A 71,840-nucleotide genomic window follows, 5' to 3' on the forward strand; every position below is an offset into this window, starting at 1 on the left:
AGTAAGCAACTTAATTTTGCAAATAGACACTCCTTCATGGTATGTGATTGTTGGAAGGCACCCGAGGATTCGGTTAGCCATGGCTTGTGTAAGCAAAAGGTTGGGAGGAGTGTCACCCATAAATAAAGAAAAACTAAACTAAAGTACATGTGTAAACAAAAGAGAAGAGGGATGATCTACCTTGCTGGTAGAGATAACGTCCTTCATGGGAGCCGCTCTTGAAAGTCCGGTTGATGAGGTAGTTAGAGTGCCCACTACCATTCGTTGACAACAACAAACACCTCTCAAAATTTTACTTTTATGCTCTCTTTATGTTTTCAAAATAAAAGCTCTAGCACAAATATAGCAATCGATGCTTTCCTCTTTGAAGGACCATTCTTTTTACTTTTATGTTGAGTCGAGTTCACCTATCTCTCTCCACCTCAAGAAGCAAACACTTGTGTGAGCTGTGCATTGATTCTTACATACTTGCATATTGCACTTGTTATATTACTCTATGTTGACAATATCCATGAGATATACATGTTATAAGTTGAAAGCAACCGCTGAAACTTAATCTTCCTTTGTGTTGCTTCAATACCTTTACTTTGATTTATTGCTTTATGAGTTAACTCTTATGCAAGACTTATTAATACTTGTCTTGAAGTACTATTCATGAAAAGTCTTTGCTTTATGATTCACTTGTTTACTCATGTCATTACCATTGTTTTGATCGCTGCATTCATTACATATGTTTACAAATAGTATGATCAAGGTTATGATGGCATATCACTTCAGAAATTATCTTTGTTATCGTTTTACTCGCTCGGGACGAGCGATAACTAAGCTTGGGGATGCTTGATACGTCTCCGACGTATCGATAATTTCTTATGTTCTATGCCATATTATTGATGATACCTACATGTTTTATGCACACTTTATGTCATATTCGTGCATTTTACGGAACTAACCTATTAACAAGATGCCGAAGTGCCGGTTCTGTTTTCTGCTGTTTTTGGTTTCAGAAATCCTAGTAACGAAATATTCTCGGAATTGGACGAAACGAAGACCCAGGTTCTTATTTTCACCGGAAGCATCCAGAACACCCGAGAGCCGCCAGAGGGGGGCCCTATGGGCCCCAGATGATAGGGTGGCGCGGCCTGGGCCCTGGCCGCGCCAGCCTATGGTGTGGCCACCCCTTCGACCCTCCTGCGCCGCCTCTTCGCCTATATAAAGCCTCCGTCGCGAAACCCCTGAGGCGAAAAACCACGATACGGAAAACCTTCCAGAGCCGCCGCCATCGCGAAGCCAAGATCCGGGGGACAGGAGTCTCTGTTCCGGCACCCTGCCGGAGCGGGGAAGTGCCCCGGAAGGCTTCTCCATCGACACCGCTGCCATCTCCACCGCCATCTTCATCACCGCTTGCTGCTCCCATGAGGAGGGAGTAGTTCTCCATCGAGGCTCGGGGCTGTACCGGTAGCTATGTGGTTCATCTCTCTCCTATGTGCTTCAATACAATAATCTCATGAGCTGCCTTACATGATTGAGATTCATATGATGATGCTTGTAATCTAGATGTCACTATGCTAGTCAAGTGCGTTTTACTTATGTGATCTCCGGAGACTCCTTGTCCCACGTGTGTAAAGGTGACGAGTGTGTGCACCGTGTGGGTCTCTTAGGCTATATTTCACGGAATACTTATTCACTGTTGAATGGCATAGTGAGGTGCTTATTTATATCTCTTTATGATTGCAATGTGTTTGTATCACAATTTATCTATGTGCTACTCTAGCAATGTTATTAAAGTAGTTTTATTCCTCCTGCACGTGTGCAAAGGTGACATTGTGTGCACCGTGTTAGTACTTGGTTTATGCTATGATCATGATCTCTTGTAGATTGCGAAGTTAACTATTGCTATGATAATATTGATGTGATCTATTCCTCCTACATATGCATGAAGGTTACAGTGTGCATGCTATGCTAGTACTTGGTTTAGTCTTTTGATCTATCTTACACTAAAGGTTACTAAAATATGAGCATTATTGTGGAGCTTGTTAACTCCGGCATTGAGGGTTCGTGTAATCCTACGCAATGTGTTCATCATCCAACAAAAGTGTAGAGTATGCATTTATCTATTCTGTTATGTGATCAATGTTGAGAGTGTCCACTAGTGAAAGTGTAATCCCTAGGCCTTGTTCCTAAATATCGCTATCGCTGCTTGTTTCTTGTTTTATCGTGTTACTACTCGCTGCGTTACTACTGCTGCATTACTACGCTTGTTTACTCGTCCTGGGCAAAGCACTTTTCCGGTGCCGTTGCTACTACTTATTCATACCACCTGTATTTCACTATCTCTTCGCCGAACTAGTGCACCTATTGGGTGTGTTGGGGACACAAGAGACTTCTTGCTTTGTGGTTGCGGGGTTGCATGAGAGGGATATCTTTGACCTCTTCCTCCCTGAGTTCGATAAACCTTGGGTAATCCACTTAAGGGAAACTTGCTGCTGTTCTACAAACCTCTGCTCTTGGAGGCCCAACACTGTCTACAAGAATAGAAGCTCCCGTAGACATCAATGCTATGTTAGTACTCGGTCTAAATTGCAACGGTCTATTATGCACTCTAGAGGTTACTTTAATATGAACTCCGGATGTTGTGGAGCTTGTTTACTCCGGCTTGAGGGTGCTCTTGTAGCCCTACACAATGAATGGTGTTTGTCATCCAACAAGAGAGTGTTTGAAAGTAGCAGCATTTATTTATTCAGTTATGTGATCATTGTTGAGAGTGTCCACTAGTGAAAGTATGATCCCTAGGCCTTGTTTCTAAGCATTGAAACACCGTTTCCAACAAGTTCTGTTGCATGTTCGCTTGCTGCCATTTTTATTTCAGATTGCAATTACTACTTATACTCTCCATATTACTTGTATTTCACTATCTCTTCGCCGAACTAGTGCACCTATACATCTGACAAGTGTATTAGGTGTGTTGGGGACACAAGAGACTTCTTGTATCTTAATTGCAGGGTTGCTTGAGAGGGATATCTTTGACCTCTACCTCCACGAGTTCGATAAACCTTGAGTGATTCACTTAAGGGAAACTTGCTGCTGTTCTACAAACCTCTGCTCTTGGAGGCCCAACACTGTCTACAGGAATAGAAGCGTGCGTAGACATCAGTTACAAGCACGCATTTAAAAAGCCATTTAAAGAGTATCGGTTACAAGACGACAACTTCACGGAGCTTGAGTTTGTGTTGAGGCGCTTGGAGCAGTTTTGCCAGTTGTTTGCTTGTTTGCTTCCACCAACTCAAGAAGCTGGCGCGCATTTGCTTGCCAGTCTACTAAAAGAACTGAGGTTGATAGCCACGCCATCCTTGTCTTTCGGCAACTCCTTCGTCAGCAACTCCATGTCGGCTTTGAAGCCATATCCCATCAAAAGTTGGAACACAACAAGTGCTCTGTAGAGACGCGAGGTGCATTTGAATACCTTGATGGTGTCATCGGTGTCGACAGAGAATGTGTCCGCCAGCCGCCCCAACGTCTTGTTATGGTCTACCTTTGGCAAGATCAGGGAAAAAGCCCTGACAAGGCTATCTTGTTCTTCTGCAGAAGAGATTGAACAAGTTCGCTAGAGCCGACAGCAAAGAAGATGGCATCGTGTACATAGTCTATTGGAGGCTTGTTTGCGTGATTTACAGGTATATCGTAAAGTCCTATAAAATTGAAGACACAAGCAAAAAAAATCAACACGATTCAAGAAGAAAGGATGGTCGAGGTTGTTAAAATAAGTTACCTTGAAAAATCTTGATGTATTTCTGGAGGCTCTCCTCCTTTTCCTTCTTTTCAGCCTGGGCCTCCACCTTCTCCTTCTCCTCCTCCTTCAACTTCATCTTTAGTTAATTCAATTCCTTCTTCAGTTTGTCGGCCTCTTTCCAGGCAGCGGCTGCTAGCTTGACCGCTTGATCAAGCTGATCAGGTGAAGACTGGGCAACCCTTTGAAGTTGAGCATTTTCGGTTTCAAGCTGAATGAATCGGGAGGCGAAGTCCTTCATCATAGCTACTGTTGCTTGGATGTATATGACACAAAACAAGACAAACAGTTATACATTTGAAACTACCATCGAGCCAAACACTTGACTGCTGTCAAACAAAGGCTCGGGGGCTGGTGGGACAGGGACAATCGACAAAAGAAACCAAAAATGCGACGACAATTACATGTCCTTCGGGACCTGAGGATTGGGAAGCAGCTATCGAAGGAATATTTTTCCCTTTGATCTGAGCTCTCCTCGATGGAGAAGGAGCGACTGGTGCTTCCTTCGACAAAATTGTCTCTTTGGCATCCGTTGTTGCCTCCTTGCTAGAGTTGGTCTTTGCCCTCTTCGGGGGAGGTGGAGCTATTTCTCCTTCCTCGACTCCACCGTATCGGTTAATTCATCAGTAAGAGCTTTCTGGTGTCTGGCAGTAAGGACCCTGGTGCCAACAGCTTTGTTTGTTCTTCATCTTCTTCTTCATCTTTGGTAGCATCACTATCTTTGACTATCTCGACGTGAGCTTCAACATTACCGATGGACTCGTCATATTCGGGTTCCTCCCCAGTTTCCGGTGCGGGAGGGTAATGCCTTGTAGCTGCAGGGACCTGATGAACCAAACAAAGATTTGACAGGTCAAAATAAAACAATAAAAATACAAGTATCATATTGAATATGGAACATCAAAATTACCTCAGCCAGAAGATGATAAAGTTCGTACGGATCCTGGACAGCCACTAAGGGAAGAGAATCTTCTTGACTGAAGTAGGTCAAGCGTCTAACTGCGTCCAAGAGTTCCTTATCCGACAGTTCAGCGGCATTGATTCGGGTCACATCTTTGGAACCAGAATATGACCACATCTGATGAACTCAAGACATTACTGGCTGAATGCGGTGCTTCAACAACACAGCAGCAACTTCAGTGCCGATCATCATTCGCCCTCCGGCGTTCTTCACGTCCAAGATCTTCTCGTACAAATCATTGGCTATCACTTTTTCTTTGGCAGTTAAAATGTTTCGTCAGGACTTCTTCGGCGTCGCTTCAAGGACGTCCATGAACTTTGGCAGGTCAGAGAAATGTCCTGATGCTGGCTGGTCCCTGAGATAAACCACTTCGACCTCCAACCTTGGACATATTCTTTCGTCGGAAAGTTAAAGTAATTGACTTCTTTCCGAATGATACATTGCAAACGTATCCATAATTTTTGATGATCCATGCTTGTTTTACACCAATTGCTATATGTTTTGTTTACACTTGGTGCCACTTTTATGCATCTTCCAGAACTAACCTATGGACAAGATGACACAGTGCCAGTTCCATGTTTTCTGCTGTTTTTGTATTTCAGAAAAGTTGTAAATGAAATATTCTCGGAATTGGACGAAACAAAAGCCAAAGTCAATATTTTACCGAAACGAAGACGAAGTCCGAAGGGGTTGAAGAGGCGCAGCAGGGCGCCCAAACCACCCCTAGGCGCGGCCTGGACCTGGCCTGCGCCTAGGATAGGTGTGGGGCCACCAGGCACCCCACCGACCTAAATCCTCCGCCTATTTATACACCTTCTCGGGAAAACCCTGCATATACAAGACTCCTCCAACGAAAAGTTGCGTAACTCCGTCGCCGTTGCAGATAAGATCTGGGGACAGATGTTTCTGTTCCGGCACGTAGCCGAGACGGGGAATTGCCCCCGGAGCCATCTCCATCGACTCCACCATCATCTTCATCGCCATTACTGACTCCCATGATGAGGAGGGAGTAGTTCTCCCCCGGGGCTGAGGACTCTATCGGTAGCTACGTTGTTTATCTCTCTCCCATGGTGTGATCTTTATGTGTCCATGAGCTTTGTAATCTAGATGTCGTTATGCTATTCAAGTGAATTTTACTTATGTGATCTTCGAAGACTCCTTGTCCCACGTGTGTAAAGGTGACGGTGTGTGCACCGTGTGGGTCTCTTAGGCTATATTTCACAGAATACTTGTTCACTAAATTATGATTTGAGTTGGATGTCTCTATGAAATTGTGGTGTGTTAGTACCTCCTATGAACGCTCAAAGTGCATCGTGGGGTGTTCATTAGTACTTGGGAATACATCTTTAAGGTTTGCTTTTGCAGCCCTACGCGGTAAATTAGTGTTCATTATCCAACCGGAGAGTAGTTCAGAGTAGCATAATGAATTGCTTATATTTATATTCCTTTATGATAACATTGTTGAGGGTGACCACTAGTGAAAGTATGATCCCTAGGCCTTGTTTCCAAACATTGAATTACCGTTTATTTACTGTTTTACGGCATGTTTAGTTGCTGCCATATTTATTTCAGATTGTTATTACCACTCATATTCATCCATATCACTTGCATTTTACTATCTCTTCGCCGAACTAGTGCACCTATACATCTGACAAGTGTATTGAGTGTGTTGGGGACACAAGAGACTTCTTGTATCTTAATTGCATGATTGCTTCAGAGGGATATCTTTGACCTCTACCTCCCTGAGTTCGATAAACCTTGGGTAATCCACTTAAGGAAAACTTGCTGCTGTTCTACAAACCTATGCACTTGGAGGTCCAACACTGTCTACAAGAATAGAAGCGCGCTAGACATCAAGCTCTTTTATGGCGCTGTTGCCGGAGAGGTAAGGTAAAAGGTACTCACATCCTCTGGCTACTAAGTATTTTAGTTGCTGGTGAGTGCTCGAAGTTATTTCCTTTAGATTATGCAATTACATCTTTTGTTTATAGTTATTATTTTCACTAGTTAGGCTTAATGGAAAATAACAAAAAATTAGAGAGATTTATAGTATTTATCTTGAGTTAGGACATAAGGTGTTTGAAGAGAAAATTAAAAAACCTATGGAACTTTACTTGCATGCTAGTAGCAATGTTATTAGTATGAATTCTTTGAACACCATTATTGCTAATGCTATGGAAAAGTCTAAGCTTGGGGAAGCTAGTTTTTATGAAAATGTTCTTTTTAGTTCCCCAGCTTTAGAGGAGGAAATTTTCTATGATGATACTATGCCTCCAATATATGATGATTATGCCTCCAATATATGATGATTACAATGATGATTATGTTATTTTCAGTCCACCTACTATTGAGGATAAAAGTAATTATGATTACAATATGCCTCATGTATTTGATGATTATGGTGATGAGAATAATAATGATGGCTATTTTGTTAAATTTGCTCCTACTACAATTAATAAGAATGATTATGCTTATGTGGGGAGTAATAATAATTTTATGCATGTGGCTCATGATAATGTTTTATGTGATAGTTATATTGGAGTTTATTTATGATGCTACTGAAAATTATTATGGGAGAGGAAAATATGTTTGTAGAAGTTTTAATGGTACTAAAACACCTCTCTATATGCTGAAAGTTTTGAAGTTACTCTTGTTTTATCATCCTATGCTTGTCACTTTGTTCTTTGTGGATTTATTTGTGTACAAGATTCCTATGCATAGGAAGTGGGTTAGACTTAAATGTGTTTCATATTTGCTTCTTGATGCTCTCTTTTTGCTTCAATTCATATTTCTTATGTGAGCATCTTCTCAAACTACTCTGCCTAGCTGAAAGGCGTTAAAGAAAAGCACTCTTGGGAGATAACCCGTGTTTTATTATGTAAATTTAATTTTGTTGAGTCTTGGAAGTTATTACCACTGTAAACCGTTCCTTATAATTTTTATTTCGTTTTTGTGCCAAGAATAGCCTCTAATAGGAAGAAAGTAAGATTTGGGGAAGTTGCTGTCTAGAAACAGATTCTGTGTTGTGACCATAAAAATTCGTAAAAATAGCCAGAGCGGAATTTTGAGCAGTAATTTTTTATTCATATTCCCAGGTTATTATCTGACTTTCATTAGTTGACCAATTTTCGAGATGAGCAACAGGCGATTTTCAAAAAAATCGATCTTTACCTGCTGTTCTATTTTGACAGATTTCTGCACTATTTGCATTTGCTTCTTCAATCTCTTTCTTTTTGAGTTATTTTGATCAAAGAGATTTTTGAAGAGTTGCTACAGTAGCTAATGATTTAATAGATGTTTGATATATGTTAAAACTGAACCCAAGTGGATTTATTTATTTTGATGGTACTAATGCTGCTAATAAAGAATTGTGTGAAGTTTTGTATGAAGGAAGTTTTCAAGTGTAGGGAGAGAAGAATGATGTGATGAGATGAAGAATGGACAAAAGCTCAAGCTTGGAAATTCCCCTGCACCCCAAGAAATATCCAAGAGGTACAAGCGTCAAAGCTTAGGGATGCCCAAGGCACCCCCTTCTTCATCAACAAAGCATCATGTATCTTTCAAGACGCTATATTTTTATTGCTTCATATACTATGTGTTGTTCTTGGAGCGTATTTATTTTTGTTTTTAGTTTAGTTTTATTTTGTTTGTTGTAGCATATTGTTGGATTCTAGCGCGCATTCTTGTGTGGGAGAGAGACACGCTCCGTTTTCATTGCACATGACACTCTAGTTTTCGCTCTTATTGTTCTGCGGGTGTTCTAGTTTGCTAGTACTGCGTTTAGCTCTTGTTTTTTCACTCGAGTTTTCGTTTATTCTTTATTTATGTATGATGAGCTCTCTGGTACATATTGGTTTTCATCTCCGAGATCTATTTCAAATAAATTGATTGGTGTTGGAGACGAGTAAAATGTTTCATGACTATATATAATGATGCAAAAGGAAGCTTGTCTAGACTGCGGCATAGACTTTAGCATGTCATGTTGGATGTTATTCTTATTATATGCTTAGTATTTATTGTTGTAGCATGACTTATCTCAAATAGCTAAGAGTGCTTAATGTGCCATTGAAAGAATCATGTGTTGTTTCCATCATAAAAGCATCATATTGTGGTATTCTACTTTGATACTTTATTGGGTTGACTTGGCGCATGGTTACACCATGCTATGACTATAACCAGTCAACTAAAGCCTCTATGATCATTTAGTTTTTGATCTGTAATATCACTTTATGATTTGATTGATAATGTTTTGTCTCTATGCATGATAATGGCCATTACTGTTCTCTTAGTTGGTCGCGCTCAGTCTTTTGCTAGCTTTCGACTGTACTGAGTATGAGTTCTACTCGTGCATCCAACCACCAAAAACCAAAATGCCAATTGTGTCCACCATATATACCTATATGTGGTATTTGACCGCCACTCCAAAGTGAATTGCTTGTGTGCTACCTTTAAACCTTCAAACATTACTACCTGTTTTGTGTTTTGTTTTAGCTCATGAGGAAGTATTGAATGCATAATGTGCTTGTCCATAATATTGCAAAAAGAGCAAGGCAACTGGGTGCCATCCCAAATAAAATATAAAATAAACAAATAAACAAATCATGCTCCGCACATTATGTACTGGAGAGATCCTAAATAATGGTGTGCAATGGAGAACTACATGGGAGCCGCTCTTGAGGTCACTATATGAAAGGATGATAGATTGTTTGATGCCATTCGTTGACATAGACATGCATACCTCTCAAAATATATATGTTCAACACTCCTATTGCATTCAAAATAAAAAGCTATAGCACATGAGTACTTTTGCTTCCCTCTGCGCAGGGCCTTTCTTTTACTTTTTTTTGAGTCTTCACCTTTTTCTTTATGCACCAATTAAGAGAGCATAGTTGTCCTTCTTAGTGCAATGTGCATAGTCCCAATATTATTATTGATTGATTCATGATTATGCTATTGCTTGTTCTTAAAATACTTGTATCTAGTTACCCTTTGAACTTTAAAGGTGTCCTGACATTTATGTTTTGCTACTTCATAAAGGACAAGCTGAATACCACTTTTCTATGTTTTCCCTATGCTCATAAACAAACAGTTGCTTTCAGTGCATTATTATTCATGATCTTTTGGTTGAGTTACTTCTCATGTTGTAACATAGTTGCTAAGTTATATTGTTAGAATTATGGTTATCATGCCTATATTTAGAGTACTTTGATCTCAGCTTACAATGCTTTTACAATGCTTGATCAAGATTGTGTTGGCTTCATGTCACCTCAAAAAATATTTTTGTTATCACTTACCTACTCGAGGACGAGCAGGAGTTAAGCTTGGGGATGTTGATATGTTGCAAACGTATCCATAATTTTTGATGCTCCATGCTTGTTTTACACCAATTGCTATATGTTGTTTACACTTTTATGCATTTTCCGTAACTAACCTATTAACAAGATGCCACAGTGCAGTTCCCTATTTTCTGCTGTTTTTGTGTTTCAAAAAAGTTGTACAGGAAATATTCTCGAAATTGGACGAAACAGAAGCCAAAGTCAATATTTTACCGAAACGAAGACGAAGTCCGAAGGGGGTCGAAGAGGCGCAGCAGGGCGCCCAAACCATCCCTAGGCGTGGCCTGGACATGGCCCACGCCTAGGGTAGGTGTGGGGCCACCAGGCACCCCACCGACCTAAATCCTCCGCCTATTTATACACCTTCTCGGGAAAAACCTGCATATACATGCCTCCGCCCACGAAGAGTTCCGTAACACCGTCGTCGTCGCAGATAAGATCCGGGGGACAGAAGTCTCAGCTTCGGCACGCAGCCGGGACGGGGAATTGCCCCGGGAGCCATCTCCATCGACTCCACCGCCATCTTCATCGCCATTGCTGACTCCCATGATGAGGAGGGAGTAGTTCTCCCCCGGGGCTGAGGGCTCTACCGGTAACTATGTGGTTTATCTCTCTCTCCCATGGTGTGATCTTTATGTGACCATGAGCTTTGTAATCTAGATGTCGTTATGCTATTCAAGTGGATTTTACTTATGTGATCTCCGGAGACTCCTTGTCTCACGTGTGTAAAGGTGACGGTGTGTGCACCGTGTGGGTCTCTTAATTAGGCTATATTTCACAGAATACTTGTTCACTGAATTATGATTTGAGTAGGTTGTCTCTATGAAATTGTGGTGTGTTAGTACCTCCTATGAATGCTCAAAGTGCAGCGTGGGGTGTTCATTAGTACATGAGAATACATTTTTAAGGTTTTCCTTTGCAGCCCTACGCGGTGAATTAGTGTTCGTTATCCAACCGGAGAATAGTTCAGAGTAGCATAGTGAAGTGCTTATATTTATATTCCTTTATGATAACATTGTTGAGAGTGACCACTAGTGAAAGTATGATCCGTAGGCCTTGTTTCCAAACATCGAATCACTGTTTATCTACTGTTTTACTGCATGTTTACTTGCTGCCATATTTATTTCAGATTGTTATTACCACTCATATTCATCCATATCACTTGCATTTTACTATATCTTCGCCAAACTAGTGCACATATACATCTGACAAGTGTATTGGGTGTGTTGGGGATACAAGAGACTTTCTTGTATCTTAATTTTAGGGTTGCTTGAGAGGGATATCTTTGACCTCTACCTCTCTGAGTTTGATAAACCTTGGGTGATCCACTTAAGGGAAACTTGCTGCTGTTCTACAAACCTCTGCACTTGGAGGCCCAACACTGTCTACAAGAATAGAAGCGTGCGTAGACATCACCGAACAACGAAGCCGACTCCTCCGGTGAAGTAGGGTCCGCCACCACTGTGGCGCTTGACGAAGAAGATCTTCTTCCACAGACCCCAATGTGGATCAATACCAAGAAAAGCTTCGCAAACAGTGATAAAAATTGCGAGATGGAGAATAGAATTCGGCATCATCTACCAGAGCTGAATACCGTACGAAAACATGAGACACCAAAGAAATTCGTGGGCTGGAAGAGACAACCCCCGGTACAGGAAAGCGAAAAACATAACAGAATCCGGAGGGGGGATTAGGACGGGAATCTGAACATGGGAAGAGGACATCTTCTTCATCGTCGGAGATCAGCCCTAGACTCCTCATCCTTTTCTAGTCGCGCTTGGTGATGGTGGATGCTGTCCAACCGCATTGGGCGTCCTTGGCAGAGGCGGTAGCAGCTTTCAGTGCAGTTTTCTTCGACGCGACCGCGGTTGCCTTCGAGCCGATAACTCTTGCAGCGGCGCTGGCAGTTGTGGCACTCTTTTTCTTGCCCATGATTTTCGAGTTTTGTTGAGGCTTCAAAGGCTTTTTCGCAGTAGCAAGAAGGGGCAAGAAGCAGGGAGGAAGATGAACAGGAAGGCACCGGTGAAACAAATTAAACCCTGGATCCCCTTTATAAAGGGAAATTACTTTGGATTTAGGTCGCCAGATTCGCATCGTTGGAAATGGGCGGAAATATGGTTATACACGTGTTGAAAGAAGACGCAAACCGGCGGCCCATTACCTCCAGTACGCACGAAGATCGAGGAAACGCTTTGGTTAACGCGCAAGGTTCTGTCATTTCCAAACTGACTATGCAGGCCAGGGGTGGGCCCGATAGGTCACGTCCCATCAATTTCACCGCCGCAGTTGCCATGTCGTTGATGATGTCGTCATGGTCATCGACTCCTTTATATTGGAGCACTCGAATATTATTAAAACTCGAAGGAACCTGTGCTACTCGACTTAGCAACTTATAGTGTACGCATGACCGCTTCGCAGTCATCCCCAGGCTCGTGGGCTACTCCCATTGGGAGTGCTGGTCGCGCACCCGATAAAACGATAAATGCATCATTGACAAAAAGAATTCAAAGAAGAACGGACCCGAAGGTTCTGTCAATCTAGGTTCGAGCCCGGGGACTTGCAACTGTGTAGGGTAACGCTGTTTTGTTTCGACAGTTAACCAGTATCGGTTCGCCGAGTAAAACTGGGCTCGTTACTCTTATCCCTTACGTATGATCAATTATTCGGCTTCTCTCAAAGTCTGCAAGGACCCGATACATTAAAAAAACATCGGATGAAGAGGAAGGGTCAAACACATTGACAACAAGATCTTCGAGTATTACAACTTGATTCTACGCACAGTTGCAAGCATCCGTCCCTAGACTCAGGGGGTACTCCCATCGTTAGCGCTGTTCGCGCACCCAATAATAGACGATTTCAACCTCACATCAAGCACAAGATTCAATATTCTTCGACTGATCAAGAAATTCAGATGAAGACACCTTTAGTCCCTGCCCGAAGCTTCACTTCGGCCAGTCACTCGGGGGCTACTGATGTGGCCATTACCCTTCTTGTACCCAACATTGGCCTACGTCCTTCGGCCCAACAAGGGATTCATGAAGATCATTGCAGCCCATGATGGACCAATACGTCAGTTGCGATGAAGGAAAGGCAGAAGAAGACGGATTCTTGGTGGACAAGACGAGGAAATATCGAATACGGAAAGATTAGATTATATCTCATTGTAACATAGTCCGATCCAAGCAGGACTCTCGGGACCTGGCCTCCTATATGAAGGCCAGAAGAAGGCCTGTCGGGGGACATCGAAATCATCCTGCAAATCCCGCATACACCAAACCCTAGAAACCTTGCCTTCTGGCGAGTTCACCACAACGTAGCCTATTGGCTGCCCCATTGTAACCTTTTCCATCTATAAATCAAGATCAGACAAGCATGAGTAAGGGTTTTACCTCATCGAGGGCCCCGAACCTGGGTAAAATCTCGCCTTCTGTTCGTTTGGTATCCGATGTCTCGTGCTAACTTGCAGGATTCCGTCAACCCTAGGCCCCTCATGGTGGGAATTGCCGGGGAGCTCCCTCGTCAGTGAGCCCGGATCCATAAAATAGAAACAAGTTCTCCTAAATGATGGGAGTACCAAGCTCTAAAACCTACTTCTCATTCGATCGATGCTTAAGTACCGGTTTGCTTCTACGTCTACGGTTGAACTTGAAGGCCTCGGATTCCGAAACCTCAAGGTATGCAAATTGGTAATTAATAGTTGCAGTTGCGATAATTTAGTTTATGAAAACTTGGTTAATCATCTAAACCTTGCAGACTAGATTAACCCATCTATCCCATTGATCCCCCGATAAATACCTCCTAAACCCAATGTCTAACGGAATTGAGGCCATAACATGAGCCACCGTCACGTTAGGATGATTAGCTATAAGGTATAACGATGGGTATTGATCACCAAGCGGCCTCTCCCCTAGCCAAGAATCTTCCAAAAAAACGTGTATTCTGTCCATTTCCTATCTCCATCGATCCTCTTATAAAAAAATCATCTTCGACATTCATCGACCCTTTCCAAAATGGAGAGTCCGTCGGTCTTGCTGAAACCTGGGATAAGGTTTTCGATTTTAAATACTTATTTTGTAGGAGTTCTTGCCACACACACCTTGCTCATTCATAAGTTTAAACAACCATTTGCTAAGTAAACTCTTATTCTTTAATTCCAACACCTCAATTCCTAAGAAAATGAATGTCATGGGGACGAAGACTGTCGCGTGCGCGGATGGTAGCTGAGGGTGCAATTTCAGTGTTACACTACCTTTCCATATCATTTGTTATCAACGGTTGTTTTATAAACAACTAAAATATTCGATATTATCTTGGGATGCAGACACTGACAAATGTTTCCATTATTAGTAAAAAGCTCTCAGAAATCTAACAAACGCATGATTGAAGACTTGCGGGTGCAGGTTTCCGCCTGGTAGTCCAGTAGTGGCTTTTGAGACTCCTACCAGGTTACAGGTGGCTCCAAACTATTCTGCTCCTATATTTTCTAGTTCACCTCCTACGACTACCAGATGATCGCCGCACAGATGAAAACTACCCATGCTGAGTAGTACCTTCTTTCTTGATGCCTCTCACTCTCATCTATCGTTTCTTCCTAAAATTTCAACAAGGATACCTAGTTGCTAATTGTTACTCTTGGAAATGCTATGAAGTGTAATCTTACTTTTGTATATATAGACACGACGAGAATGAGAGTGGATGCCTTACATCGCTTTGGGCAGTTAATTATCAGTAGGTAATACTAGGTGGGTAGGTAAAGATGATATGGTGCATGTTCATTCTAAAATGACCACTACCAACTACCGCAGTACTGCTACCATTCGGGTAGGTATCATTGTCTTAAGTTTTGGAAAAAAACTAAAATTGATGGAAGCATCTAAGGCCATCTCTAGCGGAGCCACTACCACCGGGTGCTAGGGTTCAAATCATGATAGTTAGTTACAAATCCGGTAACATCCCACGCAAGAGTCTTTGCATCGATGCGAAAGTTGGCGTAGGGAGCCCCATCTTATTTTTCACGTGTTATCTGATTTTACCATCATACCTTTTTCTTCTGTAGTATTTTAATTTACGTCGAAGCTCTTGTATCATCGCTGGAGCTTGGACTTGACAATTTTTGTAGGACTTTTCCCCACCCGTAACATTCAAACAAGTGCTCTGCCTTGAAGGTGCTCTAAATGGTTATCTCTAAATAGTTGACCCTTAGTTGCGTTCGTTCCTTTTTCTTATATAGGTTGGTCCATTAGACATAGGAGGACCTAGCCGCCACCCCTCCACCCTTCACCCTTCCCGCATCGCCGGCGCCCTTCCCTCCCTCCACCACCGCCCCCTCCCATCTCCTCTTCTTCCTTCCCACCTTCGCCCCGGGTCGTCTCGCACGAGGCGGCTCCGGGCGACGACTCGAACCCAAGAAGAGGCGGCCCATCTTCCTCCTCCTGGCCACCGTCGCCGTCGGGGTCGGCGGTGGCGGTCGCGTCCGGCTGCCAAAGGCAGGGACGGTGGTGGCGCGTCCATGGACTCCCCTTCGCGCGGAGGTGGGGTCTTCCATGGGCGGCGACAGTGGATGGCGGGTCTGGTGGTGGTGGCCTTCGGGTACTTCACTTAGATCATGGCGAGAGACGCAGTGCTGTGGCGGAACTCGGCGAGGAAAGGGCGGCAGCGGGATCGCTGCTGACCTCCACCGGCCGAGTTGGAGGAGGAAGATGGACCGCGGTTCCCAGCCATGGCGGTAGCGTGGGGGCCGGCCGTTCCAGCTTTCATGGTGGTGGTCCTAGGGTTCTTCTTTCGCGAAGATGAAAACGTTCCGGATGTCGATCTTTCTTCATCTAGCCGGAGTGATGAGTTCCGGAAGGCTCCGACAGCGAATGAAACAGTGCATCTGTTGTCTGGAGTTCACAGGATCGGGTGGTATTTGGTCGCGCGCACCCATTCTTTTATTCCGACCGTTTGGTTCCGGAGGGAGCGGCGCGAAGCTCTGTTATGTGTTGACATCAAAAGACTTTGGTGCATGGTGAAGTCAGAAGCAGAGAATTTCATGAAGGTGGGATTGGGGGATTAGCTAAAGAAGGTTCAAGTCTCCGCGATGTTGAGGAATTTTCTTGGTGTTCCGGGATTCGCAGCAGTGGTATGAAAGTGAGGGCGGTTTCAGAGTCCTACCTTTCAGGGTGAAAGTTCAAGGTCCGACCTTAACTGGTTTTGCCTGGCAATGACCTTGTTACTTTGTTAGAGGTATTGTTTTGAGAGCGGAAACTATCTTCAGGGTGAAAACCTAAGATCTTTGATCGAGCGACTACGGCGCTAGTGCACTGTTCTCTTCTTGTAGGCGTCGCTTTTAACGAGTCTGTATTTCAGGTGTTAATCTAGGGGTGGATGTATTACTGTTGGTAGGCCTGAGATACTATAGCGGGACTTTTCTTTCTTAGTTTTCTTTTATCTTTTTATGGATGTGTGCATCCGTACTGCCATTAGGGTGTTGCGTTGTTGCAGAAGCTGAGTGTAATTGATATCTTTTGATACTAATATATTTCCTTTATATTATAAAAAAATAGACATAGGAAACTTCATTGAATTTACTTTTATCGCGCTAATAGCTAAGGATCACTGATCCTCAAATGTAGTTCTTGTCTGCTCTCCGTATTACGTTTTTGCAACCGGCTAGTGTAATGGCAAAAGGGAAGAGACAAATCGGATTCTTTTTTCACTTTTTTCCTCGATCCTTCAATCCAACGGCTCATTGCCTTTCTATCCGTTGCAGAGCACTCCTCTGATTCCTGCCACGGCTGCACTACTGACCCTCGTTTCTTACAACCAATATTTACCGATTTGCCCTTCTCCACTCTTTTCCTGTGAGTAATCCTCCTTTTCCACTCTCCAAGCTTCACCCCCACACTCTGCTAGCTAGTCGGCAGAGAGCATCAGCACGCTCACCATCTTCGTCCTGCTCCCAACCACCAGCTCCCAAATCTCCCCTCTTCCATCCAAGAACCCACTCGCAGACAGATAAACACCGCGCGGATTCATCCAGGCCCGCCGATGGCCGCCCGCGCGGCGCTCCTGGCCATCCTCTTAACGCTGTCATGCGCCGCCGCGGCCGAGGCGGCCGTGGGGGTGAACTGGGGCACGCTGTCGTCGCACCGCGCGCCGCCGCAGGTGGTGGTGGACCTCCTGCGGGAGAACCGGATCGGGAAGGTCAAGCTCTTCGACGCCGACGCCGGCGTGCTCCGCGCGCTCGCGCGCAGCGGCATCCAGGTCATGGTCGGGCTCACCAACGGGGAGCTCGCCAGCGTCGCGGGGTCGCCGGCCGCCGCCGACGCGTGGGTCTCGCAGAACGTGTCGCAGTACGTCGGCCGCGGTGGCGTCGACATCCGGTGAGTTGGTTTCCCTCGAGATCTCTTGCTGCTGCGAAGCATCTTAGCTAGCATCACTGGTGCTGATTCTTGCTTGGGGATTCTTGTTGATTGAGTGGCCAATGCAGGCACTGTGCGTTCACTATTTAAGGTTATATCTGTTGGAAACGGGATCTCTTTATCGTTAGTGGAAAGGGGAATCTGGTGCCGCCTTGATTCCATTTGCTCATGAGCTGATAACTTCAATTGCATTGCAGATGTGCTGCTCTAACCAAATGTTGCTTCATCTTGCAATTAGATGCATAGCGATTCTTGTTTACTAAAAGCTGTCTTCTATAATTGATAGAGGCTTCTCTTGAAAATGTAGTACTGCCCATTAGTAGTAAATTAATGGAAAATTTCAGTTTATTATTGTTGATTGATTGATTGTAATGTACATTTAGACTTTAAGTGCTTACTAAGGCAGGCTATTACCCAAAAACCACTTGTTGGAACACAAACAAGGACCCTTTAGCTGCTGACGCTTTGCAGCCACTGAATCACCTTCCATGAGTTTATTGTATTTGATAATAGCCATGATACATAAACTCTTTGTTGGTATAACAGAATCCATATCTTCCAGATGTTCAAAATGTGATCAGATGTGTGATTTGTACACACGACGGGGAGTTTGTACTTGGAGGTCCCTTTAAAATACAATGATGATAACTCAATGCTCAGCAGCTACATGATAGTCGAGTTGTTCGTCATCAAGAGGGATTGCTTGGATTATATTTATTGATGTTCTTGAAGTCATCGTGTTTGATATGAGTTTTAGATTTAGTAGTTTAATTATAGGGTTGCTAATCCTCATTATCCTGTTTAAGACTAGTTCTTTTTTATATCATACTTCAAAAAATTAGCTTAAGGAGCGCAATGCCACACAGTGTCATATGTAGTTCAGTTATAAACTGTGGAATCCCGAAAGAACTGTACTTAGCTTTCTGTTAATAATCTCTATCTGCTGCTATCATGGCAATAGTGTGAAAAAGTCATCATAAATTCAACGTCGAGTGCCTTCAAGAAATTTGTATTGTCCAATTTCTGTCCTGGGACACTGTTCATTATTCACTCATCACATGCTTGGGTTCAGGGGATTTGCTAGTTTAGGTTAGTAATGTTTGCAGTCAAGTTATGATGGTCTTATATAGCAAAAATAGCCAGGAGAACATGGCCACCTGTGTCTAGGTGGACCTGATTTTCAAAAAATCTCAAAATGGTATGTGAAATTTTTAGGAAATTTTGAAATAAATCACGCAACGTACATATTACCTTGATACTTACTCATGTAAATTTGAAAGAAAAGACACGATCGTATGTTGCCTACACACACAAAAAAAAAGGGAACGCTGTATTTTGTTTGGCACAGTAAAAATCTGGTCCTTGTCTCGTTACTTGTTTGTATTTTTTGCACAAGTTACAAACCAAGTACCACATACATGTACCCTCCGTAGTAGAGAGTAGTACTACTGTATTTTAGTTACAAACTTGACATGCATGTACGGCATACATTCTCTACATGCATAGATGATAGATTATACCGTATATTTTTATTTTATTTAGTAATTTTCTGATTTTACTATTCATAAAGGGTCCACATGCACCCATGTCTACCAAATCCGTGCTGGGTGTTATAGTTACTTTTATGCGCTATTCTCCGTGCTTTTAATTTCCTCTTAACAAATTTTCATGCGCAATAATAATAGATAAGGTCTGTGTGGTCTTGCGTGGCCCCTTTTTTGCTTTTTAACCTTATAAAGAGACATATCTGTTTGGCAATTACCTATTTGTGAATTCTTTATTGTGTGGATGAGCAATAAATCTTTTTATTTATTGCAGATATATTGCTGTGGGAAACGAACCATTTCTGACAAGCTACCAGGGTCAATTCCAGTCATACATTATTCCAGCGATGACCAACATTCAGCAATCACTGGTGAAGGCTAATCTTGCTAGCTACGTGAAGCTAGTAGTCCCATGCAACGCTGACGCCTATGAGGGTTCTGTTCCATCCCAAGGAGCATTCAGGACTGAACTGACTCAGATAATGACCCAGATTGCCAGTTATCTCAGTTCCAACGGAGCTCCGTTCGTCGTCAATATCTACCCTTTCCTCAGTCTTTACCAGAACTCTGACTTTCCACAAGATTATGCCTTCTTTGAAGGATCAACTCATCCACTGGTAGATGGCGCAAACGTGTACTACAATGCTTTCGATGGCAACTTCGACACACTAATTTCTGCTTTGAGTAAAATCGGCTATGGGCAACTACCCATTGCAATTGGTGAGGTGGGTTGGCCAACTCAGGGAGCACCAAGCGCAAACTTGACTGCAGCAAGGGCATTCAACCAAGGACTCATCAACCGTATTATGAGCAACAAAGGAACTCCACTCCGTCCTGGTATACCTCCGGCCGATGTCTATCTTTTCGGCCTTCTTGACGAGGAGGAAAAGAGTGTACTACCTGGAAACTTCGAGCGGCACTGGGGGATCTTCTCATTTGATGGACAGGCCAAGTACCCATTGAATCTCGGGCTAGGCAATCCAGTGCTGAAGAATGCTAAAGAGGTTCCGTATCTCCCATCCCGATGGTGCGTCGCAAACCCCGCTCGGAGCCTCGAAGAGGCTTCGAATCACTTAAAGCTGGCCTGCGACACCGCGGACTGCACCACTCTCTACTACGGAGGGTCGTGCTATGGCATTGGGCAGAAGGAAAACGTTTCCTTTGCTTTCAACAGCTATTACCAGAGGCAGAAACAGGATCCAAAGAGCTGTGACTTCGATGGGCATGGGATGATCACGTACCTTGATCCATCCGTTGGTGAATGCCGCTTTCTTGTCGCCATCGATGATAGTAAGAGCTCTGCAGTTGCATCTTGTGGACGAGGTTGCTGTGGGGTCTTCTGTGGGGTGTCGATTTTAACTTTGTGGGTGTTGATGTACCTTAGAATGATGGGCTCTGCCTGAAGTTGAAACTGGTGTGTTGAGTGGGGCACGTTAAGGGTGCCTTTGTGAAATAGCCTGTATTCGTGACTTCTAGATGATCAGATTTAGGTGAGGACGGTCTTAGATTATTGTGAGATTAGACAATGAAAAACCCTAGTAATTTATGTCAAGATTAATTTATTAATGAAATGTCTATGTGCAAAGTAATGGTTTAGAGGACAAGTCAGTGCTGGAATAGTCTTGATGCAGCACCTAAATGAAACAGTCATTCTGAAGGAGCCAAGAGAGAAAGTAATAGGGATCGTTACATGCTCAAGGAAGAGCTGGTGAGCAGTACAACATCATTCCCTCAGAACTCATCTCTTTTCTTTATGCTTATTATATACTAAGTATTACTGATGAACACGCATGACCATCATCATTTTTTCAGGGCGCGTATGGTGGTGGTGGAGCAGGCGGGCAGCAGTTGTCGCCGCAGCAGGCATGGCCGCAGGTCCTTGTCGGTTGCTCCACAATCCAGCAGCACTGGCATGCTGAAACAAAACACAGAGTGCAAGGCGAAGTTCAGAAAACAGATTAAAAGCCATGAAGGTGATGTGGACTTGCCAACAGCAGAGGAACATGATTGTCAATCCAACAAACAAGCTTCCCAAGAAAGCTTCACAACATTAGGAAAGAACTGATTTCGTGGCTTACGCAGTGAAGCGGTGGTGGTTGTGATGAAGAGAGCCAGCAGCATGATCCAGGACACGAGTGCGAGGAGAGTGTTCCTCCTCATGTCGTCTGCTGCTTGCTTATCTTCCCTTTCTCTTGATGATATGCTTCAGAGTTTCAGAGGATATATAGGCATCCGTATATGGCTTGACTGGTCGATTTGTGATAAGATGCGGCCGCTTTACTGGACTTGGACTGATATGTCGACGGTCGTAGTGTGGATGTTGGACCTGATACCCCAGCACATCTGGCACCGGTGTCTACTCTTGTCTCTTGGGAGTTGGAATAGTTGCCATTTTCTTCGTCGATTACTACAGACCATTAGAAAAGCCATCATGCTGTCTATGGGGTGGCATCAAATTAGGAAGAATCAGAACTTCTTTTGGGGTAACCTATCACCCGCTGGGATCTCATCAAAGGAAGAAGCAAAACCTCAAGGAAAGGAAACCTATGTGCAGACCGTGTACAACCCCGTTTCTGATTAGGGCGACGCTGAGCGTCGGCTGACTGAAAAAGAGAGAAAAATCGGTTGTCCTCCGCTCTGTCCGATCGAGATCCGACCTCCAGAATCAACCGTAATGTAACTTTTACATTTTGCCCCCTATTTTTTGGAAACTCAACCCGCAGTCCTTCTCTTCCCCAGTTAAACTGAAAAGTTATATCCCTTTGATCTGACATCCTCAATATTTACAACAAAAATGCCACCCGACGACGGATCTGAGTCATAACAAGTATTACAACAAGATCCTCACCCCGCTTACAAAAAATATATACTATTACAACAAAATATTCACAACAAAATTTTAAAATGTAAATGTTATAAAAAGTGGATAATTAACAACTACTTTTCTACATGTTGGTTTACAACAAAAATTGACAACAATTACAATAAAAAATCAAAAGCTATAACAACAAAAAAACATGTGTTCGTGACTATGAAAAAATTGGTTAAACAATAACACATTTTCTATATATTTAATTACAATAAAAATCACCAACTATTTTACCAAAAATTATAGGCGATTACAACAAAACAATTTATGGTAAACGTCCAGGTAAACATTACAACATCTATGACGTGCTTTCTTTATAAATTGTATACGCAATTGTTACAAAACTAACAAACGTATACAACATCTCTACGTGCGGCATGACGAAGCTAGAATGGCAATGGCGCTGGCTGCTTTGCTTGCATGGACTGCGCTGACTACTTTACTTGCATGGACTAAAATCACAGCAGGAAGTGTTTATGAGCTAATGGGTCTGTACGAACACGGGGCGGGCCGCGCTGAAACAGCACGACCGATCTTTCCCCCGGATCGGTCGGCTGACAACAAGCGTTTTCCTTCTGATTAGTCCCCGGTGAGACGATCACGTCATCAAAGCGTTGGAGAAAATATAACCTCCGAGTTCCGATCCATGAAAATCAGAGCCAACTTGACAGCCAAGAAGGGGATCGGCATCGGGTTAAGACGCACAGGATATCGGAAAACCTTACGAACCGCAAGCACTTGGGCCAGGAGACGATAGGGCACGGGAAGCTGCGGCATGGCCTTGGAGCCGGACGCCCTCGCACGCGGAAATCCTGAGCCGCCTCCCGCCCAACACTCGCCGCCGGCTCCGCCTCGTCTGCCGGAACTGGCGCCACACCGCCGACACGCGCACGGCCACCGACCTGCGGAAGCGCCGCATCAAGACGATCGTCGCCACCGCGGACACCGCGTTCGTTTACGAAGACCTGTCTGCAGCAGGGCGCCCCAGGGAGCTGTGGACCTGTGTCATGGCGGCTGGCTTCAAGGGCATGACCATGCTTGGCACCTGCAACGGCCTCGATCATCTGCCTGTGCGACGACCGAGAGCCCGGCGGCGCCATCACGCTGGCCAACCCGGTCACCGGAGAGACGCTGCCTATCCCGCCGTTGCCACCGCCGTCGCACGCCGGTGGTAACCGCAAGTGGCACCGGACATACAGCTTCACGTACCACCCCGCAACCGGGCGGTACAAGGTCGTGCACGTTCCGCAAAACTTGGACCGGGTATTGGTGTTCACTCTCGGGGAGGCATCCTGGCGGGAGGTCCCTACGGTTTACCGCGGCGCGAGATGCGACCTCGACGCCGGCATCGTGAGCACCGACGGCTACATGTACCTGGCGGTGGAGGGCACGGATGCAAGGGTCATTTCGTTCGACCTCGACCACGAGAGCTTCGCATCCGTTGGGCCGTTGCCGACTATACTCTCTAGACAAGGCAGCTGGGGCCTTACGGAGGTGCACGACAGGCTAGGAATCGCTTTCACCCACGACGCCGCGGAAGACCTTGTCAGGACGGATGTGTGGGTCATGGAGGGCGTGCCCGGAAACCCTAAGTGGAGCTGCTGGTACATCTTGCAGGTGCGTAGACTACCGCTCCAGGCGGCGTCCTCGCGATGGTGCCACCAGCGCCATTGTCTCGCGGGGCCGCACTTTGCTCATGGCGGGAAGCACGTCATGACGCTTGGTGCAAGTAATTTCGTGTTCAGTCACGTGCCTAGCGGCAACACAAGAAAGGCGCGTCACGGTGTGGTGGAGATCAACGCCAAAAACCAGGGGAGAGCGATCGTCATCGATGCCGGAGAAAACAACCACTCCGCCACAACGAAAACATTCTGCTACATCGAGACCGTGGAGCAGTTGAGCGTGTACAAATGTTGGTGACCGTTGATGGATTGACTGATCTTATTTATAGTATATATACCAATGGGGTTTAGAGATGACACCATGATGAGAGACAATATTTATTTTAGATTACTTTCTTGGTTATCTTTTTTTTCTACCGAAATAAAATGAAGACTTTCTCCAACCGTGTACGTTTGGAGCTTCAACGATCTATCCTTGGTATAATAATATAATTTGGAGTTGTGAACTTGTGACAAAGTGGAGGTCAACTTATATCTTGTATTTGTGTTGATTTGAGTTACATTTCATCAATATATTAGCTGACTCTAGGACATTTTGCATATTACAAGAAGGCCGTCTTAAAGTTAACTAGCACAATGGCCCTCGCAAATGCGAGGGCATCACTAGGGGTGTCTCATGAAGTTTATTTATAACCTGTGCTTTCCAATACTTTTTTTGCACGTTTCCCAAAGCAGACGGATGGCTGTGATCACCAAAGCGTATAACTGCCCACTTCCCAAGACCCACTCCTCCTAACCACAGCCTTTGATCTTGCTTTGAAAGTTGTGCAAATAAAATTTTCAGAAAGCACCGGAGCACATCACATAAAAAAAATACTCCACTATTGAAACAAATTCACCAATCCTGATCTCACTTTTGAAAAAAATATATGAAGAATTCATGACCTTGATTTTAATGTCACCATCTGCAATTTTGAACCACCTTTAAAAAGTCTGGCATGTTATTTTGATAAAACTCAAAACACACCGTTAGCAGTATAATAGTCACGCAACTTGCCTCTCGTTGATTCGCAGAAGAGGAATCGTGGATTGGATAGCTAATATCACAATACATTGTGCACAACCATTGCCTGTTAATTTTCTTTGTTATTGGATCAGATGATTAACTTGGAGTTTGACAAAATACAAACCAGCATGCAAAGAAATTCATGTAAATATATCAGTACCGCTACTTCGTTTCATGATAAAAAAAAATCAAGTGTATTTCAATCCATTTCAAAAACAAGATCTCGGCTTAACTTATGGTCGCTTATATCAAATGGGAAATTTCGTTACTACTTTTCCAAGTTCAAGATAAAAAAAACGCATCCTCCTTTACATATTTTGTAAATGTAGAAACATAAGAGCATATTTTCATCCCTATAAATCAGTGTGAAAGAAAATGAACAAACCAACAATATGTCGCTTGTAGAAATTTATTATGTTGTCAGTTGCGGCGGCCAAAAAATATGGGTTGACAATTATAACACTTACTAATTACTTATAAGATTACTTTAGAGTTTTGATCTATGCTTTGGTGCAAAGATATATTGTACTACATAATTTTTAGTTCTCCCAAACACAATGGTGTGGCCAAATGAGCAATCTACATATAACTAGACAAAAAAGAAAAGCGCGCCGGCCATACTTTTATTGATGAGGTAGTCTATCATTTCAAAAGAAAGTGCAGCTATGATGTGGCCAAATGAGCAACCCATAAATAACTAGACAAAATAAGCACATTTATGAGGTAGTTTCTCATTTCTATAAAAGCGTAACTATGGTGTGACGAAAAAGCGCAACCTACAAATAGCCAAATAGAAAAGGAAGAAAATACAAGCGTGTTGCTAGCACTTTTCTTGACGAGGTAGTTGCGCATTTCTGAAAGTGCACAACAATGGCGTTACGAAACGTGCAACTTAATAATTATGTAAGTGCACTATTGATTAGTCATATTTTTTGAGGTGTAAAAAACAAAAATAAAATGGAAACTGCTGGGCGTCCCCCGGGGGATCTGATTCCCCAGCCCCCGGGTCCCCAGCCGTCGGATCAATCATTTTGACGGTTAGATTTGCATGTAGCAAAAAAACATCTCCGGCAGCAAAAAAACACCCCCGGCAGCAAATGACTGAAGCAAAAAACGGTTCGTTCAGAAAAAGAAAATAAAAAGGCTGAGCTCGCCGGAGACCACGTAGCAAACATATTACGCATATGTAGCAAAACCGCAAATAAATTGTAGCAATTTTTTTATTCATATGCTGCAAATCCTGTAGGACATCAACGGAGACATCGCCTGAAGCCGGCAGCAACGCCGTCCGAGGTTGCAGCAACTCCGTCCGTCCAGGACAGCAACGCCACAAGCTGCTAGTAGCAACGCCCTATGCCTATGGTAGCAAAAATCCACCCTCCGCCGATAGCAATGTCGGACACCTTAAAATAGCAAAACCGACCTCCGCAGGTAGCAACGCCGCAGGCCTAAGGCAGCAAAACTCCTGAGGAAGCCGAGGAACGCGAGATGGAGGCAGCATTGGTAGCATCGGCGACGACCGCTTGTAGCATTGACGCCCTCGGCTGATAGCACTAGTGACAGCCACTAGTAGCATCCCAAAAATGGGCAACACAGCAGCGTCGTCGACCTCCGAGGGTTGCACGTGGGGGGCGTCAGGGGAGCCGACGACCGCGCGCAGGGGAGCATCGCCGTGTGCGCCGACTTGGACGCGACATAGCTGTTGCAGACCTGCAGTAGGAGGAGATCGGGGGAGACGGCAGCCGCTCGCAGGGAAGGCGAAGCTAAGGCGCGGCGGCGGAGCGCGGCGCCGTGGATGGGGCGCAGCGGCGGAGCGCGGTGCCGTGGCTAGGGCGCGGCGGCGTGGCTTTCTCGGTTTAGGCGCGGCGGCGGCGGAGCACGGCACCGTGGATGGGGCGCAGCGGCGGAGCGCGGTGCCGTGGCTGGGGCGCGGCGGCGTGGCTTTCTCAGTTTCCATGGACGCGGTGTTGCGGAGAGAGAAAACGAACAAGGTAGTCGTGGTGGGGGCCCACCCATAACGCGTGGCCCTGGACGGTTACCGAACCGGGGGTTGCAGAGTGCGTTATCCCCCTGGAGATTGAATCATTTTCCAAATAAAATACATGCGTGTAAGCCAAGAAGTTGCACATAGTTTGATAACACATCTTTGTTGTGCAAAATCAGTTAGGTAATGTAAGCCAGAAGTGATTTCGTCCCATGCATATCAGGTTTCATGCTTTGAGATCGGTGCTGTCAAGTTCCATTGAGGTTCATCGAGTTCCTACAATCTGAAACAGATTCTCACACAACAAAACCTAGTGTTCTCGTGTACGGGAGGTAGAAAGGCCACCCCGAAGTTTTTTGAAAAATAGACATAATTCACGCATAGCATTTCTTCAAGCGCCTCTCGATTCTGCACGCACAGTGCATGTGCATCCGTTGCACGTGCACGTTTAGTGTTCCTGAAAAACATGCGTGTGGTGTCCCTGAAAGCACATCTTTGCTCCCGAATGCCCGCGAGTCAAACGGCGGCCGTTATTAGCGACGACGGCCGCACACGGAAAGCTAGTTAACACGAGCAAATTAAGCAGAGGGCAGAGTCACTCCGGTGAACGCAATCCATTTGAACCAAGTTCAGTTATCGCGGCACCGGCGACGACGAGCTGCGTCGGCATCTGCGGCAGTGCGCCATTAATCCCGTGCGCGCATCTGAAAGGCCGGCCGGCCGGCCAGGCTCTGGATTCACGCCGGCAGAAACTGCGCCGCCCTGCACTGTCACCTTAAAAGTGGAAACCAGATGACATACTTTTAGAAATTAGAATGCAGGCACCAAATCAAGGCGAGCATTACGTAGCGTGTTCGTGTGAATCCTGTCCCATAAATAAAACGGATTAGTAGTAAAAGTTCGCCTGTATTGACGGATCGGTCCGCCGTGGGGAATGGCGATGGATTGTAGCTGACGACGTGCGATTCCCTGCCATTCGAGTCCACGACAAACGCCAGTCTTTTCGGTTGCTTCCAATCTCGGAGGAACAAACTGCCGATTCACCTTCTTCATTCCATGTCTTCGCCTCGATCTCATGGAGTCATGGAGTCCAATCCGCCACTATATAATCAGCCATTGGCCATTGATCTCGTACCGTAGCAGTTAGTAGTAGCACAGTAGTAGAGCACGTACACATCCAGGCATGATGTCCTCCACCAGAGCCTGTAACCTGTCCGTCTCCATCGCGGTCGCCGTCCTCTTCCTGATCGCCGGCGCGCGCCACGCCGCCGCGTTCAACTACGCGGACGCCCTCGACAAGGCGGTGCTCTTCTTCGAGGCGCAGCGCTCCGGGAAGCTGCCGCCGGGCCAGCGCGTCGGGTGGCGCGCCGACTCCGCCCTCTCCGACGGATCTGCCTCCAATGTACGTACACGCATTTGCATGTCGAGCGTTAAAGAGAGTACTACGTATTTACGTGCATGTCTGTCTGTCTGTCCGTCGTGGCATTCGGTCGAACAGGTGGACCTGGTGGGAGGGTACTACGACGCCGGCGACAACGTCAAGTTCGGCTTGCCCATGGCCTTCACCGTCACCATGCTCTCCTGGAGCGTCGTCGAGTTCGTCGGCGACGCCACACCATCTACCTCTCGCGGCGAAGCCGAGGCGGCCGTGCGCTGGGGCGCCGACTACCTGCTCAAGGCGGCGACCGCGACGCCGGGAGCCCTGTGGGTGCAGGTCGCGGACGCGGGCCGGGACCACGCGTGCTGGGAGCGGCCGGAGGACATGAACACGCCTCGGGCGGCCTACAAGGTGACGACGCAGAGCCCCGGGTCCGACGTCGCCGGCGAGACCGCCGCGGCGCTTGCCGCCGCCTCCCTCGTGTTCCGCCGCCGCGACCCGGCCTACTCGTCCAGGCTGCTCGCCGCCGCGCGGCAGGTGTTTGATTTCGCGGACCGGTACAGGGGCTCCTACAGCGACTCGCTCGGCTCCGTGGTGTCCGGTTTCTACCGCTCATACTCCGGATACAATGTACGTATTGGTTTGATTTTTTTTCCGCCGCCGATGACTCTGGTCGGAGACTTAACGGCGAGAATAAATGAATGCGCAGGACGAGCTGCTCTGGGCGGCGGCGTGGCTGCACCTGGCGTCGTCGCCGTCGCCGTCCTCAGATGGCGAGTACATGTCGTACATCCGCGCCAACGGACCCAACCTCGGCGGAGAGCAGGACGACTACACCGTCAGCTGGGACGATAAGCGCGTCGCCACAAAGGTCCTCCTCTCCAAGGTGTTCTTGCAGAACAGGGTGGACGGCCTGAGCACGTACAAGTCGCACGCCGACCACTACATCTGCTCCCTCGTCCCGGGCGCCGGCGCCGGCCAGGGGAGTACACGCCGGGCGGGCTGCTGTTCAAGGACGGCGACAGCAACATGCAGTACGTGACCTCCACCACCTTCCTCCTCCTCGCCTACGCCAAGTACCTCGGCGCCGCCGCCGGCGCGGCCTCCTGCGGCTCCGGGGCGGTCGCGCCGGCCGCTCTCGTCTCGCTCGCCAAGAAGCAGGTGGACTACATCCTGGGCGCGAACCCGGCCGGGATGTCGTACATGGTGGGGTTCGGGGCGCGGTACCCGCAGCGCGTGCACCACCGCGGCGCGTCCATGCCGTCGGTGCGCGACCACCCGGGCCGCATCGGCTGCGACGACGGCTTCCAGTACCTGCACTCGTCGGAGCCGGACCGCAACGTGCTCGTCGGCGCCGTCGTCGGCGGGCCTGACTACAGCGACGCGTACTCCGACAGCCGCGACAACTACGCGCAGGCGGAGCCGTCCACCTACACCAACGCGCCGCTCGTCGGCGCCCTCGCCTTCTTCGCCGGGGCACGCAGCAACAAATAGCAGTAGTAGTCGGAGACCATGCATAATATACTCAGTTACTCGTGGCGCGACGATTGAATTTCAACCATGTATGCGTGATCGTCGATATTGTGTACCAGTACAAGTTATGGTCAAGGAAATCAAATCTATCGCGGATTCATCCACTTAACCGGTAAATTATGCAGAACCCGCCTGATGCATCGATCATAACGTACGTGTACTACTGAATCCATGTCTGGCAAGAGGAGACCGATCCAAACTCTGAAACTCGAATATCCAGACCCGACCCGAGTCGGCCCCTTCTTGCCTTCTCTGAGACTTTAAATATGGCTGATATCCGCTGCCCTGCATCAAATCAATCCAAGCACCAAGCCTGAGAATCGAGCTCTCCAAAAAAACCCGACGTAGAGCTTCCACGAGAGATCAAGCAGGAACTATGGCCGACGGAAACAAGGTCGACGAGGTTGTGAAGAGCGACGTCGACGAGGTCTTGGTTGAGAAGAGCAGCGTCGCTGAGGTCGTGGTCGACAAGAGCAACGCCGACGAGGCCACCGTCAACAAGAGCAAGACGGTCACGCTGAAGAGCTCCGACGGCGAGATCTTCGAGGTCACGCACGAGGCGGCGGCCTTGTCGTCGACCATACAGCACATGATCGAGGACGGCTGCGCCGAAAACTTGATCCCGCTCCCCAATGTCAAGTCCATCATCCTCGCCAAGGTCATCGAGTACTGCAACAAGCACGTCGTCGCCGCTGGCGCTGAGCAGGACCTTAAGAGCTTCGACGCCGACTTCATCAAAGTGGACCGGGCCACCCTTTTCGATATCATCCTCGCCGCCAACTACCTCGACATCAAGGGGATCCTGGAGCTCAGCTGCCAGACGGTCGCCAACATGATGAAGGACATGACGGTTGAGCAGGTTCGCGACATGTTCAACGTCGAGAACGACTTCACGCCCGAGGAGGAGGCCAATGTCCGACAGGAGAACCAGTGGGCCTTCGAGTAGACGTCATAGCTAGGGCATTATTTCATCTTAATTTGCAGCTTCTTATAACTGTGGTTCCTCATTTTTCTTAGTTTTGATTGATTAATTACGAGTATTTGGTCGTTTGGTACGGTGAAAAACTGTATGCTCGTCGGATCATATATACTATTTCAGTAAACGATATAATCAAAGCAAAATTAGGTCTGTACTTTTTATTTGTTGGATTAGATAGCAATCATAAATTCCCGAGTCGTCCCTTGAGCGGATATCTATATCGGTGAGCATCGGTCAGCAAATATTTTTGGCTGGACAAAATCAGAAACTAGATAGCCAAACCAGCAAGAACTATTAACCCTGGGACAACAACGGAACATGAGCAAGAAACAAAGTCGGCACACATAGTTTTTTAGTGGTGTATAGGTATTGCAATTTGCAGATACCCACTACAAGATCTGTCAGGAACTTTCCAAAAATCAAAGAAAACTGATGGGACTTTCAGAAATTGAAGATGCAACCTGACACACCTTTCAACATATAAACTAACTTCATGTATTGTTCATCGCAATTTTCAGCAAAAAGATACACAATATATATACAGATTTGAAATTCCAATAATCTCAGTCGCAGCTTTTAACAAACAAAAGACTTTCAACATGTTTAAACTCCCAACAATCTCAATTGCAATAGTGGTGTAGTTATTGTCCCAAATTCGCAGTTATACCCCAAGTAAGCAACTATGGTACATGGTTCAGTTTCACAGCTCAGTACCATATGTAACATGTTGGCATCATCTACAATCCAGCTACTCGTTTGTGCTATCTATAGGTACTTACATCTCCACGCTTACGTTGTTTTGTTCACCAGAGTATCAACAGGCTATACAGTACAACGTGCAAGATCGAACAAAACACAACGCCTCACAACTTCAGTGGACGCTTCACATGTCCGGGCAGTAACTAACCTTTATTCACTTATCCTCCTCCCTGCAAGTTCTAATGCCAAGTTAATAGAATAATAGTAGCATATATATAGTACTCCGAGTAGTACAATTTAAATCACTGGACATTAATCAAAAGTTCAGCAGAAATCAAGAATAAGAAAACAGATTCCTCTGAATAATCTTCTTCTACGTTTGGTGACATGTAATCTGAAAACCAAAACAAAGGGCAAAAAGGAAGATGAAGGTTTAACATCACAGAACCGACAATGGGCATGGGAGAAACAACATGATGATGTCCCAAGTGATTATATTTTCTATTAATTGATTGAAAATAATGATTTATATTAAAATAACAACTTGGAGCTATCCAACCAAACATTGGCAAGCAGATAGCAGAGATTACCCAGATACTTCATCAACCAGGCCGCTTCCAGAATCCAACTTCAAGCTAGATATAAGAGCTTCAGATGCTTGGCCATAGTCCTAAGCACATAAGCATTAATGCATGGCCAGGTAAAACAATACATTATGGAACATAAAATGCTCGTACCTCCGTCGGTATTAGAGCTGCTCCTTGCTCAGGGAAGCAATTTGATCCATCAAGAATCATACATTTGCAGGTATGGGCATCATCCAAAGCTTTTTCTTTCTCACCCATACGCAGCCAGCAAAGGCTCCTCTTTGCATACAAGGTTGAATCCTTAGGGCCAGTCTCCATTCCCTGGAGCCATCAAATGGTATCCCACAAAATGACAACACTAGCTAACACTTCTTGTCCTATAAATACTTATGTAAATATTAAAAAAATATATGATAGAAAGCAAATTCTCAACAATCTGATATCTACATGTACAAATATTTCTAAATAAAAAATTTGGGACCTCAAATTTTGTTAATAAAATTTGTTTGTTTCCAAGTAGAACGCCCAGATCTGTAGCACTGTTGACAAAATGATTATGTGATTTGATTCATTGGTAATTTCAATATGTCATAAGTTAACCAAGTATTTATTGTACTACTAATATGCAGCCACCGATCTGATCAAACGAATTTTACCTTGGTGTATAGAGCCGCTGCATGAGTATAAGCCTTTCTCTTAAATGCAGTATCCCCTAGCGCTTTGAAAGCAGGTTCCTCACTTTTATGAAGATTACCCTAAACAAAGTGTGTAAATGAAACTCAAATATAATAGAATGCATGGCAGTGACAAATACCTCAAGGAAAGCTAATTTCAGTTTTTTTTTGCTTGATCTGCGTAAAACTAATGGCATCAACCTAACTGGAACAATAAGTAGAATATGAAATATTTTATTCATACTTCTGAGCACTGTTGCATTATTCCATCAACGCTCCAGTCTGCGAATCTAGCTACACGGGATGTGACAGGAAAGAGAATCTCAACACATTCCCTCCATCCATGGATTGCAGCTAATTCCACTGGCATTCTACCAATCTGTTAACAATCACAAGGATCAGTTTTAGAATAAGCACGGGAGAGTTTAGGGAATGGCACAAAATAGAGAATGCAGCAAAGGAATTACATTCAAGAATGTCCATAACATCCAAAATATAAGGAAGTATGGGAGATTATGCAACGCATGCACTAAAGCATAGTAGAATATGAAGCGGTCTACAATATAATTGTTCCCAGGTTCCCAACAAATCCAGGACATGTGCAAAGATAAACATGTGCATGAATGTTTAATTCCTTTGCGCTTCTCATTTCTGTGAAAGCACAGATGATGTGAACTTCAGTACATCATGATAGATCATTATTTGACGAGAGCGCACACAGTACTTCAGGGTGGCATATTTAACCATAAAATGATCTGAGATAGAAAGAATTCCACTTACTACGACTGAGTTTCACTATGCTTTAGTTTGTGAATTTAACATCTTACTGATCCATCTTCAGCAGGGCAGCACTGAACACTTAAACATGCTAACAGTTATCTCTTTCAAAGAAATAACCTTTGATGTTTTCTTAATATTTTTTTTAAAGTAACACAGATACAAAATTTCCATATAAACAGAAGGGAAACTCTGCATAAAATAAGCTAGTTACAAACAATTATATTTCAACCCTAACAATTTACAAACCCAAATAGCAAGATATGGCATCAGTTATGCACGTTTATCAAATAGCTTACATTTACTCATTCTATTAGATAGTACAATATATAATATAATCTACGAAATGTAGAGATAATCAGATGTTACAGTAAGCGACTCATCACAAACACATCACGAAGTGTTTTGCAAGTACAACACACAGCTAGCTCAGAAGCTCAATTAGAGTTACAACTAATACCCTAAGTAGAATCACAAAAAAACTCACTTCGTCAGGAATATTGGGATCAGCATGAGCTTCCAACAAGCAATTGATGCAGTCAGCTAAGCCATCCGTTGCAGCTAATGTTAATGGAGTTGCAGGGTTACCAGCATTGACATCAGCACCAGCCTGAAATAGTAAATATTACCACGGAAATTTGATAGTATTACCAGCTATTGTAATATGCTTAAACTTGTCTCATAAATATTTACCACAGAATTGTGAAGATGGTGTTTTGTAATATGCTGCAAGTTGTCTCATAATAGGAATGACATGACAAGAAAAAAGCAGGTCCTTTTGGCAAAATATCTCTACTGTAAGTAGATCTTAAAGGGACAAGTCACTGCACCTTAATAAGTAGTTCAACACATTTCAATGAAGAAGCGAAGAGAGCCATTGTAAGTGGTGCATAGAATAGTCGCACAACTGTGTTAGGCTGGAGAAAAGACAAACATCACATTACTTGCAGAGAAATAATAACACGGTAGTCAATGAAGAACAATAAACTATCAGCTCTTTATTGTGCAATCATTAGCAGACCAAATACAGAAATTACTAAAACCACCGTTTGATGTACTTTAGTTATTTTTCCAGACAAAACTATAGGTGCAAAAGGAAATCATGTGCTTTAATCATCTTTGCTTTTCCAAATGAATCATTGGACATAAGAGTATGCACCCAATATCTTTTTGGAAAGATATTCCAGTGTTCAGTAGCAAAGGCCCTCATGTAATTATTACCACTACATCCATCAAATGAAGGATCTAAGAGCACTGCAAAAGAATCAAGGTAACTTAAGGAAGGTCATATGTTGCCGTTATCAGTTATCGCCACCGATTGATATTTGCTAGCATCCCAGTAAGTTGTGTGCAAAGTTGCAACTACCCAGCATCAGCACTCAGAAGTCAGAATATCAACTAAGCAGTTATGTGGGCTAGATCGGGAGAAGTGAGCCCCATCAACATGGACAGTGGATTAAACTGGAACTTGGTCGGATCCCGATCTGGCATTCATCAAGAATCCAAAACATTTTAAGCAAGGGAAGAACAAAAGACCCATGCACAAATGATGAATGGTAAAACAAGAAAAGAACATAAAAGACACAAGACTAGAGCCAGCAAACAAAAGAGAGACCTAGCTTAGTTTGGTCAAGGAGGTAAAAATAGCATATATATTCCGCCAAGTATGCAGGGTTGGGATAGTTCCTTGAGGTAAATACCTTTTGGCCACGACTTCTCTTTATCATGATATAAGACTGTATAAACTATACCAAACATTACCAGAAAGAGAGCGTAGAAGAGATGGAAAGAAGGAAATCAATACATTTGGCGTATACTTCAACAGTACTTTCATCATTTCCACATTTCCACACTGAGCAGCAAAATGTAGTGGTGTTCCTTCTGAGCTCATAGAGTCAACATTGGCCCCTCTGGATAACAATATATCTGCTACTCCAAAGAGATCTGGAAAAACTACATGAAAACACTCACTGTGTCACATTAACATGAAGGATACAATAGATAAAAAACTAGATTTCATAGTATTTTCGAAAAAATTGTATCTGTGCAGAGACACTGCAACCAGTTTTGGATCAAATATGACAGATAAGGTTTGGCAGGATAATCCTAATTAAAGATACAAATACAAAAGTTGGAAACAAATATATAGGCAGAGAGAACCTTTAATTGTTGCAAGAACATGGAGCGCAGTAAACCCTTCTGTGCATGGTATGTCTGGATTAGCACCACGATCAAGTAGAAGCTCCACAATTCTTTTAGGCGCAATACCGTATATTGCACACAGCAGAGGTGATAAACCTAGCAAGAGCACAAGATATGATAAAAAAACTTTGTCAAAATGACCACCCGTTCTTTCTTCCGACCAAAAGAGGGATACGTAAGCAAGAGCGACTGAACCTGCAAAATACATACTAGAAAGTGGCACGAGCAGGTACCACAAGTGAGTCATGCATAAAAATAAAACGAAGCCCAAGAACATTAATTCACTCACACTTCCATCATTGGTCTCTAGTTTCATGTACCTCGAATGTTCCTATTTTACAGGTCCATTTTCAAGAAACCAACTATCCGTGGAACTTTTGTGACGTAAACACAAGTATCTCCCTGCTTAAAACAAAAACAGTAAAAAACACAATAGACTTGTCAATGACGTCCCATCAGCATAGAAGGAACAAACGATCATATACCGTGACCCCAATTAATAAGGCACACCTTCAGCATCACTACTTCCTATTTGCAATTAACTGAGTACAATTATTGGCAGCCTCGATCGGAAAACACAGAGTGGCGTAACTCAAGTAGCGCTAGCATAGCAGCATTTGCAGAATTGCGAAAGTAAACAAAAGCTGAGCAGGCTGGAGCAATTTCGCACCCCAAATCACGTGATACGATTTCGTACAACTAAACTGGATCAACAACAACCCCCGCCAACAATTCAATTCAACAAGGGACGGGTAAATTAATTACCATACTCAGCGGCCGCGTTGACGTCGAGGCGGAGATCCTTGATGAGGAACTTGCACATCTTGTGCTTCCCGCAGAAGGCCGCCACATGGAGCGCCCCGAGGCTCCTGCTGCCCCGATAGCCCGTGATCTCCTCCACCACCTCCACGCTTTTGCCCTCCCTTTTCCTCTGCTTCGCCAGCCCTGCACGCACAAATCAGCAACCAGAAACCGCATCAGATGCAGATCCAGGAGCAGCGAAACCTACCCGCGAGGCGTCGCGTGGACTTACTCTTCATCTTAGGGATGTCGCCGTCGACCGCCGCCTCGAAGATGTGCGCGGCCGGGTCGGTGCGCCTCGCGTCGACCTCGACCAAGTAGTTGGGGAAGACCCGCGGCTTGAAGGACAGAAGGAGGGTCTCGTAGACGAGGGGGAAACGGTCGGAGGAGGAGGAGGAGGAGGCGGCGGCCATGGCGATGGCTCCGGGTGGAACGGAAGGTTCTAGAAGGCTCTAGGCGAAGGGAAGGGGAAAAGAGCGCGAAGGCAGGGATGGGGTGGACCTTGGCGTGCTGGGCTTCCGTAGCCGACTACCACATATATATAGGCTGGTTTCTGGCGCACAGAGAATCGGATGGGCTGGATGGGCCTATTTAGCATGCTTAGCCTGTTTTGTGCTTTCGTCATTCTCTTGTAGGAGTATCTGGTTTTTATCCGAATATAAGAATGCGATTATATAGTTTAGATTCGCCTATAATAGTTTATTGAAAAAATATTGATACTTTCTTATTTTTCTGTTTTCTATAAATAAAATCATTGTAAGAACACTATTATTTGTAGGCTCGTGAACAGAAGACATATACAACGAACATCCTCAAAACTTATATGAAGAAAAATCTATCGATGAAAGGCATGAAAATCTAGAAAACTTATTGATGAAAGTTAAACTTTGTAAGGTTTGATCAAATATATATGTAAATATACTGAAATATACATAATATGAAATCAATATCATTACAATGCAGATGTTGATATTCTTTTTACTACTTAATTAGGCTTTACGAAGTTTGATTTTGACTAAACCTAGAAATAATTTGGAATTAGTAGTACAAGATGGCATGCGTGTTAAACGAGTTGTAATCTAGCTGTAGTCTTCATGTACTATGTGTATGTATACACATAATCTGTTCGTGTCTATTTAATCTTTGTATGTTGCCTAATATAAATACAATACACGCCGGTCCTAGAGGGGTACGAGCGCTTCCATAATTTGCATATGGTATCAGAGCCTGTCTCCTACAAATGCATCTAGAATCGCGATGAGCTTCGGTGCTTCTTCCTCCTCATCCATGGCGTTTGTTGGAGGATCCCTTGGTAAATCAGTTTTAGAGAAACTAACCGGGGAATCCTGATTTGGAAGACTCAAGTGCTTTCGCCGATCAGAGGCGCACAGCTCACAGGCTACCTCGATGGAATGGTGCCTGAACCAGAGAAGGAGGTTGCTGTGAAGGACAACGATGGGAAAGACGTGAAGATTCCCAATCCGTAGTACGCAAGATGGATCACCCAAGATCAAACCGTTTTTGGTTACTGATGGCGTGTAAAGCACACGTCCGTTGGGAACCCCAAGAGGAAGGTGTGATGCGTACAGCAGCAAGTTTTCCCTCAGAAAGAAACCAAGGTTTATCGAACCAGGAGGAGCCAAGAAGCACGTCGAAGGTTGATGGCGGCGAGATGTAGTGCGGCGCAACACCAGGGATTCCGGCGCCAACGTGGAATCTGCACAACACAACCAAAGTACTTTGCCCCAACGAAACAGTGAGGTTGTCAATCTCACCGGCTTGCTGTAACAAAGGATTAGATGTATAGTGTGGATGATGATTGTTTGCAGAAAACAGTAGAACAAGTATTGCAGTAGATTGTATTTAATGTAAAAGAATAGGACCGGGGTCCACAGTTCACTAGAGGCGTCTCTCCCATAGATAAATAGCATGTTGGGTGAACAAATTACAGTCGGGCAATTGACAAATAGAGAGGGCATGACCATGCACATACATGATATGATGAGTATAGTGAGATTTAATTGGGCATTACGACAAAGTACATAGACCGCTATCCAGCATGCATCTATGCCTAAAAAGTCCACCTTCAGATTATCATCCGAACCCCTTCCAGTATTAAGTTGCAAACAACAGACAATTGCATTAAGTATGGTGCGTAATGTAATCAATAACTACATCCTCGGACATAGCATCAATGTTTTATCCCTAGTGGCAACAAGCACATCCACAACCTTAGAACTTTCTCGTCACTGTCCCGGATTTAATGGAGGCATGAACCCACTATCGAGCATAAATACTCCCTCTTGGAGTTAAGAGTAAAAACTTGGCCGAGCCTCTACTAATAACGGAGAGCATGCAAGATCATAAACAACACATAGGTAATAGATTGATAATCAACATAACATAGTATTCTCTATCCATCGGATCCCGACAAACACAACATATAGCATTACGGATAGATGATCTTGATCATGTTAGGCAGCTCACAAGATCCGACAATGAAGCACATGAGGAGAAGACGACCATCTAGCTACTGCTATGGACCCATAGTCCGGGGGTGAACTACTCACTCATCACTCCGGAGGCGACCATGGCGGTGAAGAGTCCTCCGGGAGATGATTCCCCTCTCCAACGAGGTGCCGGAGGCGATCTCCTGAATCCCCCGAGATGGGATTGGCGGCGGCGACGTCTCTAGAAGGTTTTCCGTATCGTGGCTCTCGGTACTGGGGGTTTCGCGACGAAGACCTTAAGTAGGCGGAAGGGCGGAGTCGGGAGAGTCACGGGGGCCCCACACAGCAGGGCCGCGCGGGCCCCTCCTGGGCCGCGCCGCCCTAGTGTGGCGGCGCCTCGTGGCCCCACTTCGTCTTCTCTTCGGTCTTCTGGAAGCTTCGTGGCAAAATAAGCCCCTGGGCGTTGATTTCGTCCAATTCCGAGAATATTTCCTTACTAGGATTTCTGAAACCAAAAACAGCAGAAAACGACAGAATCGGCTCTTCGGCATCTCGTTAATAGGTTAGTGCCGGAAAATGCATAAATATGACATAAAGTATGCATAAAACATGTAGATATCATCAATAATGTGACATGGAACATAAGAAATTATCGATACGTCGGAAACGTATCAGTTACCTCCTCAGGAATATGACGAGGGAGGTCCCTGTTTAAGTTGTTGGGCTATCAAGCTCGGTAGAGGTCTAGATAGCCGTGATAGAGATGTTATCGTCGGTGTCCAAGGCTCACGTGGTCTAGCTCCGCACCTAATTGGCGCAAACACGCAAGGAGATGTTCTCCTCGGGTTCGGCTTATTTTGGTCGTATCAAGGTCCTCGCTGATGAGATGGACAACGCTGGAAGGAAGCTTGATGATGAAGATATTATCTCCTACATCTTGGTTGGTCTAGATGATCAGTATGACGGTTTCGTGGCAGCGATCACAACTCTAATCAAGGCTGAAAAACATGTGAGTCTCAGTGACCTATACTCTCAATTCCTCTCATGTGAGTCCCGCCTGGAAGGACGCAACCCTAGCAACGGAAGCAACAAAAGCTTTGGATCAGATCACTCGGTCAATGATACAGCGCGCGGTGGTGGTAACCGTGGTGGCTTTGGGTATAGGGGAGATCGCGGTGGCGGATGAGGAAACAACGGCTATGGTCGTGGTAATGGCAACCAGAATAATGGTGGCAGCAACTTCAATCACCAAGGAAACAATGGTGGCGGAAATTTGAATCACCAAGGTGGTGGCAACTACCAGCAGCAACGTCAAGGTGGGGGAGGACGCCAAGGTGGAAGCTCCAGCGTTATTTGTCAGATTTGTGACAAAGAAGGGCACCCTGCGTTTCGTTGTTGGAAACGCTTCAACAAAGGCTTCCAAAGTTCAGGGAGGTCGGTTGGTGTTGTGGGTATACTTCATAGGTGTACCATCGACAGTGCCTAGATCCGGCAAGCCCGGGTGGCCCACAGACGGTGATGAGGCATGTGGCCCATCGGGGGGCCCAGTTGCTGTTGATCGTGAAGGAAGAAGTCCAGCCCGGGATCAGCAGGCCGGATCCGTACCGACATAGGAGTAACCCGGATCCATGGAGGCCCATGAGGAACCCGGATCCAGGACGACGTGTATGGAAGGCGGATCCGTGACGTGCACGGCAAGATATTGTACCATAGTTAGGCTATCTGTAATCCGGCTAGGACTCTCCATGTAAACCCTAGATCCGTGCGCCTTTATAAGCCGGATCCCGGGAGCCCTAGAGGCACAACCACAACTCATTGTAACAACGCGAAAGCGCCCAGATAATTCCGGACAAGCAGCAGTAGGCCCCGTCATCGTGCGGGTGTTCCGAAGCCGGGTAACTCGCGTACCACCGTCCCGTGTGCACTCCGCCCTATGGCCCCTACTTCTTCTCCCCTCGTGAGGATCCCTCCTCCGAGGTACCGTCGATTAGGCAACGACGGTTGGCGCCCACCGTGGGGCCTCGCGGCGTCCGGAGGCCGGAACCGGGAGGGTTCCGCCATGGGAAGCTACGACGACACCATCGCCGTGGGGCGTGTCCTTTACGCCGGAAATCTGCCGATCGTCCCTCCGGATGAGTGCCGGATTCCGGCTAAAACCGACCCCGTCAAGCTCTCCATCGTCCCGGCTGGCGGCATACACATCTTCATCGGGGAAACCGTCGATTCCGACGGGAACCCACCGGTAGTAGCGCCGACGCGACCGCCGCCGAGCAGGACGCGAGCCGCGAAGATCCGATCCGAGACGCCGGAACTTCCTAGCGAAGATTCCGCCTTAGATCCGGAAAAATCAAAACCCACCCAATCCGCCCTCGAGCAGGAGATAACGGTGGAAGACCAATGCGGATCCGCCCGGGTCTCCCGGTGTTAGAGAAGCAAAGGTGTCACTTCGTACACTTCTTGGCCCATACCGCCGGAACCGCCCCTCAAGTAGCCGGAGCTGGTCCCGAGCAGGTCGAGGCCCCGGAAAACAACGCTGCTCCGGATCAGCAAGAGGCTGTCGGAGAGAGCGAGACTCCGGTTGAAGAATCGATTTTGGGAAATCTAAGCCCAATCTTCGGAGACACCCAGTCCATGGACACAGCAGAGTTTGATCGCAAGATAACGGAACTAGGATACGGTGAACAGCCTGAAGTCGACTCCGTCCAGCCAAAGCAGGTACTTGCAACTGTAGCGGCGCTTGGAGAAGATGGATCCGAAGCAGCAGACACTCAATCCGACCCCCAGCCATCTCACCATGGATCTCCGATGTCGCGGGAGCGGCCCCGTAGGGATCCTTCCTCGGAGAGCCTCCTGTCGCCTGAAGAGATAGTTGCACAAGCACGCATGGATTTGGTCGCAAAGTCAGACGTCCTCAACAAGCCAATAACTCCTGGCAATGCCGCAGATCCGGAGGCTTTAGAGGCCACCGTAAAGGGAGATGCTGGCCACAGCCAAAAGTTTGCCAATACCGCAGCTGCTATATTGGATGAGAGGGAAGAAGCTCGCACCGATTATGGATCGCTTTGAAAGACAGGATCGCGAAGTCACCGCAACGCTCGAGCAAGTCAAGAGTATGAGAGCGGAGTGGGAGGTGAAAATGACCTACGCACGAGCGGAGGCCGATAGAATCATCGGAGAAGCAATCCCTCCCCGCAGGATCAACTTCACAACCCCTGCCGAACAGCAGCCGCTCGCTACCCCAAAGGACAACTTAGCAAGAGCTGCAGAAATTCTGAAGAAAAGTGACGAGGAGGTTGACATCAACTACTTACGCACGCTCGTCGCTTCAGCGGTTAAACAGCAGAGCAAGGCAGATACTTCGCGCAAGTTGGAATCCAACCCGGAGCATTGCGTCTCCACTGCGCAGAAGGACGCCCACAACAACCGCCATCGGGATGACGAATCGCGAACCGGATCCTCGGAACGCAGAAGGAAAGCCAGGGAACACCCAAATCCAATCCCCGTACCATCAAAGACGCCACCGTCGGATCCGAGAAAGGGAAAGGATGCAATGTACTCGGACGAGACAAGTACCGCAACGCCTCTCCTCCGCCTAATGGTTACCCGCGTCCCCCTCGTCGCCGTAGTCCAGCCGGAAACACCAGTGCCTCAAGGGCATGGTGGAATTATTATCCGCGACATCGTGATGCCTTCCGGAAACCGGAACAGGGAGCGCACGCCGGAGCCTCGCCGGAATCAGAACAATGATCGTGAGCCCGAGCCTAGGAGGAGTCGGAACGAGGAGCGCGACCCGGAGCCCCGCCGGAGCCGGAACGACCAGGGCAGCCAGCGTCATGGCGAAGGCAGCCACAGGAGCCGGAGCCAGCACCGGGAGGGCCGGGGAGAATCTGCAGGCGGAAGCAGAAGGTCGGATCGGCCCCCTCGCAGGTCTCCCTCACCACCACCTAGCGGTGGCGGCGGAGGTGGAGGCGGTGGCGGTGGCCGGAGATCTCGCTCTCGCTCGCAGTCCCCCCGTCATGGCTCGCGCGACGCGCGGGAACGCCTCAACGAATACAGAACCGACTACATCGGACCAAAGTGCTTTGGCAGGATGATTCGAGAGGAACCAAAGCCAAGGAGCTCCCTCAAGTTACCCGGAAATCTGAAGCATTATGATGGCACCGAAAGGCCGGATACCTGGATTGAGGATTACTACAATGCAGTAACCTTCGCCGGAGGAACCCCTAATATCGCCTGCCGCATGCTCCAGTTGTACCTTGTAGGACCAGCCCGGATCTGGCTCAGTGACCTCGAGAAAAACTCCATATTTTGCTGGTTTGACCTGAAGACCGCTTTTGAGAAACACTTTAGAGGCACCTACAAAAGACCTGCCACGGCAAGCGACTTACAAGCTTGTATCCAGAAGAAGGGAGAAACCTCAAGAAACTTCCTCACACGATGGTTGGCATGCAGGAACGAGTGCGAAAACGTCGATCACACCACTGCCATGTACGCCTTCATTGGTGGACTGCAGAGAGGAGGATTGCTGAGGCATAAGCTTACGTGTTTGGCCAACGCCAACAAACTGACTTTGGACGAGATGATCTCCATTGCCAGTGATCACACTGCCGCCGATGACGATGCTGGCGGTGATATCGCAGCTACAGCAATCCCCCTGCACCAGCAAAAGAAGAACCGTGATAACGGTAACAACAGCGGCCACAAGCGCAAAAACCCTGATGACCAGAAGAGTGGCGGATCCGAGATGGTCGCCATGGCGTTCCAACGCGGAGGTTCAGGAGGCGGAAGAGGCCGCGGCCGCGGAGGCGGAGCCGGCAGGGGTCAGCAGCATGGCACTGAGGTCACCGCTGGCGGATCCCGCGCCCCGCAAACCTACGAGGAGTACAGAGACATGCCCCTGCCCGGCCCACTTGGATCCGGCTACAGGGAAGTCCACTCACACCAACCGCAACTGCAAGTGGGTCAACGACCTAAAGAATGACCCAGAGGCAGGATACAAGCGAGCCCGGAAGCACCGCCCACGCGACAAAGGAGGCAAGGGCAAGAACAAGGACAAGGAGGAGGACAGTTCCGAGGCGATGGAGGAGGACGATAACTCGCCGGATCCCAAAGCCGGATCCGCAGGTAAATCCAACCCCTTCGAGAAAAAGAGCGTGGGGGCTTACCACACCTTCCTCGGAACCCCCACAGTCCGCGCTACAAAATCAGCTACCCGGATCCTGAACGCCACGGTTCCGGCCGTGCCGCAGTATGTCGGGTGGTCGGAAGTTCCGTGCACATTTGACGAGGAGGATCATCCCGCCATTGTGCCAAAAGAATACTACGCCTTGGTTGTGAGTCCCCGCATAGACGGGTATGACTTCTCCAAGTGCCTCATGGATGGCGGAGCCAGCTTGAACATCATGTACCCGGAGACTCTGGAGCGGATGAACCTCACCAAGGAACAGCTCAAACACAGCACCACTGAGTTTCACGGCGTGGTTCCGGGTAAGAAGGCGAACTCCCTCGGCAGCATCACACTCCCCGTGGCTTTCGGCGATGTCCATAATTTCCGCGAAGAAAAGATCACGTTTGAAGTTGTGCCCTTCAAGAGCTCCTACCACGTCATCTTCGGCAGGCCCACCTACCACAAGTTCCACGCAAGAGCATGCTATATCTACAACAAGCTCAAGATGCCGGGTCCTAATGGTATGATCACCATAACCGGAGACTACAAGAAGGCTCATGAGTGCGAGTTGGGCGAAGCCGCCTTCGCAGAGTCTGTCATATCCGGAGAAGAGCCGAAAGGCTACAGTGGCCGCGGTGGATCCGACCGAGATGCAAACCACCAAGAAGCAGATCTCCGAACAGAAAAACTCCTTCCGGGCCGCGATTGAGACCAAGAAAGTCAGCTTCAAGGAAGATGACCCTAGCAAGCAAGTCTCGATCGGAGCCAACATGGACCCCAAATAGGAAAGCGCGCTCGTCGAGTTCCTCCGCGCTAACATGGATATCTTCGCATGGCAACCTTCTGACATGTCCGGAGTACCTAGGGAACTCGCCGAGCACTACCTCAACATAAATCCGGGGCTAAACCGGTGAAGCAAGCTATGCGACGCTTTGGAGATAAGAAGCGCCGCGCCATAGGAATGGAATTAGCAAAGTTACTAGAAGCAGGTTTTGTAATAGAAGTTATCCACACCGATTGGGTCGCGAATCCCGTCCTTGTACCCAAAAAGAACACCGAAATACTAAGAATGTGCATCGATTACTCCGGCTTGAACAAACATTGCCCGAAGGATCCGTTCCCCTGCCGCGCATTGACCAAGTCATTGATTCGACGGCGGGGGCGGAACTTCTGTGTTTTCTTGATGCGTATTCCGGGTACCATCAGATCCGGATGAAGGAATCCGACCAAAAGGCGACTTCATTCATTACCCCGTTCGGCACTTACTGCTATGTTACCATGCCTTTTGGTTTGAAAAACGCAGGTGCCACCTACCAACGTACGATGCAGCGATGCCTGAAGGACCAGATTGGCCGGAACGTGCACGCCTACGTCGACGACATCGCGGTCATGACCCGGAAAGGATCCGACTTGATCAGCGACCTCACAGAAACCTTTGAGAACCTCCGTCGGTACAAGATGATGTTGAATCCGCTGAAGTGCGTCTTTGGCGTGCCACGTCGGAAAACTCCTTGGCTTCATAGTCTCTCACAGAGGCATTGAGGTTAACCCGGAAAAGATCAAGGCGATCCTGTGTATCAAACGGCCAACTTGTCTCAAAGATGTGCAACGACTAACTGGTTGTGTTGCAGCAATCAGTAGGTTTGTTAGCCGTCTTGGCGAGAAGGCGCTACCTCTGTACAAGTTGCTGAAGAAAACAGACAAATTTGTCTGGGACGACGCAGCCGACGCAGCTCTTCGAGGGTTGAAGGAAATACTTACCTCCCCACCTATCTTGGCAGCCCCCAGCAGAGTCAGAGCCAATGCTCCTTTATCTGGCGGCCACCAACAAAGTAATTAGCCTCGTCATCGTGGTGGAGCGAAAGGAAGAAGGTCATGAATATGACGTCCAAAGACCTGTCTACTACATAAGCGAGGTGTTGACGGAGTCAAAGCAAAGATACCCTCACTTTCAGAAGCTAGCTTATGGAGTTTTCCTAGGCAGCCGGAAGCTGAGACACTACTTCCAAGAGCACCCGAGAATGGTTGTGAGCAAAGCTCCTCTGTCAACAATTCTCAACAACGCTGACGCAACAGGACGGACAGCTAAATGGGGCATTGAATTATCCGCCTTCGACATCGCCTACAAGCCAAGGACTCGCGGTAAAATCCCAAGTCCTCGGCAGATTTCGTTGCGGATTGGACAGAAGCTCCGGATGCAAGTCCGGAGCCGTAACCGAAAACATGGGTCATGCACTTCGACGGATCCAAGCAGCATCAAGGCTCGGGAGCCGAGTCACCCCGAAGTCCCCTACCGGAGAAGAACTGCAGTATGTTCTGCAGATCCACTTCGAAGCTACAAATAACATGGCGGAATACGAGGCTCTACTACACGGACTGCGCATCGCTAAGGAAATAGGAATCAAGCACATCATTTGTTGCGGAGATTCCGACCTGGTGGCACAGCAAGTAGCCGGAACTTGGAACGCCAGAAACTCCGTCATGGCGGCCTACAGAGACGAAGTTGACGAGATCGCCAAGAGCTTCCTCGGATACGAAGTCAAGTACGTCAGAAGAGACGACAACACAGCGGCAGATATGCTATCCAAGCTCGGATCCGGCAGAAAACCAATTCCGCCTGGAATTTTCCTAGAGCATCTCCGGATACCCTCGGTGAAGGGCGCTAACCCGGAAAATCCAGAGGTGGCAGTGTCTCCGGCCAAAGAGGTATTGGCTACCATTCCGGCTTGGACACAGCCTTTCCTGGACTACCTCATCGATCAGAAGTTGCCGGAGGACGAGGTCCTCGCGCGCCGCATCATCGACGAGCACGATCCTACACAATTGTCGATGGACAGCTCTACAAACGAAGCGCAGCAGGGGTATTTCTCAAATGCGTCTCCAATCAAGATGGCATTGAAATCCTCAGAGAGATCCACGCAGGGGACTGCGGGCACCATGCCGCTCCCAGGTCACTCGTTGCAAAAGCTTTTCGGCTAGGCTTTTATTGGCTCACAGCTAAAGAAGATGCTGATAAGATAGTCAAGACCTGCCGAGGTTGTCAGTACTACGCTACTCAACCAAACGCTCCAGCCCAAGAGCTGAAGACCATACCTATCACCCGGCCATTTGCGGTCTGGGGGCTCGATATGGTTGGTAAGTTAAAACGATCATCTCCTGGTGGTTGTGAATACCTCCTGGTCGCTGTTGACAAGTTCAGCAAGTGGATCGAGGCCAAGCCAGTGAGAAAAGCCGACGGTGCTACGGCACTAAAATTTGTCATCAGCCTCGTAATGAGATTCGGCATCCCACACAACATAATCACAGATAATGGCACAAACTTCGCTCAGGGAGAATTGAAGGATTATTGTGAGACAATGGGGATTCGATTGGACCTTGCATCTGTGGCTCACCCACAATCCAATGGTCAAGTCGAAAGAGCTAACGGTCTAATATTATCAGGAATCAAGCCACGCCTTGAAGAACCGCTGCGACGAGCAGCTGGAGCTTGGGCCGACGAACTAGACGCTGTCTTGTGGAGTTTGCGAACTACCCCTAACAGGTCAACAGGGTTTACCCCTTTCTTCCTGGTATACGGATCCGAAGCTGTGATTCCCTCCGACATCATCCACGATTCACCGCGAGTTTCCGCCTATAATGAAGAAACAGCTCGACGAGGCCGGACAACTATCCGTGGACCTGATCGAAGAAGCTCGGAATTTAGCCGACCAGCGCTCCGCCATCTACCAGCGAAACTCCGACGTTATCACGGTCGTCGAGTCCGGAATCGCTCGTTCATGGCCGGAGACCTCGGTTCTCCGCCTTCGCCGAGTGAAAGATCACAAGTTGCAATCTCCATGGGAAGGACCCTTCGTCGTTAGCAAAGTGCTTCACAACGGATCGTACTACCTTGTTGATTTCCGAGAGCTGAGGGATAGACCTGCTAATTGGCGTCGGAAACGCAAGTGTGAGGATCCGGATGATATCTACGACGAAACAGATCGCCCTTGGAACATTGCACAGCCTACGTCCTTTCTACACTTAGCATATTTTTCCGAGTTACAAACTCTGTAATAGTTATACATGATCAATGAAATAAAGCTTATGGTTCACTCTTTGAGTCTTTTACCTCCTTTACTTGTTCATTTTAGATCGTGTATGTTTTTTCCGACTAAAACCGCAGAGTTGGACGTTTTCCGCCTAGGCGTGTATAAAAGTTGTGATTTCTAAAATCGTCCTTTAGGACGTAAGCTTAAGTTTTCTGATTAAGTTGTTATCTGTTGCGAACTCGTGGATTCCTAGTAGCGATTTCCGGCACCTATGCCTGGGGGCTTGTTTCCGCGGTTATGGACGGATTGCCATTGGGCTTCGTCGCCGCTGGCGAGCATCTCTGGCTAAGGTTTTCCGGCTCGTGGAAGGTCAAGCGGGCAAGCCAGAAAATAACGAGATCAGCACTTGCTTTCCGACATAAAATGAAACATGCACATAATATTAAACGGATAGCAGGATAAGTGTTTCCGCCCCATGCATAATCGTTTCGTTCCTAGCTACTTAAGAATTTAAAGTCTTATTACAAACCCTCGCCGGGGCCAAAATGATGCATTGTTTTTCCCGCAGGAATAAAAGTTCTCACTCCCCCTTAGCCGGAGAAGTCTTGCCCTCCGGATCTTGTTCCTTGGCGCCTTCGGCCGGAGAAGACACATCTTCTTCACTTTCTTTTTCGAAGCAGCAGCGCTGGTCTTGGGTTCCTCTTGGGGAGCTTCCTTGGAGCTGGTCCAGGTAAATTGGGTTCCGGATTCCGCAGGTCGCGCCTTGGCAGCAAGCTCCTTCTGAAGTTCCGCTTCTAAGGGCTCGTCCGCAGGAAGGACGACCTTGTCGTAGAATTCCTCGTGCCGGATCCTACGCGCGATACGGGTGTCGTAGCCGCTCACTGCATCCAGCAGCGCGTTGACATCCGCATCCGGAGGAACGCCCGTGGTCACTTCATCAAGATCAAGATCCGGAGTATGTGCCAGGCACATGGTCAAGGCCATTGCAGCTGCGCCTCGGGCTGAGGACGCTTGCAGATCTGTCACCAGTTCCGGTAGGACATCCATCTTCCTGATAAGTTTCCGGACGTCGCAAGTACGGCTCCTCTTGATGGATAAATTGTAACATATCTTGCGGGAGGCGGAGATGAGATCTTTGCGATCATCGCCTGCAAGTTGAAGAAGGTCGTCACGTGGGTACAAATTCCGGCGCTCTTCAGAATACCCAAGCGGCTCTGCATAAAACAGTGAGGATATAAGCATACAGTTTCGAGCATAAAGTAAAACGTCGGAACAAATATCTGGGCAAGGTTCTAGTATCGGTACCCAAGATGTTCTCATTGAGCAAGTCCCAGTGCTGCTCCGCCGTCTTCATAAATTTCCGGAGTCCATTGAGCTCTTTTTGCTGAGATTTGATGGTCTCACTGTCAACACTTAGCTTCAATTTCAGCTCGCCCTTTTCCCTGATATGCTCGGAGTTTTTCTCCGCCAGCTGCTTTCGGCTTGCTCCCTCTTAAGTTCCGCCTCCTTTAGCTTCGTCTCCAAGTCTTGGTACGAGGAGCGCAGGTTCTCAAGTTCAGTCGAAGCTGTTGCCGGGGAGGAGGATGCGCCTAAAATAGCATAAGTTAACGAGCAATTTAAAGTCGGAATTTGGTTAATGACGGAGAAGGCGGAAACCAACCTTGGGCGTCCGCCAGCTGTTTAGCCAAATCTGCATTCTCATCCTTCAGGGTCCGGATATTTTCCGCCTGACTCAGAGTAACGCGGCGCTGCAGGGCAATGTTCTTGTGCAGCTCGTAGTGCAGCGCCTGCTGTTCCTGAAAATTTTAAACAGTGCAGGAGTAAAAATTCCGCCTATAGCAGTGGTTTCTTTTAAAAGCATCATTGCCGGAACCTTTCCGCCATAATGCTTGGGGGCTACTGGTTCATTCTAAAAAACTTTCCCGGAAGTAATCTTTCTCTAAGCATCTAAGCGCTAACTACTTTTTCAGTTTCCGCTTACATGCTTGGGGGCTACCGGGGAGTACCTTTTGCTTACGGATGAGTTGGTCGCAGAACCGGCCAACATTTTTCTTGAAGTCTTGGATTTCCGACGTCCTGGAATCAGGTTTCCCCCAGGCGTTGTTCAGCATGGCGTTGAGCAGGTCTTGTTCAAGCTCCCATTTCTCCGCCTCAGTTAGCTTGTTGAAAAACTTAGTGGCATAGGCCTTTGGGGTGGAAGTGATGTCAGCCGGATCTCCAAAGTTCTTCGGAAAAACGACTATATCGCCAGCGCCTTCTCCAGCTTTCTCGGAAGAAGTCACTTCAACCTCTCCTTGGACTTGTTTTTCCGCTTCTTCTTGGGTTGGGCCTTTGGCCTTAGGGTCTTCTTCGACCGCATGCTCGCTGCTAACCGGAATTATTTCCGGTGGAGTGTTTGCAGCAGGTGGGGGAGATGGATCCGCCTGAGGGGGCGACGGTTGGGGAGTTGGGTGGGTGACGCTTGGTGGAACTGGGGTAGAGGGACCAACAGCCGGAGATTTCTTCATGTATTTTGTGATGGGCTCTTGGCTGGTGGTCCGCGTGGCAGTGATTTTCGGATTCCTGCGAACAAGTGAAAGGGTTTAGACAAGAAATAATTTCGCTAAGTCAAAATCGCATCATGCTCGGAAACTTACGGGGCGCCGGGGATGATGGGGCGCGTGCCTTGGCCGGCCGTCGAGAGCATCCTTATACGTGCACGCTCCGCTTTCCTTGAGTCTAGCGGAGGTGGTTTTACCGTTTTCGGTTTCTTGGCGGAGGCCTCGCCGCTAGCTCCGGCCTCAGAGCCGGAAGCCTTGGCGCGGGGACGCTTGGTAGGTCGAGGGGCCGCCTTGCGAGGTGCCTGTTCCTCTTCCTCCTCGTCGTCATCCGGAACCTCCTCCGCCGTGTCTTCGGTGACGGGGACGCGGAGAATGGTGCGAAAATCCTCCTCCGCCAAAGTGTTGAGCTGGAAGGAAGATGCATAAAAGTTAAGTTAAACATCCAAAAAGTTGTGAAGTTTGAAGCAGCGAAAAGAACAAAGCTTACCGGAGGACACCGGTCGTTTGTATAAATGTCTTTGGTCGGTTCCGGGACCTGTTGGCCCTCGGAATCTTCACCAACGTCTTGATCCTTCTCTTCAGAGAGTCGGCCGGAAGATCGTGGCGGGTAACCCGGAGAGGATCATCCGCCCCGGTATAAGCGCACATCAGGCGCGCGTTGTAGCGTAGAGGCTGGATTCTCCGAGAAAACCAGCTAAGTGTGAGCTGGGCTCCGGTTAGTCCGTCGTGGACTAGCCAGGAGATTCTCCGCGCAGCCTTCTCCAGAATGGGGTCTGGGCGAGCGAAGGGACGAAGCTCCGGCTTGCAAGCTCTTCCGGAGGTTCGTTGATAAGCCGGGGCAGGCCTTCATGGACTTTCGGAACCGAGGCATTCTTCTCATAAAACCATCCGGCGTTCCGGTACCGGACGGATTCGTGCGAGTCATGGGGGGTACATGCGACTAGGGCGGAGCATAAACGTCATGCTTCCGCGAGTTCACCATAGCTTTCTCCTTGGTTTCTTTCTTCACCCGGAAAAAGAACTGCCACAACTTGACGTCTGGCCGGATCCCAAGATGTCCTTCGCAGAGAGTCACGAAGTTGGACAAGAGAAGGTATGAATTCGGGCAAATGTTGTGGGGCTGGAGCCCGTATGTGCTGAGGATGGAGAGAAAAAATTCCGAACAAGGGAGTGAAAGTCCGCGTTCCACCCAAGCCTTAGTCATAACAACTTCTCCGGCTTCTGGCTTGGGGACGATGGAATCACGCGTGAAACTCCAATGTGAGGAGATCATCCCTTCGTTCTGGAGCTCCCTAAGCTCCACGTCGGTGGTTTCGCAAGGCCACCATTGACCCCGTTCTCCTTCGCGGATCCGGGCCTTGGACGCCTTCTTGTTTTCCGCCTCCTGCACCTTTGCTGCCATCCGAGCTTGTCCCTCGAGTTCTTCTTGGAGCTCTTGGAGGGTAGGAATCCGGCTTGGAGCGGTCGCTGGAAGATGCGGAAAAAGGTTGAGCTAGTCCGATGTCGGAAACATACGGTGGCAGGGAATGATATGGGATCCGGGCATATGGGTTCTATCTGATTGGGATCCGGGCTACTCGAAGAGCTACCAGTGCAAAGTGACGATTCGAGTGGCATGCTTCCGGCTGCACCCATACAAAGTGTTTGAGTACCCGGATCACTAAGCCTATCCTCTACGCTAGGTTGTCTTCTACAAGGACGGCGTACTTACCGCTAATGGCGCGGTGGCTCGACGGAGCTCCGACGGAGATGAGGTCGCCGAACTTGAAGGAAATTGACCCGCGTGACCACGAATCGGCGGCGGAACGAGTTTCTCGTTCAAACGTGAGAATCTTGGTGCGAGGGGAGCCTTGGTTCGGCGGTGGGTGAAGTTCACCGTGACGAAGTTCGCCGGAGTCAAGATCTGGCGAGCGGCGCAGGCGCGAGGAGGAAGACGATGTGGTGAGAGGGGGTGAAAGAATGAATTTTTACCGGGCCGCGGGGTATTTATAGACCGCGCTCGGAGATTCGGGATCCGGATCCAACGGTGGAAACTGAACGGTCGCGCCGTTGGATGGATGACACGTGTTTAGGTCAAATGCGGTAAAACGACGTGGAGGTAATTCAACCATGCACTCCCGAAAATTCCGGCTGAAGATTGGCATCTGCGAAAATTTAGCGCGGGAAATAAGGAAGTTGTGCGCGGGAAATGCGGAACTTCCGTTGTTGAGCATGATCTGAAGATGAAGGATTTCCGAAGCCGTTTGAGTCTTTAAAGATTCCGGATATAATTTGTCTCTCATTCGAGCAAGGAGTAACCGGAAATGTTCTTTTGAACGTCGATGGATGAAGTCCCGCGGGGTGAGAGCATTTTCCGGCTATAAGTTGGGAAAAAGAAGAAAATGCAAAAGTTGGAGCTCTTCAAGTTTCTCCGCGTTACCAACGTTTGCCGGAGATTATGATGAACCAGCAAGGCGGAAACTGCAGGTGAAACTCGGAGAACTCTGGGGGCTACTGTTGTGGGTATACTTCATAGGTGTACCATCGACAGTGCCTAGATCCGGCAAGCCCGGGTGGCCCACAGACGGTGATGAGGCATGTGGCCCATCGGGCGGCCCGGTTGCTTGTTGATCGTGAAGGAAGAAGTCCAGCCCGGGATCGAGCGGGCCGGATCTGTACCGACATAGGAGTAACCCGGATCCATGGAGGCCCATGAGGAACCCGGATCCGGGACGACGTGTATGGAAGGCGGATCCGTGACGTGCACGGCAAGATATTGTACCGTAGTTAGGCTATCCGTAATCCGGCTAGGACTCTCCATGTAAACCCTAGATCCGTGCGCCTTTATAAGCCGGATCCCGGGAGCCCTAGAGGCACAACCACAACTCATTGTAACAACGCGAAAGCGCCCGGATAATTCCGGACAAGCAGCGGTAGGCCCTGTCATCGTGCAGGTGTTCCGAAGCTGGGTAACTCGCGTACCACCGTCCCGTGTGCACTCCGCCCTATGGCCCCTACTTCTTCTCCCCCTCGTGAGGATCCCTCCTCCGAGGTACCGTCGATTAGGCAACGACAGTTGGTGCAGCCATGAGCTCATATGGAGTCGACACGAATTGGTACAGTGATACCGGAGCAACAGATCATGTTACAGGAGAGTTGGACAAGGTCACCGTGAGAGATCGCTACAACGGCTCAGACCAAATTCACAATTCTAATGGTTCGGGTATGGATATTCATCACATTGGTCATTCGCTATACCCCCAATCACGATTTTCGTCTCAATAATATCTTGCATGCCCCCAAGCCACCAAAAGTCTCCTCTCTACTCATCATCTTACAAAACATAATCATGTTTTTTTAATATTGACCTAATCACTTCTTCATTAAGGATCAGGACAAGAGGCAAATTCTTCTTCAAGGTAGATGTGTGGATGGTCTTTATCCTCTACCTCCTCCAACCTCGACATCATCATCATCATCCGGGAGACAATATTTTGGTGTCAAGTCGTCGTCGCATTGGCATCGGCGCTTAGGGAATCCTTCATCCATTGTAGTTCAACAAATTCTTCGAGACAATCGAATTGAGTTTAGTGAGTCCAATAAAGATTCAATTTTTGATGCCTGTCAAAAGGCCAAGAGTCATCAGTTACCTTATCCAAAGTCGTCAAGTGTATCTTCTTTTTCTGATATATGAGGTCCTGCTCCTGCTTCAGTTGGTCGAAATAAATATTATGTTAGTTTTATTGATGATTATAGCAAGTTCACTTGGATATATTTTTTGAAAAATAAATCTGATGTTTTCCAGAAGTTTCATGACTTTCAGCATCATGTCGAAAGACTATTTGACAAGAAAATTCTTGCTCTTCAAACTGATTGGGAAGACGAGTATCAAAAACTCAATTCCTTTTTCCAAAAGTTTGGGATCTCTCATCATGTCTCTTATCCCCATGCACATCAGCAGAATGGCTCCGCTGAACGCAAACATCGGCATATGCCTCTATGCCTCTCAAATTTTGAGATGAGGCATTTTCCACGGAGGTTTACTTTATCAACCTCCTTCCCAACAAGGTTATTTCTTCTCAAACTCCCATTGAGTGTCTTTTCAAAAAAGCAGATTATTCTTTCTTGCGGATTTTTGGTTGTGCGTGTTGGCCTAATCTTCGTCCCTATAATGCCCGCAAATTAGAGTTTCGATCTAAACAATGTGCCTTTCCTGGTTACAATAGTTTACATAAAGGTTACAAGTGCCTTACATCTCTACAGGTCGAGTCTATATTTCTCGTGATGTTGTGTTTGATGAGTCGGTGTTTCCCTTTGCGATTCTTCATCCCAATGCTGGCGCCCAGTTGTGTGTTGAGATTTCTCTTATGTCACCTGATCTGCATTTTTCTATGATTGAGGGTAATGATTTGTGTGCTAATGTTGATTCTAATCCTGCTAATGATGTCCCTGTTGAGTCTATTGTATAGGAAACAGACGATTTTATGCCCCAAAATAATTCGGGGATTGTTTTTGGCTGGCGATATCTCTTCTACAGCGACAATATCTGCATCGGGATCTCCAAGCAGATCCTCCTCGGATCGCTCGTCTCGGGCAGCTGCGTGTCCAGGCGCTGCGTCGTCGGTCCCCATCCACGCGGCATCCCCGCATGCCCCCGTGCATCCCTCGTCCGGGCCCGCGATGGGGACGTCTGCCCAGTCTGGCGCAATTGGTGCGCACGACGCGCGTGGAGACGCGTCTTTCTCCCCAGCATCAGGATCTTCTGTGGCTATTCTGTCTGCATCGCTTGATTCAGAGTTACCGACCGGCTTAAGGGCTGCTGCGTCTGACAACTCCGTTGGTGTTGGATCTGATGCCTCTGGTCCTGGATCTTCTACGGTTGTTCTTTTTGTGGTTCCTGTTGAACCTCGTACTCGTCTCCAGCATGGTATTGTACACCCTAAGGTCATTACCGATGGTCGTGTCCGGTATGACAAACTTCGATTTGCCAATTTTTCTGCTACTAGGGAACCTGATACTTTACAGGAAGCTCTTGGTGATCCAAATTGGAAGTTGGCTAGGGATGAAGAATTTTCGGCACTTGTACCTTGTTCCTTCTACACATGGGTCAAATGTCATTGATTGCAAATGGGTCTATAAGGTTAAGCAGAAGTCTGATGACACTATTGATCGGTACAGAGCCTGTTTAGTTGCTAAGGGTTTTAAATAGAGCTATGACATTAACTATGAAGATACTTTTAGTCCCGTTGTTAAGGCAACTACTATTCGCTTGGTGCTTTGTTTGTTTGTTTCAAAAAACTGGAAGTTACGATAACTAGATGTGAAGAACACGTTTTTGCATGGTGTTCTGGAAGAAGAGGTCTATATGCGGCAATCGCCTGGTTACGAGGATTCTGCTCGTTCAGGGTATATTTGTAAGCTTGACAAAGCTCTTTATGGGTTGAAGAAGGCCCTCGCGCTTGGTATTCTCGCTTGAGTTCTAAGCTTCAGGGTCTTGGTTTTTCAGCATCTAAGACTGACACCTCATTGTTTTTCTGCAACAAAGGAGGAGTGTCTATCTTCATGTTGATCTATGTTGATGATATTGTTATAGTCAGCTCTTCTGGTCGAGCTGTTGATGCTTTGCTTCTGTTAGATGTATATATTTGTCTATTGTAGTTTCCCCATATGTTAGGGGGCTTTCTGCATATGTGCACCTGTACATGTACTATATATTGTGACCTTTGGCCCCCTGATAATACAACAAGCATATTGCCCTAACATGGTATCAGAGCCGAAATCGGTTCTCTAATTTTTCCCGACGTTGCTTGTCCGTCGTCTCTCCGCTTCTCTGTGCCGGCCCGCGCCGGATCTCCTTCTTCTCTTGGCTTATCTTGGCCCGACGCCCAGAGCCCCGACGTGGACCTCCTCTTCCGCTCGCCCGCCCGTCCGCTGGAAGGCCGATTTCGCCCCGCGCCGATTCCCGTGCTGCCCGCCCCGCGCTGATTCCCCTGTGCCTACCGCCGGCCGATTCCCCACGCGCGGGCGATTCCCCTGCCGCCGGCTCGATTCCGCACGAGCGGGCTCGATTCCTCTGCCGCCGGCCGATTCCCCACGCGCGGGATCGATTTCCCTGCCGCCGGCTCGATTCCCCTGCCGCCGGCTGATTCTCCACGCTGGAGATCGAGTCCCCTGCCGCTGGCTGATTCTCCACGCTGGAGATCGAGATTTCCCTATTTCCCTGCATCTTCCGCTCGTCCCGTTTCTTCTGATCGGCCCAGCATCTTCCGCTCGTCCCGTTTCTTCTGATCTCGTCTAGTTTGTCTTCGATCTGAAAAAAAAAAAAGCAAAAAAAAAAAAGCAAAAAAAAAAAGCAAAAAAAAAAGCAAAAAAAAAAAAGCAAAAAAAAAAGTGCTATGTCTTCTTCGGGCTATGTTGCGATCCCTCGCTGCCCGGTGATCTTCGATGGCGCGAATTACCCTGATTTCGCTGCCTTTATGCGCGTCCACATGCGCGGTCTTCGTCTTTGGGGTGTGCTTTCTGGCGAGGTCTCCTGTCCGCCGCGCCCTGTTGCTCCTACGGTGCCTGTTGCACCGCCACCTGTTGCCCTTGCCCCTGATGCTACTCAGGCGGATAAGGATGCAGCCAAGAGTGCTGATGACACTGCTCTGGCTGATTATGACCGGAAGGTCCAGGACCACTCTACTGCCGTTGCGACTTACCGGCAGGATCTCACGGAGTACACTCAGTGGATTGATGAGGATGCTCGTGCTGCTGCTGTTCTTACCTCCAGTGTTCTGCCTCAGTATGCTGCTGAGTTTATGGGTCTTCCCACCGCTGCTGCTCAGTGGGCTTTTCTTCGTCAGCGCTATCAGCCGTCTGGTGATGCTCTTTACCTGTCCGTGGTCCGCCGGGAGCATGCTCTTCAACGGGGTGATTCTACTATTGATGAGTTCTACACTCGGAGTGGCTGCTATTTGGCGCCAGCTTGATTCTCTCCGTACATGCTGTGTGTGCCACCTGTCCCTGCTGTCTGACTGTGCGCGCGGATCTGGAGTTTCAGCGCGTTTTTGAGTTCTTGTCGCGGCTCCGTAAGGAGTTTGAGCCGCGCCGGGCCCAGCTGCTTGCCCGTGGTCGTGTTCCGCTCTCTGAGGTCCTTGCTGAGCTTCGTGCTGAGGAGACTCGTCTTCGTGGTGCTGGTCTTCTTGAGGTTCCCTCTGTTCTTGCTGCTCGTGGCCCTCCTGTGCCGTCTGCTCGTGGACCTCCTATGCCGCCGACGTCGTTGCGGCCTCCGGCACAGCCGATACTGCCTACTCCTCCATCTCAGGGTCAGCGTCAGCCCCAGCAGCCTCGTGGTTCGACGTCACCTCCGTGCACCTACTGTGGCAGGCCTGGCCACACTATCTCTACTTGCTGGCAGAGGGATCCCAGCTTACGCCCGCCGCACCTTACTCGTCGTCAGGCTGGCTCTTCAGGTTCTTCTGCTGTTGCGCTATCTGATCAGGACATAGCTCTTCTGGCACCGCGCGACCACCTTCTTCCACACAGTCAGGTACGTCATCCCCGTGGTATCTGGATTCTGGAGCTTCTTTTCATATGACCTCTGCGTCTTCTATTCTTTCTGCTCTTCGCTCTCTTGTTTCGCCTGTTCATGTTATCACGGCTGATGGTACCTCTCTCCCTGTTTCCAGTCGAGGCACCCTTTCTACTACCTCTTTCTCTGTTCCTGATGTTTCCCATGTTCCTAGTCTTAAGATGAACCTGTTTTCCGCTAGTCAGCTTACTGATTCTGGTTGTCGCGTCATTCTTGACGCTGATTCTTGTGCTGTTCAGGACCGCCTTGAAAGATCTTGGTGAGTTGCACTACTTCTTGGGTATAGAAGTGAGAAAGGTTTCAGATGGTATTATTCTCTCTCAAGAAAAATATGCACATGATTTGCTTGCTTGAGTTAATATGAAGATGTGTAAATCTGTTGACACTCCTTTGTCGACTTCTGAATTGGCAATGACCTATGGTGATGCTCTGAGTAGTGAAGACTCTACAAGAAATTCAATTCGGAACATGGGAGCATATGCTCGGAAAAACATTTTGAAATGTTAAAAAAAATCGAATAATTTTTTTTATGTTTACGTATCGACATTCGATGTGCACACATCAAGTTTTGCGAAAAAAGATATTTTTGTGACTTGTGTGAAAAGACAAAAAAAACATCACGTAGACAACCTTTTTTTTTTTTTACCAAAATTCGTCTTTTTTAGATGTGACACTAGAAATGTCGGTTTTCCGTGAAACGACTTTGTGAGCGTGTAGAACTTCGAGATGTACCTATTTAATGTTAAATCCGATTTTTTCAACATTTTGAAATTGTATATAAAACAAGATTTAAAAACCGGGAGCATATGCTCCCGGGTGCCAAAACACCACCCCTAGACTCTACTCGATATATAAGTATTGTGGGTGCACTTCAGTATATTACTTTGACAAGACCGGATATAGCCTCTGAAGGGCATTATTTCATCTTAATTTGCAGCTTCTTATAACTGTATTTCATCTTAATTACGAGTATTTGGTCGTTTGGTACGGTGAAAACTGTATGCTTGTCGGATCAGATATACTATTTCAGTAAAATATATGCTGTATCTATCTATGATATAATCAAAGCAAAATTAGGTCTGTACTTTTTATTTGTTGGATTAGATAGCAATCCCAAATTCCCGAGTCGTCCCTTGAGCGGATTTCTATATCGGTGAGCGTCCTGATGCAGGTCAGCAAATACTTTTTTGCTGGACGAAGTCAGAAACTAGATAGCCAAACCAGCAAGAACTTCTAACCCTGGGACAACAACGGAACATGAGCAAAAAACAAAGTCGGCACACGTAGTTTTTTAGTGGTGTATATAGGTATTGCAATTTGCAGATACCACTACAAGATCTGTCAGGAACTTTCCAAAAATCAAAGAAAACTGATGGGACTTTCAGAAATTGAAGATGCAATCTAACACACCTTTCAACAGATAAACTAACTTCATGTAATCTTCATCGCAATTTTCAGCAAAAAGATTCAGTCAACAACCTTTAAAAATGTTCCTTATCTTTAAAATATCACAGCATTCACAATATATATACAGATTCGAAATTCCAATAATCTCAGTCGCAGCTTTGAACAAACAAAAGACTTTCAACGTGTTTAAACTCCCAACAATCTCAATTGCAATAGTGGTGTAGTTATTGTCCCAAATTCGCAGTTATACCCCAAGTAAGCAACTATGGTACATGGATCAGTTTCACAGCTCAGTACCATATGTAACATGTAGGCATCATCTACAATCCAGCTACTCCTTTGTGCTATGCATAGGTACTTACATCTCCACGCTTTACATCGTTTTGTTCACCAGAATATCAACAGGCTATACAGTACAACGTGCAAGATCGAACAAAACACAACACCTCACAACTTCAGTGGACGCTTTACATGTCCAGGCAGTAACTAACCTTTATTCACTTATCCTCCTCCCTGCAAATTCTAATGCCAAGTTAATAGAATAATAGTAGTTGCATATATATAGTACTCCGAGTAGTACAATTTAAATCACTGGACATTAATGAAAAGTTCAGCAGAAATCAAGAATAAGCAAACAGATTCCTCTGAATAATCTTCTTCTATGCTTGGTGACATGTAATCTGAAAACCAAAACAAAGGGCAAAAAGGAAGATGAAGGTTTAACATTACAGAACCGACAATGGGCATGGGAGAAACAACATGATGATGATGTCCCTTACAAGTGATTATATTTTCTTTAATTGATTGACAATAATGATTTATATTAAAATAACAACTTGGAGCTATCCAACCAAACATTGCCAAGCAGATAACAGAGATTACCCATATACTTCACCAACCAGGCCGCTTCCAGAATCCAACTTCAAGCTAGATATAAGAGCTTCAGATGCTTGGCCATAGTCCTAAGCACGTAAGCATTAATGCATGGCCAGGTAACACAATACATTATGGAACATAAAATGCTCGTACCTCCGTCGGTATTAGAGCTGCTCCTTGCTCAGGGCAGCAATTTGATACATCAAGAATCATACATTTGCAGGTATTGGCATCATCCAAAGCTTTGTCTTTCTCACCCATACGCAGCCAGCAAAGGCTCCTCTTTGCGTACAAGGTTGAATCCTTAGGGTCAGTCTCCATTCCCTGGAGCCATCAAATGGTATCCCACAACAAGATCAAGACTGCTGCAAATGACTACACTAACACTCCTTGTCCTATAAATACTTAGGTAAAAATTAACAAAATATATGATAGAAAGCAGATTCTGAACAATCTGATATCTACATGTACAAATATTTCTAAATAGAAAATTTGGGACCTCAAATTTTGTTAATAAAAGTTGTTTGTTTCCAAGTAGAACGCCCAGATCTGTAGCACTGTTGACGAAATGATTATGTGATTTGATTCATTGGTAATTTAAATATATCATAAGTTAACCAAGTATTTATTGTACTAACCGATCTGATCAAACGAATTTTACCTTGGTGTATAGAGCTGATGCATGAGTATAATCCTTTCTCTTAAATGCAGCATCCCCTAGCGCTTTGAAAGCAGGTTCCTCACTTTTATGAAGATTACCCTAAACAAAATGTGTAAATGAAACTCAAATATAATAGAATGCATGGCAGTGACAAATTCCTCAAAGAAAGCTAATTTCAGTTTTTTTAGCTTGATCAGAGTAAAACTAATGACATCAACCTAACTGGAACAATAAGTAGAATATGAAATATTTTATTCATACATCTGAGCACTGTTGCATTATTCCATCAATGCTCCAGTCTGCGAATCTAGCTACACGGGATGTGACAGGAAAGAGAATCTCAACGCATTCCTTCCATCCATGGATTGCAGCTAATTCCACTGGCATTCTACCAATCTGTTAACATTCACAAGGATCAGTTTTAGAATAAGCACGGGAGAGTTTAGGGAATGGCACAAAATAGAGAATGCAGCAAAGGAATTACATTCAAGCATGTCCATAACATCCAAAATATAAGGAAGTATGGGAGATTATGCAACGCATGCACTAAAGCATAGTAGAATATGAAGCGGTCTACAATATAATTGTTCCCAGGTTCCCAACATATCCAGGACATGTGCAAAGATAAACATGTCCATGAATGTTTAATTCCTTTGTGCTTCTCATTTCTGTGAAAGCACAGATGATGTGAACTTCACTACATCGTGATAGATCATTATTTGATGAGAGCGCACACAGGACTTCAGGGTGGCATATTTAACCATAAAATGATCTGAGATAGAAAGAATTCCACTTACTGCAACTGAGTTTCACTATGCTTTAGTTTGTGAATTTAACATCTTACTGATCCATCTTCAGCAGGGCAGCACTGAACACTTAAACATGCTAACAGTTATCTCTTTCAAAGAAATAACCTTTGATGTTTTTTCTTAATAATTTATTTTAAAGTAACACAGATACAAAATTTCCATATAAACAGAAGGGAAACTCTGCATAAAACAAGCTAGTTACAAACAATCATATTTCAACCCTAACAATTGACAAACCCAAATAGCAAGATATGGCATCAGTTATGCACGTTTATCAAATAGCTTACATTTTCTTGTGTTATTAGATAGTACAATATATAGTATAATCTACAAAATGTAGAGATAATCAGATGTTACAATAAGCGACTCATCACAAACACACCACGAAGTGTTTTGCAAGTACAACACACAGCTAGCTCAGAAGCTCAATTAGAGTTACAACTAATACCCTAAGTAGAATCACAAAAAAACTCACTTCGTCAGGAATATTGGGATCAGCATGAGCTTCCAACAAGCACTTGATGCAGTCAGCTAAGCCATCCGTTGCAGCTAATGTTAATGGAGTTGCAGGGCTACCAGCATTGACATCAGCACCAGCCTGAAATAGTAAATATTACCACAGAAATTTGATAATATTACCAGCTATTGTAATATGCTTCAACTTGTCTCATAAATATTTACCACAGAATTGTGAAGATGGTGTTTTGTAATATGCTGCAAGTTGTCTCATAATAGGAATGACATGACACAAAAAAAGCAGGTCATTTTGGCAAAATATCTCTACTGTAAGTAGATCTTAAAGGGACAAGTCACTGCACCTTAATAAGTAGTTCAACACATTTCAATGAAGAAGCGAAGAGAGCCAATGTAAGTGGTGCATAGAATAGTCGCACAACTCTGTTAGGCTGGAGAAAAGACAAACATCACATTACTTGCAGAGAAATAATAACACGGTAGTCAATGAAGAACAATAAACTATCAGCTCTTTATTGTGCAATCATTAGCAGACCAAATACAGAAATTACTAAAATAACCATTTGACGTACTTTAGTTATTTTTCCAGACAAAAGCTATAGGTGCAAAAGGAAATCATGTGCAATCATGTGCTTTAATTTTCTTTTCCAAATGAATCATTGGACATAAGAGTATGCACCCAATATATTTTTGGAAAGATATTCCAGTGTTCAGTAGCAAAGGCCCTCATGTAATTATTACCACTAGATCCATCAGATGAAGGATCTAAGAGACTGCAAAAGAATCAAGGTAACTTAAGGAAGGTCATATGTTGCCGTTATCAGTTATCACCACCGATTGATATTTGCTAGCATTCGAGTACGTTGTGTGCAAAGTTGCAACGACCCAGCATCAACACTCAGAAGTCAGAATATCAATTAAGCAGTTATGTGGGCTAGATCGGCGAAGTGAGCCCCATCAACATGGACAGTGGATTAAACTGGAACTTGGTCTGACCCCGATCTGGCGTTCATCAAGAATCTAAAACATTTTAAGCAAGGGAAGAACAAAAGACCCATGAACAAATGATGAATGGTAAAACAAGAAAAGAACATAAAAGACACAAGACTAGAGCCAGCAAATAAAAGAGAGCCCTAGCTTAGTTTGGTCAAGGAGGTAAAAATAGCATATATTCCGCCAAGTATGCAGGATTGGGAAAGTTCCTTGAGGTAACTACCTTTTGGCCACGACTTCTCTTTATCATGATATAATACTGCATAAACTATACCGAACATTACCAGAAAGAGAGCGTAGAAGAGATGGAAAGAAGGAAATCAATACATTTGCCTTATACTTCAACAGTACATCCATCATTTCCACATTTCCACACTGAGCAGCAATATGTAGTGGTGTTCCTTCTGAGCTCATAGAGTCAACATTGGCCCCTCTGGATAACAATATATCTGCTATCCCAAAGAGATCTGAAAAAAATGGATCTGGAAAAAATACATGAAAAATACTCACTGTGTTGCATTAACATGAAGGATACAATAGATAAAAAAATAGATTTCGTAGTATTTTCGAAAAAAATTGTATCTGGGCAGAGACACTGCAACCAGTTTTGGATTAAATATGACAGATGAGGTTTGGCAGGATAATCCTAATTAAAGATAGAAATACAAAAGTTGGAAACAAATATATAGGCAGAGAGAACCTTTCTTTGTTGCAATAACATGGAGCACGGTAAACCCTTCCCTGTTTTCTATGTTTGGATTAGCACCACGATCAAGTAGAAGCTCCACAATTCTTTTAGGCGCAATACCGTATATTGCACACATCAGAGGAGATAAACCTAGCAAGAGCACAAGATATGATAAAAACTTTGTCAAAATGACCACCCGTTCTTTCTTCCGACCAAAAGAGGGATATGCATGTAACCAAGAGCGACTGAACCTGCAAAATACATACTAGAAAGTGGCACAAGCAGGTACCACAAGTGAGTAATGCACAAAAATAAAACGAAGCCCAAGAACATTAATTCACTCACACTTCCATCATTGGTCTCTACTTTCATGTACCTCGAATATCCCTATTTTACAGGCCCATTACTTAACATCCATTTTCAAGGAACCAACTATCCGCGGAACTTTTGTGACGTAAACACAAGTACCTCCCTGCTTAAAACAAAAACAGTAAAAACACAATAGACTTGTCAATGACGTCCCATCAGCATAGAAGGAACTAACGATCATATACCATGACCCCAATTAATAAGGCACACCTTCAGCATCGCTACTTTCTAGTATTTGCAATTAACTGAGTACAATTATTGGCAGCCTCGGAAAACACAGTAGCACTAGCATAGCAGCATTTGCAGAATTGCGAAAGTAAGCAAAAGCTGAGGCAGGATTGCACCCGAAATCGATCACGTGATACAATTTCGCACAACTAAACTGGATCAACCAGCCCCGCCGATAATTCAATTCAACAAGGGACGGGTTAATTAATTACCATGCTCAGCGGCCGCGTTGACGTCGAGGCGGAGATCCTTGATGAGGAACTTGCACATCTTGTGCTTCCCGGCGAAGGCCGCCACATGGAGCGCCCCGAGGCGCCTGCTGCTCTGGGAGCCCTTGATCCCCTCCACCGCCTCCACGCTTCCCCCCTCCCTTTTCCTCTGCTTCGCCAGCCCTGCACGCACAAATCAGCAACCATCAGATGCAGCAGATCCAGGAGCAGCCAAACCTACCCACGAGGCTTCGCGTGGACTTACTCTTAATCGTGGGGATGTCGCCCTCGAACGCCGCCACGATGATGGGCGCGGCCGGGTCGGTGCGCTTCGCGTCGATCTCGAACAAACAGTCGGGGAAGACCCGCGGCTTGAAGGACAGAAGGAGGGTCTCATGGAGGAGGGGGAAGCGCCGGGCGGAGGAGGAGGAGGCGGCGGCGGCCATGGCGATGGCTCCGGGTGGAACGGAAGGTTCTAGAAGGCTCTAGCGAAGGGAAGGGGAAAAGAGCGCGAAGCCAGGGATGGCTGGGCGGGCGGGGTGCTGGGCTTCCGTAGCCGACTACCACATACTTATAGGCTGCTCCGCTAGGCTGGTTTCTGGCACACAGAGAATCGGATGGGCTGGATGGGCTTATTTAGCATGCTTAGGGTGAGTTCTTTTGAACTTCTACTTATGCATAAGCCGGCTTCTCTGTTTCGGTGAAAAGAAACTGTGATGGCTAGAAGCTCCTAGAAGCTAGTTACTTATATTCTTTTGAGTTTCTGGAATTATAGCTCATTTGTTTTGGTGAATTATAGCCTCACAGATATCATAGATCAGAAGTGCTAAATAATATACTATCCACCATCTTACATTGTTGCTGATGTTTTGATAAAGATAAAAGTCCTATGTTATGATACAAACACAAAATGCATAGCACATCTGCCTCTAATTTTGTGATACATACAAGGTTTTATAGCAAATCCTCACATCAATTTATTGATTATACCAGAAAATGTTGGAAGGAGAGATAGTTACCGGCGGCTGTGACGATGACATGGGTCGAATCGACATCGAATTCGTTGGGGCAGGACAAGGAAGTTGGGGGACGCAGGGGCGGGGCCATCCTTGATGCGGATGCAGGGCGGGCGCCGTCCTTTGCCATCGGTGGGGAAGGTTGGTACGGAGGGAGGAAGAGGTCGATGGTCGGTCGCCGGGCCGGAGCGGAGAGCTCGTTGGCGGTGCATGCAGGGGCGGGCGCCATCCTTGATGCGGAAGCAGAAGAGGCGAGCACGGGTGCGGGAGAGGAGGGACGTGTGCGGGAGAGGAGGGACGCGTGCGGGTGCTTACAGATTTTGGAACGGGGAGAAGCTCGGGAAACTGCTCGGAACCAGTTTCTCGCTACCTGAAGAAAATGGGCTTCACGGTGGGAGGAAGCTATGCAGAAACTGGGTTGATCTTTTGGGCTTCAGCAGTTTAGGATCTAGAAGCTGGGGTAAAAGCCCAAAAGAAGTCACCCTTAGCATGTCTTGTGTTTTCGTCATTCTCTTGTATCTGGTTTTTGTTCCGAGTATTAAATTGCTTGTAAAGTACTCCCTCTGTTCACATTTAGTCGACGCAGAATGGCTTGCATCCATGCATGTTTGTACCTACTGCGCGCGTTAATTAAATCGGAACTGAGTTAGTACTTGCTAACCGGCTGAAATTGATACTGATGTTGATTGTGTGTGAGAATCAGAGTGCCTTTGTCTCTAGACGGTTGCTCGCTGATAATGCTCTGATTGCCTATGAATGCCTACACACTATTCGACAACAACAATCAAAACGGCCTTTCTTTGCTCTCAAGATTAACATGATGAAGGCTTACGACCGAGTGGAATGGAATTTTCTCTTTGGATGCCTTCAAAAACTAGGTTGACATGTGAGCGACAAGGTTTACGCAATGGCGGACTTGGTCCCCCCTATATCATATTTACTGTTCGCAGACGACAGCATCTTCTTTGCATGCAGCGATGAAAGGAGTGTGAATGCTCTACAGAGTAATCTTGAAACTTATTGTGAGGGATTCGGGCAGAAGATCAATTTGGATAAATCCTCAGTTTTTCTTTGGTTCTCGTTGTCCTGTGGCTATCAAAAATAGGGTGAAGCAAAGGTTAAATGTACATTCTGATGCTTGGCAGGATTTTTATCTTAGTATGCCTACTGAAGTTGGAAGATCCCATGTACGCACATTCAGATTTCTTGTGACCCGCATGTGGCAGCCCATGAATGGGCAGCCCGATCGCCCTCTATCAAGGAAAGGAAATGAGATCCTCCTTAAGTTGGTTATTGTCGTTGCATATTCGACGGTACCTCGGAGGAGGAATCCTCACGAGGGGGAGAAGAAGTAGGGGCCATAGGGCGGAGAGTCCTCGGGACGGTGGTAGCTATTTACCCAGCTTCAGAACACCTGCTCGACGATAGGGCCTTCTGCTACTTGTCTGGAATTATATGGGCGCTTTCGCGTTGTTACAATGAGTTGTGGTTGTGCCTCCAGGGCTCTCAGAATCCAGCTTATAAAGGCGCACGGATATAGGGTTTACACGGAGAGTCCTAGCCGGAATACAAGTCACCTAACTACGGTACAATATCTTGCCGTGCACGTCAAGGATCCGACTTCCCTTGTGTGTCGTAATGGATCCGGCTTCCCCTGATGGGCCAGGCCGGATCCGACTTCCAACGTCGGTCTGGTGGATCCGGCTCCTTGTTCCTGGGCTGGACTTCATCCATCTTGATCTACAACAACTGGGCCGCCCGATGGGCCTCATGCCACCATCATCATCTATGGGCCACCCGGGCTTGCCGGATCTAGGCACTGTCGATGGTACACCCATGAAGTATATCCACAACAGTAGCCCCCAGAGTTCTCCGAGATTCACCCCTTGCTTCCGCCTTGCTGAAACATCTTGGCTTCCGGCAAATCTCTCGGTTACATGGGGAAACTTGAAGAACTCCAACTTCACTCTTTCTTCTTTTCCAACCTTCAAGTCGGAAAAAACCTTTATCCCGCGGGACTTTATCCATCGATACCATTTCACAATGCGTCTCCGGGTTACTTCCCTGCTGAGATAGCGGTAAGCAATTTTCAAATTGTCACCCGGAACCTCGAAAAGTTCTAACGGTTCCGCCAATCTTGGCGCCATTTTCGGGCGATTAGTGCAGTAACTTATCCTTAGCCATTTTTACTGCTTAGGGTTTTCGACATGTGTCAGCCATCCAACGACGCGACGCTTGCGTTCCGACCACAGGATGCAGCGCATGAATCTCCTCCTTCAGCATATAAATATCCCACCGTTCAACCTAATCTCCGATTCACCCCCCTTTTCACCTTTCATCCCAGCGTCACCTCCGAGCTCTTCCTCCGCCGTACCGGAGCCCGCCGGAAGATCGCCGGAGTCCGAGCGCCGCCATGAGCAGTTCATCATGTTCTTAGGTCCAGCGAGCCACCGCATCAAAACCTCACCGCCGGCAACTCCGACCACCGCGGAAGCCATTCCGGTAAGTACTTGAAGCTTTACCTTCTCGCCGTTCTTGATAGGGTGACTAGGGTGTAAACAATGGATTCGGCTAAAATTAGTTAACTTGCACATTTTCGTAGATGTCTTCTTAAACTCCGCCTCCATCAACGTCCGAGCCGGTCATGGCCACACCAATCTCCTCCGCCCCTCCTCCCTTCGTCCCAGTCCAGCTGGAGCCCTCGAAGGACTCCGGCAAGAATATTGAAGGAACGTCAGCCAACCCGGAGGAGACCGCCGAGGCTGATCAAATGGAGAAGAAGGCAGAGGAAGTTGCCGCCAAGAAATCCAAGGCTCGTTCGCGCGACAGCGAAGCCAAGGGGAAATGGTGGCCCTGCACTACCACCGAGACTAAGCTCCGCAACATCGAGGCGGAAGGATTTTTGAGACCCGGATCCTGGCGATCGGTTCCGGGTTCTCTGACTCCTGCTCCTGAAGCCGGAGAATGGGTGGTGACCAAGGCGCTCATCGAGCGAGGCTTCTCGTTTCCGCCCAGTGACTTCTTCTTGGAAATCCTGAAGGCGTACGAGCTACAACCTCACAACATATCGCCCAACAGCATCTTGGCCATCAGCAACCATGTCACGTTGTGTGAAGGCCACCTCCGGGTAACCCCAGAACTCTCTCTCTTCCAATACTACTCCTCTGTCAAGAAGGAGAAAGTTTCGCAAACTTCTTCTTTGGCCACCTGCGGAAGAATCACGTTCAAGCTCCGCACTGGCCGCGTCTACCCGCACACAGACCGCCATGAATATGTGCGGTACTGGTATGGCGGCTTCTTCTACCTGAAGGTCATCTCCGATCTGGCCAGCACAAGGGTGCTGCCAGCTTTCAAGGGTGGCCCCGCCAGCGAGACTCCAGCCTGGACCCAATGCCCTCATCTATCCGAGTCTACTCAATTGACTCGAGCGGTAAGGCGGATCTGCAAGCTGACGGAGGATGGCTTGTCAGGGAAGGACCTCACAATGTCCTGGTTCACGAAGCGGATCCAGCCTTTGCAGCACCGGGACCGCCTAATGTTCCAGTACACGGGGCGCGACGACCTCATGCGCGCCTCCAAAGATAATCTCTCCTCCGACGCCTTGGACAAGCGGATCCGGGTGCTGATCAAGATTCCGCGTGATCTTCGGATTCACGTATGCAATATTGACATCCACACCAATTGCTCTAGGATCGCGGTATGTTTCTTGTCTTAATCACCGGTTCCTTTTTGTTCTTGCAATACTCGTCTAAGTATTTATGTGCTCAGCTGGAGGACCTCGAGGAGAAGGATCTCGGAACCTTAACTCGAGCCCTTCACACCGGAACCACCAACCCCGAGGCCGCTTCCGACGCGGAAATTCCCGAGGCTTCGGCTCCCGCCAAGCGCAAGAGGGCTGCATCCTCCGGCCCAGCCTCAAAGCGTGCCCGCGAAACACCGAGTGCTGCGGCTACCCGAAGGGCGGAGAAAGAAAAGCAACGCCTCAAGCATATTGACACCAGCAAACAGTCCCAACGCCACATCGAGCATTTTTTCATCTCATCCTCGTAAGCACTTGTCTCCGGCTAACTCTTTTGCTGCTTTGATCCTGACATACGCTAAGCTCTATCCTTTCTCATTGTGCAACAACAACTCCGGAAGCAAGCCCGCCAAGGATCCCAAGAAGAAAGCAAAGCCTTCCCCCGCTACGATGCCCGTTATGCCGGAAGTGGAGGTTCCGCCCAAGACCTCTTCTACGGCCAAGCCGGATCCAAAGGACGTCATCAACGTTGATGACCTTCCGGAGGAACCCGCTACGGAATCCGGCAAGGGCTCTGTGGGGTCCCCAGACTAGCTGTCCGAAATTCCCTGTTATGTATATAGTTCACGATCCCATGATCAGTGCGCCGTGAACACATAACCGAACTGATATCAAATTACACCATCCATTTTAAAGCGGAATAAGAAAATTACAACATGGTCACATGACCAATACTTACATAATAGCCTCGAAGGGCCTAACTAAACATCAGAGTAGCATCATCACTTCAGCAGCGTAGTACCCAAGTCATACGCCATAACCCTACGAGCAGCCGGCGGGAAGACGTTCCTAGCTCGCATAGACGTCGTCAACTCCTTCTTCATCTGTCGAAGTCTTCCAGGTCTGGCCAAGTAAATAGCCAGGGACAAAGCCGTGAGTACATTTGAATTGTACTCGCAAACCATCAAGAAGGTGATAACAATTCTAACTAAAGAAGACAAGAGAGGAAGAATAGTTTCTCTAGTGGATATAGCATGTGAAAGAGAATCAGCTTCTCTTGTGGATATAGCATGTGAAAGAGAATCAGCTTCTCTTGTGGATATAGCATCCCACATCACAGTTGAAGGGGACACTAAGAGGGTGATAAGACATTTCTATGACATCTCTATATCTTTGTTAAAGAAGAGTTCCTCTACATGAAACACTAGGAAGGGTCACCCTCTTTTGTTTCATTTTCCTCGACCATCTCCACATGGTCGGCACACCATCTTTCCCGTACCCTTCCGGTACTTCCAACACACATTTCCTTTGGAAATAATTTTAAAAACCAAAACTCGACACAGCTCTGTAACGGCCATCCCAACCGTCCATGACCGCGGACGCGGCTATTCGAATAGTTTTGACTCGCGAGTTTGCACACTTTCACCACAACTATCCGGATACCTATCGTGTGGGCATCACCCCCGCATAACGACATATGCCACGACGGATACCCGGACATAACCTTTCGCCCATTCGACTTAACACGAGGTCCTACCCTATGGAGTATGTACCTCCCCGGCACCGTGGCAGCTCACCTCCTCTAGAGCGTGGCTCCACCGCCAAGCCGGGAGACCCATAGTGTCTTCCGGACGGGTCAGCCCCGAAGGCCTCCCGTTATACTATTGTCCCAACCATGACAACCCGGACTCGGGGGTAACCGTACCCTTGTATAGTTGTGCGGTGCCTCATGCTAAGAAGAACAAACGTCAAGTTAAGCCCCGTGCCCACGTTGGAGTAGCTATGGTTGCGCTGTGTAATTGTTCCGGGCGAATACAAAGAACCATGTGTCGTTTTTCTCAAAACCCAAGTCACACACACATTCCTTTTTTCAAACATCTTTGACAAGATCCTTTTTGCCTTCATAAACCATACACTTGGGTAAGGTTATCTTACCCAAGGTTTTCATAAACATTTACAACAAGGTAAACCTTGAGGGGTTCCCAACCTAAAGTTTTATGTAGGAGCTAAGATACATCAATGGCATGATGCTAGCCGTCATACCTCTAAGGAGAGGATAATTGAGGTGTCAAGGGGATTATACATGCTTAGGGTATGCATGCATAAGATCAACAAGGGGTTCAACATACTCGAGAGTAAGTATGCATAACATCAACAAGGGGTTCAAGAAGGGTGTCAAGAGGTCGACACACACAAGATAAGTGGGCATACCCATCTCATTTAGAGGGTACACCAAGATCATGATGTTGACAACCACCATTCACAAAAAGGGGTTTGTCGGCGAGGTGCCAAAGAGAGTAAACATGCTCACGGTAAGCATGCTCCGACAACAAAAGTAGAAATCACACAAGATAGATCGAGATACAATAATAATAACAAAGTAACCACAATATGTGATTCAATACTCAGAGATCAAGAGATGGCTTGCCTTGGCT

The 71,840-nt window shown here is 46.8% G+C and overlaps 3 protein-coding genes and 2 pseudogenes across 3 annotated transcripts; 3 read left to right on the plus strand and 2 right to left on the minus strand.

Annotated features, from left to right (window-relative positions):
- Positions 1 to 17,110: 17,110 nt before the first annotated feature.
- LOC124656605 (glucan endo-1,3-beta-glucosidase 5-like) lies at positions 17,111 to 20,757 on the plus strand. Its single transcript, XM_047195318.1, has 2 exons — positions 17,111 to 17,445; positions 19,303 to 20,757. Exons 1-2 carry the CDS (start codon positions 17,111 to 17,113, stop codon positions 20,429 to 20,431), a joined length of 1,464 nt encoding a protein of 487 aa, XP_047051274.1. The 3' UTR covers positions 20,432 to 20,757.
- On the minus strand, positions 20,679 to 21,251 carry LOC124652604. Its single transcript, XM_047191640.1, has 2 exons — positions 21,107 to 21,251; positions 20,679 to 20,943 (listed from the first exon to the last, which is right to left on the minus strand). The coding sequence occupies exons 1-2, from the start codon at positions 21,186 to 21,188 to the stop codon at positions 20,837 to 20,839; spliced, it is 189 nt and encodes a 62-aa protein (XP_047047596.1). The 5' UTR covers positions 21,189 to 21,251; the 3' UTR covers positions 20,679 to 20,836.
- Positions 21,252 to 27,755: 6,504 nt separating this feature from the next.
- Positions 27,756 to 33,030, plus strand: LOC124656606 (annotated as a pseudogene).
- A 6,523-nt stretch (positions 33,031 to 39,553) lies between these two features.
- Positions 39,554 to 39,647, plus strand: LOC124658530 (annotated as a pseudogene).
- Positions 39,648 to 59,540: 19,893 nt separating this feature from the next.
- LOC124652603 (ankyrin-3-like) lies at positions 59,541 to 65,161 on the minus strand. Its single transcript, XM_047191639.1, has 12 exons — positions 64,916 to 65,161; positions 64,654 to 64,833; positions 63,857 to 63,994; positions 63,484 to 63,638; positions 62,508 to 62,594; positions 62,371 to 62,403; positions 62,165 to 62,287; positions 61,142 to 61,276; positions 60,881 to 60,979; positions 60,373 to 60,543; positions 60,226 to 60,305; positions 59,541 to 59,856 (listed from the first exon to the last, which is right to left on the minus strand). Exons 1-12 carry the CDS (start codon positions 65,094 to 65,096, stop codon positions 59,841 to 59,843), a joined length of 1,398 nt encoding a protein of 465 aa, XP_047047595.1. The 5' UTR covers positions 65,097 to 65,161; the 3' UTR covers positions 59,541 to 59,840.
- Between the last annotated feature and the right edge of the window lie 6,679 nt (positions 65,162 to 71,840).

This window comes from Lolium rigidum, chromosome 5 (genome assembly GCF_022539505.1).
Source record: "Lolium rigidum isolate FL_2022 chromosome 5, APGP_CSIRO_Lrig_0.1, whole genome shotgun sequence".
Classification (NCBI taxonomy): Eukaryota; Viridiplantae; Streptophyta; class Magnoliopsida; order Poales; family Poaceae; genus Lolium; species Lolium rigidum.

Excerpts from the sequence above, each read along its gene's own strand:
- LOC124652604 (XM_047191640.1), bottom strand. The coding sequence starts at position 21,188 with ATGAGGAGGAACACTCTCCTCGCACTCGTGTCCTGGATCATGCTGCTG. Across the intron at positions 20,944-21,106 it reads AACCACCACCGCTTCACTGC|CATGCCAGTGCTGCTGGATT; the intron begins GTAAGCCACGAA and ends GTTTTGTTTCAG.
- LOC124656605 (XM_047195318.1), top strand. The coding sequence starts at position 17,111 with ATGGCCGCCCGCGCGGCGCTCCTGGCCATCCTCTTAACGCTGTCATGC. Across the intron at positions 17,446-19,302 it reads CGCGGTGGCGTCGACATCCG|ATATATTGCTGTGGGAAACG; the intron begins GTGAGTTGGTTT and ends TATTTATTGCAG.
- LOC124652603 (XM_047191639.1), bottom strand. The coding sequence starts at position 65,096 with ATGGCCGCCGCCGCCTCCTCCTCCTCCGCCCGGCGCTTCCCCCTCCTC. Across the intron at positions 63,639-63,856 it reads TGTTATTGCAACAAAGAAAG|ATCCATTTTTTTCAGATCTC; the intron begins GTTCTCTCTGCC and ends TATTTTTTCCAG. Across the intron at positions 62,288-62,370 it reads ACCATCTTCACAATTCTGTG|GCTGGTGCTGATGTCAATGC; the intron begins GTAAATATTTAT and ends TTACTATTTCAG.